At 42.0% G+C, this 56,849-nt stretch overlaps 2 protein-coding genes and 1 pseudogene across 2 annotated transcripts in view; all 3 read left to right on the top strand.

Annotated features, from left to right (window-relative positions):
- The first annotated feature begins 6,640 nt into the window (after nt 1-6,640).
- On the top strand, nt 6,641-8,099 carry LOC150066286 (golgin subfamily A member 2-like). Its single transcript, XM_090329000.1, has 2 exons — nt 6,641-7,284; nt 7,367-8,099. Exons 1-2 carry the CDS (start codon nt 6,641-6,643, stop codon nt 8,097-8,099), a joined length of 1,377 nt encoding a protein of 458 aa, XP_090185126.1.
- An 8,685-nt stretch (nt 8,100-16,784) lies between these two features.
- LOC150066285 (synapse differentiation-inducing gene protein 1-like) lies at nt 16,785-17,621 on the top strand (annotated as a pseudogene).
- A 27,123-nt stretch (nt 17,622-44,744) lies between these two features.
- LOC150066284 (golgin subfamily A member 2-like) overlaps nt 44,745-56,849 on the top strand; it is a 17,452-nt gene continuing 5,347 nt past the window's right edge. The window contains 4 exon segments of the mRNA XM_090328999.1: nt 44,745-44,975; nt 44,977-46,203; nt 46,205-46,535; nt 46,538-47,436. Coding sequence (XP_090185125.1) covers nt 44,745-44,975; nt 44,977-46,203; nt 46,205-46,535; nt 46,538-47,436 — 2,688 coding nt within the window.

Below are 56,849 nucleotides of genomic sequence, written 5' to 3'. Positions count from 1 at the left end.
AACTAATTGGGAAGCAGAAATTTGAAGGTTGATGGTTTGAGGTCAGCCTAGTCAAAAGTTCACAAAAAGCAAAATTTCAACCAATAATTAGGGTCAGTGTTTGTCATACCAGCTATTCAGGAGGCTGAGATCAAAAGAACCATGGTTCTAGCCCAGCCCAGCCCAGCAAGAAAGTTGACAAGACCCCATCTTCACAACAAAAGCTAGTCGTGGTGGCACATGCCTCTCGTCCCTAGAGTGATAGAACATATAAATAGGAGGGCCACAATTTTGATCAGCTGGACAAAACATGAAACGTCATCCCAAAATTAACCAGAACAAAAAGAGCTAGGAGTATTGTTCAAGTAGTAAAATATCTCCACATCAAGTATAAATGCCTGAGCTCAAACCCCTATATTATCCCTTCTGCCCCCAAATTGTACTCTGAGATGGATACTAGAGGCTCACACCTGAAATCCCAGCTACTCAGGAGGCTGAGATATGAGGATTGTGATTCAAAGCCAGCCTGTACAGGAAAGGTCTTGAGACTTATCTAACATTAACCAACAGAAAACAGGAAGTGGTGCCGAGGCTCAAAGTGGTAGAGCACTAACTATGAACAAAAGAGCCCAAGGGCAGTACTCAGGCCCCATGTTCATGCCCCACACACAAAAATAGTGCTCTGTCTTAGACACCATCCTCAGACAGGTGGAAGTCAGCAGTATAGATGTCTTCATAGGAGATGAACCATGTGGAGTTGGCTTCATATTTGCTGATGACTGAAATGTGATCATGAACAGAATAACAAAGGAAGGCAAAAGAAAAAGGAGAACTCCCTCCCTCTGCCCCCCAATCCTTCCGAAGCAAGTGAGTGAGATGAACTTACAGAAAGAAAAGAATGTGGGTCTGGAGAAGTCATCGCCAGCCCAGAGGCTCACAGAAGAGGGCCTGGACTAGGAAGGACTGAGATGCCCCTAGGGTTGCATTGAGAAACTCACATTTACTGTTACTTCAGCACAAGCTGCCATTCTGTTGTACCTTCTAATCTTCCAGAGCCTTTCTTCACTGAATTCCATACTTCCCTTTCCAGCACTCTACAACTTGAGTCATACATACACTTCTTGCATTTTTCTGGTTAGTTAAAGATAAGAGCCTTCCAGATTTGCTTGCTTGGGCTGACTTCTGGCTGGGATCTTCACATCTCACCCTACTAAATATACAGGGTTACAGGTATGAGCTACTATAACCTGCCTCACCTGTCCAACCTTCAAATGATGTGTTCCATTCAAAGGTCAAATCCCAGTTCATTTCTTAATGGGCTTATGGTAGTTTTGCTTGCAATGTGGAAGTCTGATATAAACAATTAGCATCTTCTACTAGGTTGACAGTTCCTGCAATTTTAGACCATAGTGGGAAAGGAATCATTTTCTGGAGGACTGGTTGAAGAACAGAGCAGCAATTAGGAAAAAGCCAAGGGGAATCAATTATCAGAGAAGAAAAGAGCAGGTATTGTGAAGGCAAAACATCAATAGGACTGTCTTCTTATGGGAAGAATTTAGATATGTTTCATTTTTTTCTCATACTTATTCACTCATGGATTCACAGGTATTAAATACCCATAATCAGTCAGGCAGCTAGTCACAGGAGAGTCAGAATCAAATATCAACACAACTCTGAAGCAACATACATGAAATATTTTTAATTCTATGGGAGCTACAGAAGGCTGGATATGGTGACCTACCCTTATAATACCAGCTAAAATGGGAGAGATAAGTAGAAAGATCATCATTTGAAGCATGCTGGAGCCAAGAGCATGAGATCCCACCTGAAAAATCAATAAAGTAAAAAAGGTTTTGGGGGAGCAACTCAAATAGTCAATTGCAAAACTTTGAGTTCAAATGGTAGTATTATTACCTTTCCATGGATCTGAGTCAGAGAAAAAAAGAAATAATATCTAAACCAATATTTCACTGGAATTGACCTTCAAACTTTGCATCTCACAAGGTAATCATTAGGCAAGACTCAAACATGAATAAAGGCAATGGGAGAGTGTATTAGAAACGCTCGTGACATAGATATGTTAGGAAAAGGCAGCACTTTCCCCACCCCAGCCATCTTGTGCCATATTTTTCCTTACAGAGGTAGGCCTTGGGTTCAATAGGGAAAAGTGGAATGATTGAAGATTGTTTTCTGATTGGTGGGTTTTCCTTTCTGCTTTCCTTTCTGCATCAAAGATTTACCATCCTGTTGTTTATTTTCTGATTTTACCCTCTAATTTCCTCTTTCTTTTGTATCTCCTGGATCCCTATTCCTTGCCAGGTAGGTTTTAGTTTGCCAAGTTATCTGTCTTCAGCAAGTTCTGTAGGTCACAAGTCCCTGATGGCTTGCTTTTCTACAAACTTGTATCAGTAACACACACACACACACACACACACACACACACACACACACACACACCAAACAAGGGGAAATGCAAGTAACAGCAGCATTTCCAATGTAAAGCTCTGGTTGTGACTGGAGAAATAGCAGAATTAGCCAGGGCCTTGAGTGGTACTGGATGAGAGGCTGTACAGCCTGTTGGGTGGCCTGGACACTAGGAATCCTGGAATTTTCTGGAACTGCATTTAGGAGCCAGTTATCACTTGTGTGCATGGAATCAGCACTTAATAGTGTGTGATTCGGCTATGCTCTTTCAAGGAAGCACAATCATGAGACCGACATCTAAATCAGTAAATCAATTTGTCACTGATGCATATAAAGAGAAAGAAATGGTTTTATGTCATGATCAGCAAAAGAATCAGAGTAATGCCAAAACCAGATTGATTGGAGAAGGTTTTTGTCATAAATTAGGCTCATTTGAGTTTATTTCAAGCATCACTGACTTGACCAAGGAGACATGGGTAAGACAGAGTGAAGAGTCAGCTATCTGAGATTAGAGGTCATCTTGACCCCTCAGAGTGCAATGCTTAGTCATCTTGGAAAGGTGACAGTGACAACTGAGAGGAACCAGAAGTAGTTAAAATGGCATTGCAAAATTATAACAAGACAATCCAGTGCAGATTGTACTGCCAAGACTCATATTGAAAAATATAATGTGATATTGGCAACGGTTTTGAAGAAGCATAGTACCAATGGAATTCTTTTTATTTACTTTCTTGCCAGTACTGGGGCTTGAACTCAAGGACTGGGCACTATCCCTGAGCTTCTTTTGCTCAAGGGTAGTGCTCTGCCACTTGAACCACAGCACCATTTCCAGCTTTTACTGTCCATGTAGGTACTGAGGAATGGAACCTAGGGCTTCATGCGTGCTAGGCAAGCACTCTACCACTAAGCCACATGCCCAGCCCACAAATGGAATTCTTAAAACTTCAAATGAATGCTTGTTCTTCTAACAAGCATGAAGGCTTCCCTCCTAAACTTTTCTATGTCCACACCAAATCACAGGTTCCCAAGATCTACTCATGAAAAGTATGTAAAACTATAATGCATCTGAAGGAGAGTCTTACAAGCCAAGACTTTTCACAAGGATTTATTTAGTGTCATGGGATTACAGTAGGAAGAAACAGAATAAGAAAACAAAATTCCCTTGCAGGAAATGGAAGATAAAGACTCAAAGTGGCGGCTATAATTTGCTGCCTTTATTCTTTATGCACTCAGGGAATATACACAATCATGTACTCTAGACAGTGGTTCTAGGTAGACAGAATGGCTACTACTCAGTATTCTAAAATAGGGACTATCTGGTACACAGGGTCAGTGAGTGACCTTTTGGGCTTACCCTTTACAGGTACCCTTCCACCTTTCTGTCTACACATTTAGAAAGAAGTCGCAAGGTAATTAATAGATTTAGAAATCTCTTTTTTCAGCTTCTTAGTCCTTGTAACATAGCCTGCATACAGAGCTATGGTAGGAAGGAAGCCTGACTGCTTTTTCAGTTAATTTCTAGTCTTATTTTTTGAGTCTGGCCTTTCTGATATTTGTTAAGACTATAATTTTAATCCAGGTGCTGTAGCCCATACCTGTCATACTTGTATTCCTATTTGCTCAGAAAGCAGAGAGCTGAAGATCACATTTGGAAGCTAGCTTGAGCAGGAAAACTCTTGCCTTTAACTAGTTACCAAAAAAACAAAAACAACAACAAAAAAAACCCCTGTGGCTCCAGTGGTAGAGTGCTAGCCTTGAGTAAAAATCTCAAAAGCCCAAAGACAGTGCCCAGGCCTTGAACTCAAGCCCTAAGACTGACACACACACACAGAAACACACAGAAATAGATACATATTTATACACAATGTAGTTATTATATATTTATATTTACATAACCATGTTAAGTATAAATATACGCTCTATACTCCATATATTATATTTATTATATAAATATATATTTATATTATATGTGTAGATATACATATATATCTCCTCATGTAGCTATTCTATCTTACCCTTGCAATGTAGGTATTATAAGGGTTTATCTTATTGAGACATCAAGAAACATGTATCATATTTTAACCTAAAAATTACCAACTGATACCATTTTTCTCCTCTTTTTAACTGGCATTGGTAGCATTACTGTGCCACATTTAAAAAGTAATAAAAAGATGGTGAAGTTAATAGGACAAGTTGAAATATGAAAAAAGCCAACCCGTGAGTCAATCCTACAGAATGGTCAAAGGAAACGTACAGTCTGCTACAGATAAGAACACTCGTAAAGTTATGTTGCTGTTCCATGTGTCTCTTTAGATATCCAAGTGGAGCATCCATAAACAGATTTTCTAAACATTGGTAAGGAATGATATTGAAGGGAGGAAATGGGAACTGTAGGGAGACAGGGGTCAAAAGGCAGCTCATGACATGTGACAGATAACATATGGACAGTCATGGTGCTCCTTGCTCCTATAGTGCCTTAGGGTTCTGCCCACATGCTTCTTTCCATAATGCCTGAGGTGCCCACTCCACCAATGAAAAGAGCTAGGGCTGAGCATGTACAGGAAATCAAACAGGATCTTAGCCTCCCAGTCAACTAGAAACACAGGCAGTAGCCACTAAGGCCAATATATCACCTAGAAATCCCACTAACACAGAGCAAAGCAAAATTTTAAACATGAATCAGTATGTGTCTAAATGGTTCTGGGAGGGCACATGTCCCCATATATAACAAATGATTAGAGCCAGGAAGGGCTGAACTCCAGAGAATAGAATGAAATAACATAGGACATAAACTCACATGGGATGAGAAACTTCCAATTAAATTACCTCCCATAGGCATGTGAATTAGGACAAATGCAGAGAATTTAATCTAGTTATCAGTAGTTTACAGTTTATCCAATCAACCTGTCCTAGGAGAAAAGGCTCAGGAGGCGATGGAAAGCCATGAGTAAGGAGGGGATATAGCGAGTGAGGAGTAGGGAGCAGATTCACAGATACAAATGGAAGCTTCAAGGTATGCTGAGACATAAGAAAAAGTAGGTGAAAGTATATTACAAATGTTCTCCAGCACAAGGATTTTGCTTAACAAAGCTTAGGACAATCCATTCCTATCAACCAAACACCATAGACAGAAAAAAGGCCAGTCAGATTATACTGTATTCAAAGTACTTATGGATTCTATCTTGTATTTTTCAACTTATAATCAAACCCACACTAAAATATGCATTTCTTTATCACTTACTTGTGCTTACAAAGCCTTTTATGAAGGAATAAATTAAATTAATTGAATATCTAATACTGACAAACAGGACAGCCAGTAGTAATCCATAGTTATTAAGCATTTGAAATGTGGTCAGTACACAGATCTGCTGAGAAAAAAGCTTGAAGAGAGCAGAGTGGGGTAGATAAAGTTGACTTAAGATGACAACAGCACAAACACAAATTGGGTATTAGAAGGCCTTTGGTAATGCTTCAGTTCTCATTCACACCTGGAGGGGAAAACCCAAGAGAGAGGCAAGTTGTAGCCAATGTCTTCTCCTATGGAAATAGGACACACTAGCAAAGAAAAGACTCAGCTAGGAAGATAAATCAGGACTGAAAGAAGGGAAAAGAACAGATAGATTGCCAGGATCAGGAATTGTCAAAGAAGGATTGGGAGTGTTTGGGAAGAGGGAAGCCAGGAGACTGGATGTCAATTACTTTAAAGGAAATAAGATATGATAATATAGAGGCCAAGTTGTGAAATGAGAACATGAACTGATTGAGGTATGATGTCCCAATTCTGCAGCACAAGAGAGTCTAGGGCAGTGGCCTGAGAGTCACCTCTCAGACATTCAGTGATTGTAAGCATGGGAGAAGGTCATGGACATGAATAGACTCTGATACACTTGGGCAGATCCATACTGGATCTACAGTATGGGTGGGGATGGATAGAGGGGAGCAGGTAAAGCTCTCATTGGGCCTTTAGCATTTTGCCTGCATCACAAGACTCAGGCCACGCCTCTAGTTTTTCATGATTCTCTCTGACCAATGGGATGCAAGAATTGAGGCTCCACCCACATTCCATGTTGCCCAGTATCACTGAGATTCCCTCTATTAGCTCACATCACTACCGGACTTGAGGGAGGTAGAGGTGGTGAGTGGTGAGTGAGCGAATCGAGGTAACATTGCAGATAGAGTTGGAGGTAGACAGAGTTATTGGTGATTGTGAGAAGTGAGTGGAGTTTAGAGCCTGAGAATGTGGCCCCCACACCTTCGCCATCCCTGTGCTGGGATGTCTGAGCAGACAAGAAGAAAAAAGGTAGCTGCAGGAAGGAAAATACTGCAGGAATACCAGCAGAGAAATCATCCTGATAGACCTGCAGCATCCAAGAACAAGAAGAACACTAGAGAGGGAGGTAAACCCAAGACAAACACCTCTGGGGACTGTCCTGTACTCAAGGGGGCAGCCCAAGACCACGCATGCCCTGAGCTTCCCCCTCCAATGGACAATGTCACAGCTGCTAGGGGCAAGGGGGTCACAGGTCACAGTCACACCGAGGACCTGGAAAGGCAATGCCAGCACCTGGTGCTTGCCCTGGACTCCAGCACAACACACATCCAGCAGCTGTACAGTGACATCCAACAAATGAAACAGGAGAAGGAAGACCTGCAGGATCAACAGAGGGAGAACCAGAAGATGGTCTGTGTGCAGGAAGCTCTGAGAGCAGAGCTGGAGCAGCAGAAGCTGTGCATACAGATGCTGAGCTCAGAGAAATGGGATTTGCAGTCTGCTCTGGCACACATGCAGCAGGTGGCCAGCGAAAGATCTTTGGAACAGGAAAGTCTCAACAGCAGCCTGCAGGCTGCAGAGCAGCGCGTGGCAGAGCTAGAGATGACCTCGTCTGCAGACTGCACCAAGCAGATGGAGGCCGAGCAGAACAACATAGAGCTCCTGAAAGCCCTGAACCGTGTGAAGCTGCAGCTCCAGGGGAAGGCAAGACTCTGAAGGTCTGGAGGATGAGAACACAGAGCTACAGGAGAGGCTGGAAGCTCTCCTGACTGAGAAGGCCGCCATGAAGATCCAAGTGCACGAGGGCCAGCAGGCACTAGAGGAGCGGGCAGCATTGGAAAGTCAACTCAACCACATGAGAGACATGGTGAGAGCATTGCAGCTGGAGAGAGACACCTTTGCAGAGGACCTGAGGGTGGAGAGGTGCACGGGGCAGGAGAAGGTCCAGCAGCTGGCAGAACAGGTGAGCCAGCTGAGAGAGGAGAAGGAGCAGGGGCTGGGGCAGGTGGGGGAGCTGGAGAGCAGGCTGGTGGAGCTGAGAAAGCAGCTGTCAGAGCTGCAACCCCCGCAGCCCCCCACAGGCCCATGTGAGGCTGAGCAGCAGCTCCAGGCCCAGGCCCTGCAGTGGCAGCAGGAGCTCAAGACCGTGCAGGAGCAGCTTCACAAGCACATGGAGGAGAACCACAGCCTTGGTCTCCAGCACCTGGAGCAGCAGCAGCGGCTGTGGATTCTGGAGAAGGCTGAGGAGTGGGATCAACATGCCGAGGATCTTTGCAAGATCCTGGAGACGATGGAAAAGGAGCACGAGACCATGAGATGCACCCTGGTGCTCAACCGAGAGCTCAAGGAGCAGCTGGGCCAGCTGCAGGATGGCTTGCAGACGCTGAGCACTGAGAAGGGGGAGCTGGCCAGCCTCCTGCACTAAGAGCAGCAGGAGAAGACAACCCTGCAGGAGAAGCTGGCCAAGCTGGAGAAGTTGGGAGAAGACAAAGAGATGGTTGAGTTGCAGAGCCAAGTGGCTGAGGATCTGCAGGATCTACATGACAAGTACCTGGCCCAGATGCAGGAGCTCATAGCCACGAGGGAACAGCACAGGGCCTCCAGCCAGCAGCTGAGCTCCGAGAAGGAGGCCCTGCAGCAGCACCTGCTGAGGCAGACCCACCTGCTGGAGCAGCTGCAGCAGGAGCAGGTGCAGAGCAAGATGCTGGCCCAGATGGAGAGGGACAAGTTCCAAGACACCCTGCAGTGCCTGGAAGCCAGGAGACATGAGAATGTGCAGCTGCAGGCCCAGCTGAGCTCCCTGGCTTTTCCCAGGGAAGGAGGAGGCCTGCGCAGAGAAGAAGACAAGGGTGAAGAAGCAACTGACCCTGATGGGACTGTCCCCGAGGACATGGACAACCCCCAAAGCATGTGTGATTTTTACGAGGAAGCACTGTCCATTGCAGAGTGCAAGAAGGCGAGGCTCAGCCAGCAGCTGCAGGAGCAGCAGGCCCGCTGTGGTTGCCTGAGTCAGCTGGCAGCCCAGTGGCAGAGAAAGCAGGAGGGCCAGGCCCCCTTCACCAAGGGCTGGATCCATGGCTTGTTTGGGAAGAGGAAGCAGGACGCGCAGGGGCCCAAGAAGCTGAAGATCTGGTTCCCTGAACACCTGGCCGCCCAGGTGGACGGCCAGACTGCAATGGATGACCTCCAGCGTCACTGCAGCCAGCTAACACAGCATGTGAGCGCCCTGGAAGAGACCATCGTTTCCTACAAAGAGCAGATGGGAATCCTGGAGAAGCTGTGTCAGGAAAAAGACGAGTGTGTCAGCCAGCTGTCCCAGGAGAAGAGGAAGAAGAAGAAGGAGCTGCTGCTGTGCCTTGCAGGGGAGGGCACAGTGTGCCAGGACAAGATGCCAGCAGCCAACCAGGCCGCTGCTTCCCAGGCCCCCTCAGACCTCTCAGGGCCCCTGAAGATGGAAGTCAGGGAGGTCCAGCAAGAGTTGGAAGGCGTGTGTCTTGAAGAAAACTTGGTGCCTGTGCCTGGAGAGGCTGGGGCCCCTGGACCCTGGGAAAACCCCACTGCAGAGCCTCCTGTCCAGCTGCTGCCTGCTGTGCAAGCCCACGGAGACCCCGCAGGCTTGGGCCAAGTGTCCTGCCTCCATTTCTCCTACAAGGCTGAAGCAAAGGATGTGTTTGACATAATCATCATCTAAATACTGCAAAAGATACTTTGGGCATGAGAGTTTAATTTAATGGACTGGTCAGGAAAGGAGATTTGACTGCAAGTCAGATAGAGCAGAGGGTGCTGGGAGGTGTCCATATCAAGGCAGGTCTTAAGACTGTATGGGTTCCAGGGAACAGGCCCAGGTCAGGGTTATTACAAGAGGTCAATCCTTTACAAAGGTAGCTGGGAGCAATCACCTTGCTTCATATCAATATTGGATAACACTAATTATTGGAATGGTTTATACTGTGGTAATATCTTGACTTCAAACTGTGATATTATCTATTTTTCATAAAACTTTTACATGACAGTATTATATACATGATTTTAATCATTTAATATAATAAGTTGGTACATTTACTGTATAGTTAGGCACATTTTCATAATGTACTAAACTATAAGAGCAATGGAAATAGTCTTGTTTGAATATTAAAATGCATGAGAAAGTTGCTGAGATGACCAAATAGTAAAAAGTGTAAGAGAGAGAGTGAGTGAGAGAGAGAGAGAGAGAGAGAGAGAGAGAGAGAGAGAGAGAGAGAGAGAGAGAGACAAAGTTCTTAACGGTACATATTTAGAGAACTGACAAACTATGAGTTTAAAAATTATAGATGTGCTGTAATTGAAAACACTTTCCAAATTGTTTACAGAATTGTAATCCTAAATGAAAAATACAGAATTTTAGAAGTCCTATAGAATATCACATATGTCAGTGTTTTTAGTGAACCATACAGCAATATGTTCTATATTATTTCTTGAATAAATAATATTTTCTCATGCTTTTCTTTTTAATTTTCTGAGTTTACTACATTTATAATTACACATTATACCAGCAACAATGTATTTTGTTGTTTGAATATTAAAATGCCACACTGGGGTTATTGAGATGAGTAATTAGCAAAAACTGTAGAAAAGAAAAAAAGGTTCTTAACATTGAGTATTTGTGAAAGATAAATATTATGAGTAGAAAATGAACTCTTATCAAATGGAGTAAAGAACTGTAATATGAAAAGAATATGTAATTATGGATTTTTAAAGTATTATATATCTCAACATTTTTCAGTGAAACATACTGTAATGATTCTCTTTTTTTTTTTTTTTTTTTTGCCAGTCCTGGGCTTAAGCTTGAGCTCAGAGCTTGAGCATTGTCCTTGTACTTTCTCAAGGCTAGAAGCTTTACCATTGAGCCTCAGCATCACTTCTGGTTTTTTTTTTTCTATGTATGTGGTACTGAGGAATCAAACCTGGGCCTTCATGCATGCTAGGAAAGCCCTCTGCCACTAGGCCAAACTCCCAGCCCTGTAACAATTATTTCTTGAATAAAATATTCACTCTAGTTTCTCCTGTTTTCATCTTCCTGATTAAAGCACATAAAAATTGAAAGTTATTTCTGGAACCCATTTTGTCACTTACAGGGTCTCTTTGTGGACAATTCTGCTTTTTCCTGTTGCCTCCGGACTCCAGAAATTATGTATATATATTCAATAACAGGCTCCTGAAAGAGTTTGAATCAAGTCACACTTAACATCAGAATGAAACTGATCAGGACTGTTTTTTCTAGCTCTTTGCAAGCTCTCAAATACATAGTCACAGTAGCCTGCTGAAGTTACAATGGCCCCCCACACCCTCTTTTTTGGTTCTGTGGAGCCCTGAGAATTAATTGCTGAATACTGTATTTTCCTGAGATGTGACTGAGACAAGAACTTTAGAAGGGTGCTATTCAGTCCTATTTGGGCAGGTACTGGAATCTTGACCTCCCTGGGCCTTTTTGCCTCCACTTTCAGCTTTTTGCTAGCTATTTGGAGACAAGTGTCTGTTGGATTGGGTCACCATGGCTGGTTTTGATCTGACACCCTCAGGTCTCAACTTGCTGAGTAGGCAGACTTACAAGTATGAGCTTCTGGCTCCTGACAGTGGAAACTGAACATTGTCAGAAGCGGCAGATGAAGCTGGGCACACCTTTTAGGATCAAGGTTCAAAGCCAACCTGGGCACAAAAGGACCTGAGACTCTTATCTCCAATTAATCTCTAGAAAACAGGAAGTAGGGCTTGGTTCAGGGTAGGGATGTAGCTAGCCTTGAGCATAAGTGCTCAGGGACAGCACCCAGGAGGAGTTCAAGGCCCAAGACCCACAAAAAAAAGTGGGAGATGAGAGAGGAAGCAAAAGAGAAGATACATAATACATCATCTATGGTTACTTCACAATTTAAAATCATTTTAACCAAATGTCTTATACTTTTAACCTTAGTAAATCAGGAGGCTAGAACCTGAAGATTGGATTTCAAAGCAAGTATAAGCAGAAAAGTCCTTGGGATATATATCTCCAACTAGCCACCAGAAAATATTAAATAGAGCTGTAGCTCAAGTGGTAAAATGATAGGCTTGAGTTTAAAGGAAAAAAAAAAACCTCTAGAACATTGGTGAGGCCTGAGTTCAAGTCCCATGACAGGCACACATCCGTAACAAATAAATCATTTAAAAATATTTTCACATGTGCTGGGAGCATGCCCTAGTGGTAGAGTGCTTGCCTAGCATGCCTGAAGCTCTGGGTTCGATTCCTCAGTACCACATACACAGAAAAAGATAGAAATGGCACTGTGACTCAAGTGGCAGAGCACTAGCCTTGAGCAAAACTTGTCCAAGGACAGTGCACAGGCCCTGAGTTTAAGACCCAGAACTGGCAAAATAAAGTTATATATATATATATATATATATATATATATATATATATATATATATATATATATATAGAGAGAGAGAGAGAGAGAGAGAGAGAGAGAGAGAGAGAGAGATTGTTTTACATATATACAATACATATTCATGAAAAATTGCCACTGAAGCTGGGCCACGGTGGCTCATACCTGAAATCCTAGCTACTCAGGAGGCTGAGATCTGAGGATTTCAGTTCAAAGTCAGCCCAGGCAGGAAAGTCTATGAGACTCTTATTTCCAGTTAACTACCAGAAAACCAGAAGAGTTGCTGTAGCTCAAATTGGTAGAGTACTGGCCTTGAGCTGAAGAGCTCAGGGTCAGTGTCCTGGCCCAGAGGTAAAGCCCTACAACTGATCGAAAGTAAAAATGTTTCTACTGAGCGAATAAAATGCAGAAGCTCAACTAACTCAAGCACTGTTCGGGTTGTTTTAGGATTTTCAGCACAGATGGAGTTTGTCTAGTGTTGCATTCTTTTTTGGTGGTTCAGTATGATTTGAACATTTTATCTAAGTGGCTAAAGAGCTTAGGTCTAAATAAGACTGCCACCAGTAGAAAGTATTAAGACCCAAGTTAGTGTAAGCACCAGCTTGGAATACCACAGGGACACACAGAAAGAAAAGACTGTCAGCCACAGCTGACAGGATAGTTTTCCTGGGATAGAGACTAGCAACTCGCTCTCCAGAATTGAGGACAGTTATATATACCATGGAGACTGAAGGCAAGAGAAGGGGACTGGAGCAGGAAATCTTTGTAGTCGCAGCTGGACACTGAAGAGAGCAGACAGCCAGGGCAGGACATTCTATTGCCAACGTGTAGCCAGGAAAAACATTCTATATCTTGAATGTAGCTGGGACAATACATATTTCGCAGCTAGACACTAGACATAGTGTGTGACCGGAAATGGGCACCCAGATTAAGGCAGCAGCATGTTGCTGTTGCAGTTGGGGCTGGGGATACATGCAGTTTTGGTGGGAATGGGCAACTGGGGCCGGGACTGGCTGATGGATGACCCAAGATGAAAGCTGTCAACACAGAATGGGGGTAAATATGCCTACACTTTGGAAAGAATATTCTCTCAAAAAACTGGTTAACACCTATGTCCATGCAGAAATATTCATTGCTTTCAACAGTCCTTGCAGTAAGTAGAAAAACAAAGTATTGTGTTTAATGTAGAAGTCGAATGCAACATTTCTTTCATGAGATATAAGAGATGTAGATCAACTGTACACCAAAAGGGTAGAAGTACAATGCCTTTCAGCTGCTACAGGATGAGATGCAGATCAAATCATTTTCCACGGTGGGTTTGTGACAATGCATTGTGATCATGATTAGAGAGGGGAGTGTCTTCCCTGTGAGGAGGTGGTGAGCTTGACCTTTCCTTGTTTTGCCTCTGAGGAAATAAAACCTCGGGGATTCCCTATAAAGCAGGATCTTACAATGGAGTCTTGGCAAAGTGAGATTAGAACCCACAATTATAATTCTGTTTCTAGAATTTGCTGCTTTTCTGGAACTTGTTAACACAGGTTTTTCTAAAAATGCAGAATTTTTTTGTTTGTTTGTTTGTTTGTTTTTTGGTTCTGGGGCTTGAGCTCAGGTCCTGGGCACCATATTTGATCTCTTTTGGCAAGGCTAGTGCTCTGCCACTTTGAGCCCCAGCACCACTTCTGATTTTTGGGTGGTTGATTAGAGATAAGAGTCTCCTGGAGATCTTTGAACCTCGATCTTCAGATCTCAGCCTCCTGAACAGCTAGGGAGCACAAGCTCCAGGCTTAAAACAGCATTTCAGTGGCCCATGAGTATTTCCAGTCTTCTTCCATAACTTTCATTTGGCGATCCTGTGGTTTTGACCTCAGCACATCCAAGTCACTTGCCAGTTTGGATGGTACCTACCCCAGGGAGGAAGAAGAAGGAGCCGGGCTGGGCAGGCTGGCGGGTGTGCAGAGGGTGCTCCAGGTGGGCCGCTGGAGCCAGCCGCACCTGCTGCCGGCCCAGCCCGGGAAGTGGTGGAAGAAGCTCCAGCTTCTGCCCGGGAGAAGTGGCTGCTGCTGTGAAAGGACGCCCCAAGTGTGGCAGCTGATGGCGACAGTGACTCCCCATCTGTTGGTGGAGACCAAGGAGCGCAACCTGACCCAGTTTAACACGTGGACCAGGCGCACGCCCACTCACGACAGCTGAAGATGGAACTGGGGGAATTGTGTGTACTGTAAGAGCACGAGTTTTCGTCACCAAAACATTAGGAAAACCCTTAAACCACGCACTTTCTTCACAGGTGAAATATAGCAGGCTGGGGACAGGAATTGGCCAGTCCAGCTAGATCCGCTCATGGAAAGTTTTTACTCTTTTAGGTTTTTCTTTGAGGAGACAGATTTGTTGGTCTGGGTAGGAGATGTCAGTGTGTTGCTTGAGGAGGTCTTGAGGAGCTGTGAGGACAGATGTGAGCCACCACGTGAACACGGAAGATTATGGCTGCTGTGCATCCCTGCTCTCAGTTCTTTCTCCCAACAGGTCGTCCTGCTGCTACCTGCAGCTGCCTGCTGATCTGCTCAGACAGAGTGAGGATCAAACATACCATGCCAACTGAGAGCTGGTGCTCACGCCTGTGATCCCAGCTACTCTGGAGACAGAGATCAGAGAACTGTGGTTTGAAGCCAGCTCAAGCAGGAAAGGGAAACTTTTATGTGCAATAAACCACGAAAAAATCCAGAAGTGGAGCTGGGAATGAAATGGTAGAGAGCGAACCTTGTTCAAAAAGCTCAAGGATGACATCTGGGCCCTAAGTTAAAAAACCATAATCTCCACACACACACACACACACACACACACACACACACACACACACACACAAATTGCACCTAGAGCCTCTCAGTGTGCTAGAGAAATTCTCCACCACTGACTCACAAACAGCCCCCACACTGAAAATCTAAATGCTGTGTGTGTCTGTACACAGGAGGACTAGTGTAAAATAAAACAAAGTTAAAACAGAGGTATGCAAAATCATGCCTATATTATCCAACTAAAAATCAGAAAGTAAGCCTTCAATCCTAGCTGTTTGAGAGACAGAGATCAGAAAGATTTAGATTCAAGGCCAGCTGGAAGAAAAATAGTTCACAAAAGGGCAAGGAGTCTGGCCTAGTGGTAGAGTGCTTGCCTAGCAGTCACAAAGACCCGGGTTTGTTTCCTTGGTGCCACACATACATAGAAAAAGCTGGAAATAGTGGTGTGCCTCAAGTGGTAGTGCTCTAGCCTTGAAAAGGTCCAAGGACTGTGCTTAGGCCCTGAGTTCAAGGCCAAGGACTGGCAAAATCAATAGTTCAGACATGCCCATACATTCAATGCACGGCATGTTGGGGCATTCCTGCCATTCTACCTTTGTGAGAAATGTAGCAGTATGGCAGTCCTGGCAGCCGAGGCATAACTCAAGAAAGTAATTACAGAGAAAAGGGCTGGAGGTATGGTTCAAGACATAGAGTGCCTGCCTAGCAATTTGACAGTCCTGAGTGAAACTCAAATACTGAAAAAGAAGAGAACAAAAAAGAAAAAGAAAATAAAGAGAAACTATAAAGCAATCCATTAAAAATCCCTGTGGTTTCAAAGATGGAGCTTATTCAATTACATTTGAATATAATTTAGCTAGATATTTTTTAGAGACATAAATTTCTATATATCTTTGTGTAAAAAGAATTTGTTGGCATTATTGTTGGTTTGGGGGCGTGAACTTGGGACCCGGGCTCTGTACCTGAGCATCTTTTGCTCAAGGCTAGTGCTCTACCACTTGAGCCACAGTGGTACTTCAGTTTTCAAGTGCTTAGGAGGAGATAAGAGTCTTACTTGGAATTTGCAACACAGCCTGGCTTTGAACTGTGATCCTCAGATCTCAGCCTCCTGAGTAGCTAGGATTACAGAAATGACCCACGAACGTGGCTTGGTTGACATATTTTTAAGCTCTTATTAAAAGAAGAATTTTTTTTCCAGACCTGGGCTCTTGAGCTCAGGGCCAGAGCACCATCCTTGGACTTTCTCAAGGTTAGAACTCTACCACTTGAGCCTCAGCACCACTTCCAGCTTTTTTCTAGGTATATGGCACCAAGTAATCAAACTCAGTCTTCATGCATGCTAGGCAAGCACTCTACCACTAGGCCAAACTCCCAGCCCCAAGAAGAAACATTTTCTAAGTAAAGATTAGAAACAATTTTATTTAATTTTCAGAAAAATTTGATATCAAATCTAGTGAGACAAAATCTGGTAATACAACATTTTTATAAAATCTAGTAATACAGTACAAAAATGTGCTCTGAATGCTCAAGAATTTCTTTACAGGAAACTTAATACTTTATAAAAAAAAACCGACTCTGGACTCCCCGCCGCCCTCCTGGCTGCCACTACTGCCTGGGGCTCCAGTATGCAAGGGGCAGCAGGGGGGGGGCAACACTGGGCAAGGAGTGGTGTGGGGAGAAGAGCAGAGCGGGGCGGAGGGGAGGAAAGGGGAGGGCAGGGAAGGAGAGAGCGGGGGAGCTGAGGAGCCTAGGCCTGAGCCGCACAGCCCTGCGCCCCGCATGCCCGCTAGATCTGGAGACGCGCGGGTGGCCGCTGGAGCGCACCAGCCGGGTCACCTTGTCTGAAAGGGACATGGATATCATGAGACAAGTGTGAACTGTGAGTCCAGCTGGCCAACCTGACACCCTGTGCAGAGGGCGACTACCATGGATGGCATCATTGAACAGAAGAACGTGCTGGTGCATAGTAAGATCAGTGACGCTGGCAAGAGGAATGGCCTGATTAACACCAGAAACTTCATGGCTGAGAGCAAAGATGGCCTGGTATCTGTTTACCCAGCGCCCCAGTACCAGAGCCATCGAGTGATGGCCAGTGGAGCACCAAGTAGCCTGGATGGCAGCAGGAAGGAGCCCGTGCAGCAGGTGCTGGACCCCAACACCCTGCAGCAGTCGATGGAATCCCACTATCGTCCCAACATCATCCTCTATTCAGAGGGTGTGCCGCACTCCTGGGGAGATGGTGTGGTGCTGACTGCTGTGAGAGTACCTTCATCGAGGACCGGTCACCTACCAAAGACAGCCTGGAGTATCCTGACGGGAAGTTCATCAACCTCTCGGGTGATGACATTAAAATCCACACCCTGTCCTATGATGTGGAGGAGGAGGAAGAGTTACAGGAGTTGGAGAGTGACTACTCAAGTGACACTGAGAGCGAAGACAACTTCCTTATGATGCCCCCTCGAGACCACCTGGGACTCAGTGTCTTCTCCATGCTCTGCTGCTTCTGGCCTTTGGGCATCGCAGCCTTCTACTTGTCCCATGAGGCTGGATGGTATCTCATCCCCTCCCATTGATGTCTCCAGCTGTTGCTGAGATGAGACGCACAATCACAAAGCTGTGGCCTAGGGAGACTTCCATCAGGCCAGCACCAGCTCCCGGCGGGCCCTGGTCCTGGCTGTGCTCTCCATCACCATCGGAACTGGCATCTATGTGGGCGTGGCTGTTGCCCTCATCGCCTACCTCTCCAAGAACAACCATCTATGAGCTTCCTGCCGGCAGGCATGGAGGGGAAGAAACCCAGACCAGATCTGTGGGAACAAGAGAAGGTAGAGCTGGCCAAGGGTAGACACACCTGTGTGATACTCTATAGTACAAGTGATTGCAAAACGACTCCATGATGCCCTGGAATTTTCTACCCCTGGATTCCTCCTTGTTTTTATCCTTCCATTGCATTTTCACAGCACAGTTAGAGCACCAGGCAGATGGTCACTGCTAACTCTTCCAAATGGGAGTCCCAAAGATTCCCCAGCCCAAAAGGCTGTCTCTGGATGAATTCTGGGGAACTGAATGACAATGCAGCGATCTCTGCAGCCTGCCAGCCTGGAATGCCACCGCATTAGCAATACACAAACAGTAAAAATTTTAAAAAGTGTTTATTTTTTAGGGAATATGGTGCACTAGGCAGAGGTAGGCAGAGGGCAGGGGACACGTCACTTTGCTGTCTGTGGCCCACTTGACTCATCTGCGTCCCTGCCTTTACATGATTTCTTTGCCAGAAGCAAATGGGGCTGAAAAGAACATGACAGAACATCTAGAACATCTGCAGATAGGGTCCAGCCTGGAGAAGGCAAAGCCAGAATAATATGGAATCTATCCCCAGACCCCGTTCCTTCCCATCACCGCCATGCTGTTACAGCCAAGACTGGCAGACCACGCTCATGCAGCAGCTACCAAGGCAACTCACACTCTCGGGGTCAGGTGTGAGGCAAGCTATCTACAACCTTTTCTGCAAAGTCTGAAGAAAGAGAGAGAGAGAGAGAGAGAGAGAGAGAGAGAGAGAGAGAGAGACAGAGAGACAGAGAGAGACAGAGACAGAGACAGAGAGAGACAGAGAGTGAGTTTAGTGCTTGCTGGGGAACTTGAAGTAAAGGAGCTGAGAAGACACACAAGATGCTTCTGAACAAGCCACCCCTGCAGATGCTCATGCTGATCACAAGCAATGTCTCCTGTGAGCTGAGTAATAAGATGGGTTTCACTCTGCCAATTAAATGAATCGCTATTTTCTTGTCATTTTTTAAAAGTGCAACTCTTGCTTCATGCTGCTTAAGTTATCAGATGAATGCTTAAAAAAACAAAATCGCAGACGTTTTAATACAAAAAAAACCCTCTTCACTTACAATAGTCAACTGAGAACATTTTACTTTTATGTCATATTTTTTTTCAAGTTTACAAGAGGTTTCAAACTTACTGGAAGGTAATGATCGTAGCAAATAATCCTACTGATGAGGATCAAATGGGCTGTGGTCAGTTTTTGTCCTAAGCAGTATATGAATATGAAGCCACCAAATTTGCTCAACAACGCTTTGAGCAATTTGTTTTGCAGCTGAGACCATGGGGCCCAAGGCTACACAGGTAACTTCAGGCTGGACTCTTCATCCATTCTTCATATCCACACTGAGCAAAGTGAACATAGCCTTTTAAGCCAGATACATTTTAGAAACCTGGCGTGCTTTTTCCAGATCCTGTTCTTCCCTGGATGGCAGCAAGTTTACAAAGAGGACAGAGGTAGTTGATTACTCTTTTTAGATTCACTGTGATCCTTTTGCCCTTTGCAGTTCATTTGTGAAGACAACAGGCATACTTTTGGCATGGCATTGAACTATAAATTCAACTTAGAAATCTTAAATGTAATCCCTATAATGACCACAAATGTATCTATAGAATGAGTAGAAAAGGAAATGAGAAGGGAATTTGAATGTCCCATGATTTAAAAAAATTAAAAACAAAAGAAGATGGCAATGCAAGAAATGGGACAAAAAGATCAAAGAATTAGCTAATTGTTACTAAAGTATGTGCTCCAATCAACTGGCAAAGATTGGTAATGGTGACTATTTCTGACTTCCTGTGCTGTTCACAAAAGACATAAGAACCATAAACACAAATAGATTAAGAGTGGAAGGATGGAGGAGGTGTCCATGCTATCAGCAACCAAAAGAAAGCTGTTTATACCAGTTTATAGAGCACATTTCCACATGTATGTGTCGTGTGTGTGTCACAGCCTGGGCTCTGTCCCTGAGCATTTGTGTTCAAGGCTAACGCTCCACCACCTGAGCCCCAGCTCCACTTTTGGCTTCTTGGTGTTTAATTGCAGATAAAGTGCCATGGAATCTCCTGCCTCTGTTGCTATTAAACCACAATCCTCCCATCTCGGCCTCCTGGTAGCTAGGATTCGAGGTGTGAGCCACCGTGCACAGCTCAGGCTCCTATTTTCTAATGTGATTCCTGTTTTCATATCATCCTTATAGGGTGTGAGACTTCCGGGCCCTGATGCTCCGGAAACGCGTGCAGGACTTTGGACCCCTTGGCCACCGTAGCCCTGGTTACCTCAGTGCCTGCTGGCCTCAGTGCCATCGTGGACTCCGACGCCTCTGGAGATGAAGCTGCCGCCATGGTCATAGTCACTGCCAACTCGCGACTCTGCTCTCACTGGTGAGGACACAGACAGGGAGAGCCATGGGCGGGAACCTGAGCAGAAATGATGGAGGCCATCCTTTCCAAACCAGGAAGTCTTGGGCTGAGGCCCTACTAGTCCACCACGCTGCTGGGGGGTGGGGAGAGAGTGGGAGAGGAGAGACAGGTGCAGCACTTCCGGTCCTGCGCAGTGGCACCGGTCCCGCCCTGTGGAGCCAGATAGAAGTAGAGGAGCAGTGGCTTCTGTTTAGTGTGGAAGCTTCATAGGTGACCGGGAAGCGTTGACCTGACAGGACGAGACTGCTTGTGTCTGCTGAGCAGCCTGCTGGCACATCATTTTCCCGGCTGCTCATCTGAGAGCAGAGCGGAGTCCTTTCCTCAGGTGGTGCAGGTGCCGGGGAGAGGCCTCTCTCCCCTGTCCACAGCTCCCGTCCAGGCCCCAGTCCAGAAGCAACGCGGCCTCAGGAACCTGAAGCCCTAATGAGTCCAGAGACCTGCACCACCCAGCCTCACCTCCTCACACCGGGCCCCTGGTCCAGTCTGGTGCTCTCCATCCTCCCAGTTCCAAGTCACAACCACATTTCCGAAGATCACCAGTCTGCCATGGCCAGATATGGTAGAGACAGACGTTGAGAGGACCTACAGAGATCTGGAGGTGAGTGATCCCCGCCTCAGTGGCCATCCCTGTCACATATGCAGTGGACAAAGCATCATGCCACAAACTTGTATGTACTTTAATTTATCAAGACAGTAGGAAACAAGACCCAAATGAACTGAGTTGGGCAGTAATTTTAACTAGTCAAGGAGTTTATCGTCTAAAGGCTGAGTTCGTGCAACGACAATCAGTTATTAATGCATTTGTTTCACTGTAATACAATGATAAAAGGAAAGATTTGTTTTTGTCCCTCAGAAATTATATTTTGATGAAGAAGGATTCAAGAAATATCTATATAGATAAGCAAATCATTATAGGTTGCAATAATTGCAAAAAGGGAAAAGAAATAGGGTACTCTAAAAGAAGGGACAGATATCTTAAAAGCAGTGTAGACAATTCAATCTTATGAGGTGTAGAACATAAGAAGAGAAAGAACTTCAGTGATGTGTTTCCTAATAAAGGGAATGAGACGAATTTGTCAGGGTTTCATAGGGCTGAATGAAGTAAGAAATATAAAAGTGATTATATGTTGTGAGTCCTGGGGCCTGAACTCAGGGCTTGGCTTTTCTGTTCAAGACTAGTGGTCTACCAGCTCTACCACTTGAGCTACAGCTCCTCTGGTTGGTTGAAGATGGGACTCTGATGGACTTTCCTGCTAGGCCTGGCTTTGAACCTTGATTCCAGAGCTCAGCCTCCTGAGTAGCTAGGATTACAGGCAGGAGCCACAGATTGCCATCAAGTCATGTAATTTTAAAGTAAACGGTCACAAAATAATTCTGGTTAGAGTTCCTTAGTACACATTTGTGGACAAATAATGTTGTGGTGGGGTTTGAAAGGTGACTATTCCTTTGCTAGCTAATAGAATGCTGAGTAAGAGTGAAATTAAATTTCAGGTCCACACAGTGATGGGTCATTACTATGCAGAAGCAAGGGGAGTTAGGAAATGTAGAGAGACAAAATCAATACAAATGGCAGATGAGCTCTATTTCTAGTAGAACAGGAAGACGTTTCTATTCTGTCATTGAGGGAGGGAGAAATCATTCTACCCAGTTTTGAAAAGAAATATGTAACTGCCTCTTTTAATATATAAGGGACAGAAATTTATTTCTCACAGTCCAAGGCACCATCATATGTCATCTGATGTCAATCTTCTTGCTGTATCCTCAAGTGTCAGAAGGCAGAAAGGGCATCCAAACTTTGGATGTATTTGTCTCTGTTGTTGTTGTTTTGGTGAATATTAAGGATTTCCTTAAAACCTTTCCCAGACCATCCACAAAATCATAGATCAGGTTAGACTTCAATTCTATCCACTTCTTCATTGAAGGAATGGAAACAAAAATTTTCCCTAATAATCAATTGTTTAGGTAGAGTAGGAAATAGGAGAGAGTATCTATGATGAATAGTGTTTGTTTTTTAAACAACAAAATGTGCACTTTGCTGTGTACTGGTGTCTCAGGCCTGTAATCCTAGCTACTCAAGAGGCTGAGATCTGAGGATCACAGTTCCAAGCCAGCCCAGGCATTAAAGTCTGTGAGACTCTTATCTCCAATTAGCCACCAGAAAACCAGAAGTGGTGCTATGGCTCAGGTAGTAGAGTGCTAGCCTTTAGCTGAAGAACTCAGGGACAATAGCTAGGCCCAGAGTTCAAGCCCAACACCCAACAGAAAAAACATAAAAGTACAATTTATGGTATCTTAAAATTGTTACATGTTTAATGATGTTCCTTTTAAAAAATGTAATTTATCAGTGGTTCTATGGAAAATCAAAGTGTACAGGTGCTTGTGTCTACGCTTAATTGGATTTTACAAAAAAAATAAATGCTGAAAGTAAGGGAAGTTTCTTCTGCACCTGTAAGGATGGCAGGAAAATAAACATGAAGCTGCTTTCAAATAGTTGAATGTCACTAACTTTGTTTTTAAACATTCTGTAGATAGCAGTTTGTGTGTGTGCCCCACTGGGGCTCCAATGCAGGGCCTAGCCTAGTACTTTCACTCTGAAGGCTGAAACTCTGCCACTTGTGCCACAGGTCCACTTCCATAGATTGGAGTTTAAATGGATGGGCTTTGGGGCTCAGTAGAATGCCTTTAGTATCCAACAGGACTTTATTTACATTTGTATCCCTTGCTTTGATCAGATTATTAAAGGCCTTCAGTGTTTCTGAGCTAGATCTATCATTCATATGTGTGGATGCAAAACACCTGCCTTCGATATTGAGGATGTGGCATCCTTCAAAAACTGGACATTGAACATCAGCGTACTTCCTTTGTAACACCCCAATATAACTTCCATATTCACAGACACTGGGCATTACATAATTCCAAATAAGATTAAAAAGGATTGCTTTCCAAAGCTTTCATTGTTTCATTTCAGGGAATTTGTTTCATGATGATAGAATGATCTACTTACAGAGACTGGATAGATAGGACTGCGAATCTCAATTTGATAGGTGAATAGTCTTTTGAGGGGAAAGCAGGCAAACAGAAAAAATAGCCAAAAGAAGATACCAACTTAACATATATAAATCTAAGGTTCAGAAGTTCAAGCAGTTCTAGAAGATTAGAGATTAGAGATTGTGGGAGTACATGTATGGATAAAGATGGATATTGTTAGAAATTGCGTTGCTATCCCAGTGGCTCACACATGTGAAATCCTACTTACCCAGGAGAACAAGAAGATCATTTTTCAAGGCCAGCCTAGGAAGAAAAAACAAAGAATTAACCATCAAAACCAGCTTGAGGCATGATTCCAGTGGCATAGCACCACCCTAGCAAGGGGGAGGCCTTTGGTTCAAACCCCAGTGCAGCTCAGAGAAAATGGGGAAATGGAGGATGAAAGTGCTAGGTAATAGAATTTGAAAACCTAAATCTGAGAAATTGGGATACAGCTCACTGGGAGTTGCCTAATATGTAGTTCTGAGCAATGATACTAAAGAGCAATGAAGCTGGCAGATGTTTAGCATCTGCAGTGCTCAAGAAAGCATTAAATAAAAGCAGTTGAACAGCAGACATTGTGGCATGCCTCTCTAGTCCCAGGTACTGGAGAAGCAGGAGCATCCATTCACACAGGAGCTTGAGGCCAGCCTGAGAAAGTTGTGGATGGGGAGATAGGAGAGAAAAACTGGGAAAGAGTAGGTAAAGGAGTGATATTGTCCAAAAAGAAGTATACTTTTAACTGACTTACGAAACTGTAACCACTTTGTACACACCCTTTATAATAACAATTAAAACTTAAATGAAAAAGGAAATATAACAAGGCCCCATTTACAAAACAGGAACAACACCTGAATGTTCTAGGGAAGAAACAGGCACAGCTATCCAGCATCCCTGTGAGGAATACCACTGTCTGGTAGGAGAGAGACCTGGGTAATAATCATGAATTGTTATTAAAGAGAAAGTTACCATTATTAGTCAACAACCTATTTCCTCAAAATAAATTACAAATTTTGTGAAAAGATAAAAGAAACATACCAATATCAGCAAAAGACAGCATAGTTGTTGGGCCTTCAAAGACTTACTAAATGAGTAAATAATATATTGAGAATATAATATAAGCAAAGAACTTCAACAGTGTTTTTGTACTGAATAATAGTTTTCAGAAAAAAATGCCCTATACAGTTTTAATTCAAATATTCAAATACTCATGTAGAGGTTTTTATAGTGAGAATGACCTTTAATATGTTTTGTGTGTGTGTGTGTGTGTGTGTGTGTGTGCGTGCATGTATGTGTGTGTGGTTGTGATTGTGACTGTGTCTGGGACTGTCCTGCAGCTTGAACTCAGAGCCTGGACACTGTCCTTGTCCTTCTCTCCTCAGAGCTAGTGCTCTACCACTTGAGCCAGAGCTCTACTTCTGACTCTTTGGTGGATAAGAGTTTCAAGTACTTTCCTGTCCCCAGCTGGCCTTAAAAGATGACCCTCATGCACTATTCACAATAGCCAGGCAATGGAAACAATCCAGGTGCCCTACTGCAGATGAATGGATACAGAAAATGTGGTATATATACAATGGAATTCTACATAGCCAACAGACAAGATAAAATAATGGCATTTGCAGGGAAGTGGATGAATCTAGAGCAAATCATGTTGAGTGAGACAAGTCAAGACCAAAGAACAAAAGGTACATGGTATCCTTAATATGTGGCTATTAGATCCAAACAGTGCAAGAGTGAGGACTCAATATTTGTATACCCAATGATATGGACATAGTACGGGAAATATAGACACAACTACATAGACATAAAAACTTATGACTCTATAGACATGTTTTATGATTAATACATATCCAAGATATACAAACCTTTAGTCTAATTTTGATTATGTTCTAAAAATTAAGAGCCTGTGATTATATATAGAGATTCCCTTCGTGAATACTTATTTGTTAAACACATCATTTGAAATATGATGTAAAAATCAATGTTAATAAATTCTTTAATAAAAAAGATGACCCTCAATTCTCATCCTCCTGAGTAACTAGGTTTATGTGAGTCAGCTACCAATACCCAGTGTTTTTAAAAATTTTTAAGTTTCTATTACTTTATTAAAATAGTAAGAGGTTGGCCCAGAAATTTGGCTTAGGTGTTTGGCCTTAGAGTTTAGCCTAGGGTGAGGTCCACCAGTTGTCCCTCTGAGGCTTGTGGTTCACTAGTTATCTGGAGATGTTATGAGGTTGACCAGTTATGCCTAGTTTTTTATACACTTTTAAGTATTACTTTAAAACACTGGGGATGTAACTCAGTAGTAGAGGGTATGCTTTCCATGTGCCAGGTCTTGGGTTTGCTCTCTACCACCAGAAAAAGTTCATAACACATTAGAAGTTTTCAAAAGAAATTGAGAACATTTAGAACTTAACAGGAATTCTCTGTCACGTCTTGATTCTTGCATAAGAACTTTCCTTAATTTCATTCACAATAGCCTGGAATCAGAGTAATCTTTTACCAAACATAGCCTATCACTCATCTTTGGTTAAAGATAGACTATTACATGCCAAGGAAAAGATTAAGAGGAAAAAAGGTAGTAGTAAATGTAAACAAGGCTATCAACTCAAGGGGGATAGAGAATTGTTACAGGTGAATGGTGTACTGAACCTGGGATATAGAAACCACTTCTTTCTTTTTTTTGCCAGTCTTGGTGCTTGAATTCAGGGCCTGGGCACTCACTGTCCTTGGGATTTCTCAAGGCTAGGACTCTATCACTTGAGTCACAGTACCACTTCTGGCTTTTTCTGTATATGTGATACTAAGGAAAGAACCCAGGGCTTCCTGAATGCTAGGCAAGCAGTTTGTCACTAGGCCACACTCCCAGCCTAGAAATCATTTCTTTAGGAAAAATCGTAATAGTATTTTTGGATTACCCCAGTCCCAACTCATTGGATTTAATGAATTCTAGAATGAGCTACAAACCTTGGAGGCCCCAGTAAAGTCCACCCCTCATTCGAGTTTACACATCGAGCATAAGTAGGTGGCTAGATGTGCAATAGAATGGTGGCACTGTCACACTCATCATGCTTGATCCAGGGGAGACTGACAATGAAAAAAAAAAAAGGACAGCATCATTCCAACATCTCTTCAAAGCTCCCAACTTCATTTATAAGCTGAAATTAAAAGGGCATTGACTTTGGAATTAACCACTTCATGTATAGTTTCTGATTGCATTATTTGGCATACTATTTTGTCCTTTCATTTTTAATTTCTCCATAACAATAGAGGTTATGCTGTCTTGATGGAGTTCTTATGAAGATTAAGTTAGAAAATACAAGAAAAGCTCAGGGAATGTTGACCCTGCATCTTCTTATGTGTGTTTCCTGTAGTTTGCCCCTTTTTCCTGTTTTAGTTTTCTCTCACTGTCTAGATCATTTGCTGTCGGTTCCTATTGGCTCTTTTGTTTCTTTCAGTGACTCTTTGGGTAACAAGTAGGATTCTTGTGTGTGTGTGTGTGTGTGTGTGTGTGTGTGTGTGTGTGTGTGTGTGTGTGTGTATGTGGGCCATGGGGCTTGAACTCAGTCTGGGCACTATCTCTGAGCTCTTCAGCTCAAACTCCACTTCCCAAGGATTCTTTTATTCCTTCTAACTTACTGCCACTAGAGGGCGACACGAGATGCAGCATTACTCACCTGATCACACTGGAAACTGGAAGATGGGACCACATTACCTGGGTGGAATCAGTCATTCAAAATTGAAGGGACCTTAGAAACACTGCCAGAACTTCTTGTTTTAAAAACTGGAATGATAGACGGTTAAATACAATCATGCAGTAAACTCATATGTTGAACTGAAACTTATTTGTTTTTTTTTCATTTCTTTTTTTTATTATAATTAGTAAAAGGGTTACATGATATTTGCCAGATAGAAGGTGCATTAATTCACATACATTACTGAAACTTATTTGTATAACTAATTTTCAAAGGTTTATTTAAAAACAAGCATGTAGGCCTGCTGCGGTGGCTCATGCCTAGAATGCTTGGTACATAGGAGTCTGAAATCTGAGGATCATACTAGCTTTGGTAGGAAAGTGCCCAAGACCCTTACCTCCAAGTAACCAGCCAAGAGCCAGAAAGGGTGCTGTAGCTCAAGTGGTAAAGCACTGGCAATGAGCAAAGAAGGTTAGGAATTGCATCTTGTTACTGTGTTCAAGCCGCAGGACTGGCATACATATGCACACAGAAAGCAGGTAAAAATGTTTTCTAAATCACTGTCTATTCTTTTCAAGTCTATACTTAAAAATAGATTTTATTTTCTCACCCATGATGTGTTTGTTTTTAAAAAAGATATATAACAGCAAATGACTCTTTTTTTAAAACAAGGATTAATTGTGAATATTGTAAAATCAAAATGAAATTTACATAGTCATTAAAATGGAAATACTTTAGGCACATTCTTATTTGTACCTTAACTGTCAACAAATTGAATGTTGTCTGCACTTAGTTCTCTGAGCTACTTTAAACATTCAATGACTTAACTTTAAACAACCATATGTTCTAAAGTATATAAACATTATACACAAAAAGTACATTTACCTATGAATAACTAGAAACTGTGGAATAGCAATATTTTATAGGACCAAAAGTAGATATATTTATTGTAAACATTTCAAATCGACTTGTAGCACCCGATTCAGAAAGAACCCTTTATATTGATTCAGTTCCCTTTTACATAGATTGTGTGTGCTGGGGAATTTTTATAAGTTTCCTGCTCCTCTTTGCTTCTTGCACTGTTGCCTCATTTGAGCAACGCTGCTGTGATTCCCCTGGGAACATCCCCACTCCACTGCAGACAGTTACACCTCTGCAGTGCTGCTGCTGTGACAGAGCTGTCTGTGCCCTAGATAACCAAGAGACAATGGAACTGCCAGGCCAGCACTCTAACATCTCACCACTTCAAAAACGTTCTGTTCTATTCTCATGTTCAAGTTACACTTTGAGAAAGGCCCATACAATGTGATTTAAGATCCTTAATATTATTAAGACCCGTGTGTGTGTGTGTGTGTGTGTGTGTGTGTGTGTGTGTGTGTGTGTGTGTGCTGGTTCTGGGGCTTGAGTTTAGCATCTGGGCACTTTCCTTAAACTTTATGTGAAGGCTAGCATTCTACCACTTGAGCCATATCTCCATGTCCAGCTTTGAGTGGTTCACGGGAGATAAAGGTTTCATGAACTTTGCTATCTAGCTGGCTTTGAACCATGTCGTTAGATCTCAGGCTACGGAGTAGCTAGGATGTCAGGAGTGAACCTAATGTGTGTGTGTGTGTGTGTGTGTAACCAGTGGTGAGGAACAGGTGTTGGTCAATACAGTTTGGGGTAATAGTATTAAGTGAAAATGGTCAATAAAATTATAATGGTGGTACATACACATCCTAGTGTTTGCAAGGTTGAAGCAGGAGGATCAGCAACTTTAGACCAGCCTTGTCTACATAGGGAATCCGTCTCTTAGGAAACAAGTGACCTCCATCACACCCCCCACATACAGGTTGCAACAAACCCCAATTTTTCATCTCATTACAAAGAAAACTTCATTAGACCCAGGTTTCAGAGTTCCCTGGGAAATGGAAAGTCCCCTGAGAAGGTGAAAGAGAAGAGGAAGGAAGAATACAGACAGCATGAAGAAGTCCTAGGTCTCCAGGACCTGCATCCTCTCTTGGCAAATGCCACCAACTCATGTTAGCATTGTTCTGTCTCCTCTCAAGTCCCCTGCTTCTTCTCATGTCCTCTTTCTCCGTGCAGGTTGTGAGGAAGACTTAGCCATGAAGTAGACACTCCACAGGTGTTAGAGCCCTTGGCAGGTCTAGATAGTGGTTCAGTTTTTGAATGGCCATCTTCCAGGCAACTTCCCCTTTAGGAACCAGGAGGAAGTGTTGGAACGGCCAAGAGGCCAGCGTGCCACCTAGCATTTGGGAAGAAGAACAGTTATCTCAGGTATATGTATGTGACTCTTTGTCTCTTTCCTCTGCTAATATCTCATTTCTTTACTCACTCATTCTGTGATTTATTCCACAAATGTATAATAAGTAAATAATACTCATAAGACACTGTGATTTTTGTCCTCTCTCCACTTAGGATTAGGATCTATAAACCCCAAACGACATTCCATTCAGAATTATTCTTCCTTCTTCCAGAACCTAATGCAAGGCAGTTGTCTTCTAAGGGATACTGATAAGATTTCATTTATATACTTTATTCTAATATGTGCATGATTACTGTAACCATATGCCAAGCTTTCTCCTTAACACTTTATAAAAGTAACCTGCTATGGGCTAAGCACTGCTGTTACCTACTAAATCTGGCTGCAGTGAGCTAAGTATTTCTAGTATCTCTGCACTGAAACTAGGAAAAAGCTAAACCAGGGTAGCAGCTTTGGCTCACACTTGTGTTCTTCACTACTCAGGAGGCTGAGGTTTTGAGGATCATCGTTCAAAATCATAGTGTCTGAGAGACTTCACTTTCAGAATAACGATCAAAAGATGAGCTGGAAGCATAGTTCAAAGTGGTAGAGCACCCACATGTGAAGCACTGAGATTAAACTGAAGTATGACAGAAAAGAAAAGAGAAACCTAAGGTAGAGGGGTAAGGTACGGCACAGTTGAGAAGGCAGCATTCCTAGAAGCACTCCTCCTCCAGGGCCTGTTTTATAGTGAGTGTGCAAGCCTACATGTGAGGTATGGGGTAGAGGTGCTGCATTTCTTATGTGTTGTATTACTCACTGAGATTGCCTTTTCAATTTGGATTGACCATATTGTTCTTAGCATCAGGACTCAATTGTCATTAGGCTTATTCTGTTAGTACTGAATTTCATACATATCCATTAATAAAACAAAAATAATTCTGGCAAAGTGGCTTTCCTCTATAATCCCAGCTACTCAGGAGGTAAGGTAGGAGATAAGGTGCACCCTAGCTCTAGGCAAATTCAGGAGACCCTTACTTTGTGGAATTGCTTTAGTACGTGTACCCTAATGTTACTTGTGTTATTGTTCACAATAAGCAAGGCATGGAATGAGTGTATCTGTTAATATATTTATATATACATGGGTTTAAACCATTATATATACACACACAAATCCATATATATGGATATATATATAAGCTATGTGTAACCACCAGAAAATACACATGTACATTTATGTTTGCTTTATGTCATATATAATGATATAATACATATAACATGTATTATGTTAATTACATATATGTATAATATCTATGCACACAAAGAAAGAAATATTTTTTATTGTTAAATGCAAGGACATCTTACCGTTGACAATAGTGTAGCTGAACCTGGAAGGCTGTTTTTTTTAAACATTTTTTCATATATTTTTTATTGTAATAAATAGAAGGGTTGCATTATGTTCACCAGATAGAAAGTGCATTACTTCACAAACATTGATACCCTTTCTCATGTATAGGCCCCCATTTCCCTCCCCCCAACCTCACCCCTCATTTTGTTTTTCCCTTCCCTAACCAATTTCAAATAACAAAGTAAGCTATATACAATATATCAAATAACAAGGTAAAAATACTGTAACAATATGAGATAACCAAGGGACAACAAAAGAGATGAGAGATAACATAGTATGTTAAGGACAACAATCATTCAGTACATGGCTTTTGTTTCTATATCCTGAAGGTCCTTTCATTTAGCCTCATCCTATATAGCCTTATGTGTCTAGATTTTGCTCTATTATAAATCTCTGCTAGGAGAGCCCAAGGTTTCTACTGATTATGACAAATGAGGGATACCGTTGGGCCTATGTTCCTTGGAGTCTGGCTTGCTTCACTTACTATGACTTTTTCTAAGTCTTTCCATTTCCTTACAAATGGGGCGATGTCATTGTTTCTGACAGCAGCATGGTATTGTTTATTTGTATGATTTACCTAGAATTTAATATGAGGAGATTTCTTTAACAAGTCCTCTAGGTGCAAATTTGAAGATTCACTTGTTGTCCATTCACATATTTGCTCATTTAATTTTAATTCAGGTACTGGGCTCATTCCTGAGGATGTGAAACAGGACAAGGCCACTACATTCCCTTTTGTGGAGTTTACATGCCATTTTCTCTCCCCCTTCATCCCAATGGAGAGAATAAGCTGAGCAAATTTTGAGATTATTTCTGTTGAGGTTGATGAGAATTTGTTAATTAGATATGAATCGAGGGGACTTCTTTGAGTATGTGTGGATGAACTCAGGGCCTATGTACTGTCTCTGTTAATTTTTCTGCTCAAGTCTAGAGCTCTATCACCAGAGCCATAGATCCACTGCTGGATATTTGGTGGTGATATTTGAATTTAAGAGTATCATAGATTTTCTTTCCTCACCTGGTTTCAAATTGTGATCTTCATATCTCAGCCTATTGAGTAGCTAGGATTCCAGGCATTAGTCATCCGTGCCCAGTGCAGCAAGAACGTTGGCCAGTGTATGCAGTGCTGGGAGTTGACTTACAGCAAGGCCCTTGCACATGCTGTGCTAATTCCCTAACCACTTCCTGCCATGGCCTGCCCAGGAGCAGTCTTAAAATTAAGGGAGAGCAAAACCTTTGTGGTCGCCTATTTTCTATGAGTGTCGACACGGAGCACAGCACAGAGAGGCAGCCCGCAGCCCACATGGACGTCTTCTGAAGTTCTGCTGCCTTTCCAGCTCTGGCATGGGTGCTTTCCTCTTGGACACAAAGACAAGTTGAACAATATTTATTTTTCTTACTTTTCTGAATTCTTTTCTCTTTGTTGTACAGTACTGGAGTCTAAACTATAGAGTTTGTGCTTTCTAGGCAAGCACTGTACTTGGTGAAGGAGGTCTCCAGTCCTTTAGACTATATTTCCTTTTTGAGGTAGAGTCTCACTAACTTTGCCTTGGCTGAGGTCAAACCATGATTGCACTGTGTGAATTTCTGATATGGGCAAGCACCGCCCTGCTAGTCTGGTGAATTACTGTCAGAAGGCACTCCCTGTATAGCGTCCACATCTTTATATTTACAATTTCTGTGCTGGAAAGGAAAATATAAGGGAAGACAAATGACTACACTTCCATGGCACTAAACATGGTGTTTTAACTTCTTCAATAGCTGACTTCTAACATATTTGAAAAGTTGAACTACCTCAGTTCTGTTATGTTTTGGGGAGCTTATGCAGAAGCTGAGTCAGGGACAGTCAAGTAAGTGAAAATAATCAGATATGTGCAGAGTATCAGGAGAGATTTCTAACTGAGATATCATGCAGGAGAGAGATATCATGCAGATGTTGGTCTGACTTGGCTTTACAGAGGACAGGAGTCGGCTGTTAGTGGAGCCAGGGAGACCAAAGGCAGTTTTTCCATAGACATGCTGTGCCCTGCCATCGCTGCCCCTTCACTGCCACCTGCACCACTCACAAAACCTCTGCCTCGTGCCATTTACATCAGAAATCCCAAAGATGATTACAGTTTAAAAGACAGAACATTGAGTTATTTGTTTCCTTAGCTGCATTTTAACATGGTTGATATCTTCTCATAAGGAAAACAAACTGTGTTTTTATTTAGTAATATTTGGCAAAACAATAAGCATGCTGCTTCTGAGAAGTGACCCCCTCTTTCATTGTTCTTTGTTTTTTCATGTTTTAGTTTTTTTTGCTGCTGTCCTTGGAGTTTGACCTTTGGGCACTGCTGGGCTACTTTGCCCATGGCTGGCACTCTACACTTGAGTCAGATTTTTTGCTGCTTATTTTGAGATAGAGTCTCTCAGACTTTTCTGCCTGACCTGCTTTCAGGACCTCTATCATCTAGGTCTCATCCTCATGCAGAGCTAGAATTATAGGTTTGAGTCGACAGGAACTGGTTCACTTTTTCACATTCAGCATGTACCCTGTCATGGTGGTTTGTACTTGGTTTTAACTTTGTGTCTTTCCCACAGCTGAACTCTTACTGCTTTAGTCTGCTTTGTACTAATTTGGGACACTGCAGGGTGGGTCTATGACATGGACAGAAGGCCACACGGCACAAGTAAGGAGACTGATGATCTAGTGCCATCTCAGGCCATGTGGAGACCTGAACAATCTTCCTGCGCACTTAAAAGTGCCTGTGGCCAAAGGTGAGGCTAAAGTGAGTAGAGCACTTGCTCACAAGTGAGAATTCCTGAGTACAGACCAGAATATTACCCTCCAAAAGTACTTTGAATTGAAACCTATGAGTTGTTCCTGCATTCTGATGAAGGTCTCCAGATTGCCGGCTTTTCATGAGCAACACACAATATCTATTCACCTGAATTTCTGGTCTCTATTTTATTCTGCCCTTAGTTTCTGGATGTTTGTTTAAAGTCCATTGCTTAGTCCACCTGTGGAACATTTTATTTCTTACAATTTTGAGTTTTAAGTTCATTGTGAAGATGATGTACAGAGGGGTTACAGTGATATAAGTCAGGTAATGAGGATATTTCCTTTTTTTTTTTTTGCCAGTCCTATGGCGTGAACTCGGGTCATGAGCACTGTCCTTGGGCTTTCTCAATGCTATTGCTGTATCACCTGAGCCACAGCACCACTTCTGGCTTTTTCTATGAATGTGGTACCAGGGAATTGAACCCAGGGCTTCATGCTAGGCAAGTACTCTACCACTAGGCCATGCTCCTGGCCCTTCCCTTGGCTTTTTTTCCTCAAGGCTAGACCTTTATTATTTGAGCCACTGTTCCACTTTCTGCTTTTTGGTTTAGTTAATTGGAGATAAGAAGGCCCCAGAGGTTTCTGCTTTGGGATAGCTTTGAACCATGATTTCCTGCTCTCAGTTTCCTGGGTATCTAGGATTACAGGTAGGAGCCCCCATATCAAGCTCACTGGAGTTTATTTAATGATGGAGTCACCCTCTATCTTCCTGCCTTTACTTCCTTCCTACTTCAGCTGTGATTATAGAAATAAATCACCATATGGTATTTCAGTCTGTGTATCATTTTATTATTACGATTTAATTTTATATTTCTTCCCTGTTCAGGTGCAGCTGGTATCTATTTGTGATTGGCTTTCCTGAAGACCTGAACCACAGTCTAATGACATGGACCAAGTGCTGCTGGAGACTGAGGACTGCTGGAAGAATGGCACGAAGCAGGTAAGAACTTGCCCATGGAGGGTTCTAGTGGGCACCTGAGGATCCTTCACAAAGGTGACAGGTCAGGAGCCACAGCTTGGCACCTCAAAGGGAATTTCACACTCCCATAACTGGTACATGAATTGCATGTGAGAGGCATCTTCACAGAGAGCATCTGAGGGGTCCTTGCTCTTCCATCGATGTTCCAGGGTCCTATGTAGTCCCTGTCCATAAAGACAAGGCACAGGGGAGCTTTAACCTCCGTGAATGAAACTGAAATCTCATATTCTAAAACTAATTCCATGATGTAGGCTTTAAAAAATCTTGCCTGGATATTAGTTTTGAGTGTAAGTTTTGTGCTAAAAATGGCATGTGATTAGTTAACATAGATTAAATTGCCAATGTGGATTAACATGAGTACATTTAATTAAACAATGGCAAGTTTTTAAAAATTCCTTAATTTATTGTGTTCTTCCACCTGCCACGTTATAGTTATATTTTAATTGTAATGTATAGGGAGGTTACAGTTATATTCACCAGACAGAAGGTGCATGATTTCTCACACATTGATACCCCTTCTCATGTTTTTGTCCCCATTTCTCTCCCCCCAATCATCCCCTCCCAATCATCTTGTTTTCCCCCCTTCCCTTTCCTCCTTCAAATAAACAAATGTGTATTCAAGATACAAGGTAATAAAGTCAGATACTGTAACAATATGAGATTTACCAGAGGGCAACAAAGGAGAAGAGAAATACTACATCGTACAATATAAAGCTCTTGTTTCCATATCTTAGAGATCCTTTCTTTTTTTTTCTTTTTTTTCTTGTAATTAGTAAAAGGGTTTTAGAGATCCTTTCATTTAGCCTCATCCTATATGACCTTATGTATCTAGGTTTTGCAATATTGTAATCCTCTTCTAGGAGAGTCCTAGATGTGTACTAATTATTACAGATGAGGGAAACCATAGAGCCTACATTCCTTTGGGTCTGACTTACTTCACTTCGTATGATTTTTTTCCAAGTGTTTCCATATTCTTACAAATGGGGCAATGTCATTTTTTTTTTCTGATGGAAGCATAGAATTCCATTGTATATTAGTACCACATCTTCTTGATCCAGTCATCTACTTAGGGGCATCTGGGTTGGTTCCATATCTTGACTATGGTAAATAGTGCTGCAATGAACATCATTTTGTTAGTGACTTTTGTATGTACTTGTTTCTGGAGGAAAGAGTAGATGCCAAGGAGTGGAATTGCTGGGTCATGTGGGAGCTCTATGTTTAGTCTTTTGAGGAACTGCCATACTGCTTTCCATAGTGGTTGAACAAGTTTACACTCCCCCAACAGTGTAGTAGTGATCCCCCCTGGCCACATCCCCGCCAGCATCTGTTGTTATTAGATTTCTTGATTATGGCCATTCTAACTGGAGTGAGGTGGAATTTTAGAGTTGTTTTGCTTTGCATTTCTTTTATGGCCAGAGATGTTGAGTATTTCTTCATGTGTCTATAGGCCATTGTTATTTTCCCTTCAGAGAAGTCTCTCTTTAAGTCTTTGGCCCATCTTTTAATGGGATGGTTGTTTCTTTGGAGATTAGTTTTGGAGTGATTCAATTTTTTTAGCTGTAGATATATTTTAGATATGAGACCTTTGTCTGTTGTATGGTTAGTGAAGATCTCCCACTCTATGGGCTTTCTATTTAACTTGCTAGCTATACAGAAGCTCTGCGGTTTTATGCAGCCCCATTTCTTCAAACTTTTTAAAATTTGTTGTGTTTCTGGGTCTTTATTAAGAAATTTTCGACCTGTGCCAAGGAGACCTAGTGTATCTCCTATTCCTTTTTGTAAAGTTTTCAGCATATGGGCTTTTATAAACTCCATGTCTTTGGTCCATTTGGAATTAATCCTGGTGCAGGGTAACATAGAAGGATCCAACTTTAGTTTTCTCAGATGCTTAATCAGTTCTGCCAGTACCACTTGCTGAAGAGGCTATCTTTGTTCCATTCTATTTTTTGGCTCCCTTATCAAAGATTAGGTTAAACAATGGCAAGTTTTTTTAACATAATCATAGGAACAGGAGCAGCCATTCCCGAAATTTTACCTGTGTTTAACAGTGGAGATAATGTAATAGAGATGTTCTCTGTTATTGCTGCTTGTTTAATGTGGAGGTAATGCTCACTCCCCCCTTCAGATCTGCCTTCACTTTATGTAGAGTGAAGTTTGCACCACCATGTGCACACTTACATATTTACTATTGGTGTTGTTACTGTTTTATGGGTTGAAGTTTGTAAACATAGGGATGTTATAAAAATCATGAGTTCAATGTTGAGTAAATTCATTCTGAATGACTAGTAAAAAGAGAATGATGAAATACATTCAAGACAAACTCCTGCCTCATAGATAAAACAGGAACACCAGGAATAGAGGCAGCACAGAGCTGCTTCTCATGTTGTGGGCAAGCTGGTCACTGAATACCCGGGGGGGAGGGTGATGTAGGGGGATTGTAAGGTCTGCTCATGTGGACTATTTTGTAAAAGGTTCCCTGAGAGAACCCTGATTTTAATATCGACTAACTCTGTCTGATGAATGAATTCAACCTCATTTCCTGGAGAAAATACTCCCAGGAGGAGAAATGATTCTGTGGTGGGAAGGAATTTGAATTTTTTTCATATGGTATTATTATACGGCACGAGTAAATATGAATGTCATGGATCTGCTTTTCATCTGCAGTTAGCCAGCTGTCATCACAGAAGTGGGAAAGTTTTCCAGGAAACTTAGGAAGCCTTAGAAAGTTTGCCTAATGACACAAAAAATGTGGGTCTTCCCATAAAATCTAGGGCTAGTAGTGCTGCTCAAATCCAGCTATACAGGAGTTGACTGTGGGTTAGCATTCTTGGTGAGCTTGTGCAGTTTCTTTCTGTGTTATAGTTCCCTTATCTCCCTTTCCTCATAGAACTTGAAGGCTGAAATGTAGCAATACATGAAGAAAACTCACATTTCAGCTTTAGGTACACTGTAACTGTCAATAATTTGCTGGCTTTGCTTTGTTTATAAAAATCTACTTAAGCAACTCTTGAGAAGTTCAGTTAAGGGAGACAGTAATCAGAGTTTTTCTACTTGAAGTATGTTTGGGAACTTTTCACTGTTCTTCAAAACCAGCACCAAGGATCACTCAGAGTCCACTTAGAAAACCCCTAGTTTATTGCAGCTGTAGTCTTCTCACCAGAGGAGATGCATCTCTCTCTGTGGTCCTTCCGGGGAGTCGACCTGCCAAGGAATAGCCAGTGTGTGGTCCCATGCTGGAGAAAGAGAAATGGGAAAAGACTATATTTCCGTAGTTAATGTTTACTAATTGTTTTTACCTTTGCCACTATTATCCAATCCAGGGGAAAAAAATACTCTACTGGCCAGGCACTAGTGGCTCACTGTAATCATAACTACTCAGAAGGCTAAGATCTGAGAATCACAATTCAAAGCCAGCCCAGGCAGGAAAGTCCATGAAATTCTTAACTCTAATTAACCATCAGAAAACTGGAAGTGGCCCTGTGGCTCAAGTGGTAGAGCGCTAGTCTTGAATTGACCACACCCAGTGTTAAAGCCCCACATGCTAGGCAAGCACTTGACCACTAGACCAAACTTCTGGCCCCCTTGTTAAAATTTTTATTAATTTATACCTCTCTACTTCTAAATGTTTATTTAGAAAAATCTTACTCTTAATATGCCTGCACATTCTTTCAGGATGAACTTTTTCATTTATCCAAAATGAATGGGAAAAGGATGATGAGTTGCATCTCAGTTTCCAATTTTAAAAATTAGAAGTTCAATATCAGCCAAGTCAAGAATTACTCCTGCAATCCTAGTTACAATGAGGCCTTGTCTCAATGATCTCCACTCAGAGTCAGCGAGGGCAGGAAAACTGAGAAACCCTTACCTCTAATTAACCAGGAAAAAGGCTAGAAGAAAAGTGTGAGTCAAGTGGTAGAGTGCCAGCTGTGAACAGAAAAGCTTAGTGACAGTTCAAGGCCTTGCTGTCACACCGCACTATGAGCACAAAAGAGAAGAAAAAAAATGGAGATTGTAAGTGGAGTCAAGTGAGAAAATGGCAACAGAATCATTTCCCCAGAGACTGACAGCTGTACTGAAGAAAAAATTAATGTGTCCAATAATAAAGTAAATTTGTATTAGATATATATATATTTATACATTTTGTTTAGGTGTACTGGAGATTTAACAGGGGATAAACAGACTTCAGTAATGGAGTCATTACTCCATTCAAATGCAGTCATTTTGTGTTTTTTTTTTCTCACGTAGCTTCTCATTCTTCCATGTTGGCCTTGGAGAGTGATCTTCTTGCGTATGCCTCCTGGGTAAGAATTGCAGTCGTATTCCAGCACACACATTATACTATGATATTTTGTGTGCTAGTCCTGGGACTTGAACATAGGGCCTGGGCACTGTGCTTGAGCTTATTTTCATCAAAGCTAGCACTATAGCACTTGATATACAGGTTCACTTGAAGTCTTTTGTTAGTTTATTGACCATCAGGCACTCACTGGCTTCCCTGGCTTCCTCTGATTTATAACCTTTAGATCTGGGCCTCCTGATTAGCTAGGATTGCATGTATGAGTTATCAGGGTTTAAGCAAACTTACAAGTTTTGATGCATGGAAACTTCAAGTATTTATATTTGTAAACTGGTATTTTCTCACTTTTTTCTTTTCTTTTTTTCCATTCTTTTTTTAATTGTAATTAATAGAAGAGTTAGTTATATTTGCCAGATAGAAGGTGCATTACTTCACAAACATTTAACCCCTTCTCATGTTTCCCTCCCCCCATCCCCACCCCTCCTCTTGTTTTCCCCCTTCCCTTTCCTATTTCAAATAAACAAATAAACGTATATACAATATACTAGATAATAAGGTAAGATACTGTAACAATATTAGAATAACCAAGGGACAACCAAAGAGATGAGAAATAACATAGGACATTAAGAACAACAGTCACACACTATATAGCTCTTGTTTCTATATCCTGGAGGCCCTTTCATTTAGCCTCATCCTATATGGCCTTAGTGTATCTAGGTTTTGAGCTATTGTAAATCTCTGCTAGGAGAGTCCAGGGTTTGTACTATTATTACAAATGAAGGGAACCATTGAGCCTATGTTCCTTTGGGTCTGACTTACTTCACTTAATATGATTTTTTTCCCAAGTCTTTGCACTTCCTTGCAAATGGGGTGATGTCATTGTTTCTGATGGCAGCATAGAATTCCATTGTGTATAAATACTACATCTTGTTGATCCACTCATCTACTGAGGGGCATCTAAGTTGGTTCCACATCTTACCTATGGTAAATAATGCTGCAGTGAGCATCATTGTGCTAGTGGCTTTAGTATGACCTTGTTTCTGGATCATTGGGTAAATGCCAAAGAGTAAAACAGCTGGGTTACAGGGGAGCTCTATGTTTAGACTTTTGAAGAACCACCATAGTGCTTTCCCTAGTGGTTGAACGAGTTTGCACTCCCACCAACAGTGTAATAGTGATCCCTCCTGGCCACATCCCACCAACATCTGTTGTTATTAGATTTCTTGGTCCTGGACATTCTAACAGGAGTGAGGTGGAATCTCAGAGTTGTTTTCCTTTCTATTTCTTTTTTTTTCTTTTGCTTTTTTTTCTTCATATATTTTATTGTAATTAATAGAAGGGTTAAATTATATTTGCCAGATAGAAGGTACATTAATTCACATACATTGATACCCTTTCTCATGTCTCGGTCCCCATTTCCCTCCCCCCCACCCTTCATCTTGTTTCCCCCTTTCCCTATCCAATTTCAAATAACCAAATACAAATATATCCAATATATCAGATAACTAAGTGAGATACTGTAACAATATGAGATAACCAAGGGAGAGCAAAAGAGATGAGAGATAACATAGTACATTATGGACAACAATCACCGATTATATGGCTTTTGTTTCTATGTCCTGGAGGTCCTTTCATTTAGCATCATTCTGTATGGCCTTATGTAGCTAGGTTTTGTTCTATTGTAAATCTCTGCTAGGAGAGCCCAAGGTTTCTACTGATTATGACAAATGAGGGAAACCATTGAGCCTATGTTCCTTTGAGTCTGGCTTACTTCATTTACTATGATTTTTTCTAAGTCTTTCCATTTCCTTACAAATGGAGCAATGTCATTCTTTCTGACAGCAACATAGAATTCCATTGTGTACAAATACCACATCTTGTTGATCCACTTGTCAACTGAGGGACATCTGGGTTGGTTCCATATCTTTGCTATGGTAAATAGTGATGCAATGAACATCGTTGTCCTAGTGGATTTAGTATGTCCTTGTTTCTGGACAATTGGGTAAATGCCAAGTAGTGGAATTGCTGGGTCATAGGGGAACTCTATGTTTAGTCTTTTGAGGAACTGCCATACTGCTTTCCATAGTGGTTGAATGAGTTTGCACTCCCAACAACAATGTAGTAGTGATCCCTCCTGGCCACATCCCCTCCAGCATCTGTTGTTATTAGTTTTCTTGATCCTGGCCATTCTAACTGGAGTGAGGTGGAATCTTAGAGTTGTTTTGATTTGCATTTCTTTTATGACCAGAGATGTTGAGCATTTCTTCATGTGTCTATAGGTCATTTTTTGTTTCTTCTTCAGAGAAGACTCTCTTTAAGCCTTTGGCTCACCTTTTAATGGGATGGTTGTTACTTTGGAGATTAGTTTTGGAGTGATTCAATTTTTTGAGCTGTTGATATATTTTAGATATGAGGCCTTTGTCCGTTGTATAGTTAGTGAAGGTCTTCTCCCCTTCTGTAGGCGTCCTAATTAATTTACTAGCTATATCCTTTGCCATACAAAAGCTCTGCAGTTTAATGCAGTCCCACTTATCCAGCCTTTCTCTGATTTGTTGTGATTCTTGGTCCTTATTAAGAAAGATTTGGCCTGTGCCAAGGAGGCCTAGTGTATCTCCTATTCCTTCTTTTAAAGTTTTCAGTGTGTCAGCTTTTACCTCCAGGTCTCTGATCCATTTGGAATCCTGGTGAAGGGTGACATAGAAGGATCCAACTGTAGTTTTCTGCAGGTGCTTAACCAGTTCTGCCAGCAACACTTATTGAAGAGGCTGTCTTTCTTCCATTCTATTTTTTGGCTCCCTTATCAAAGATTAGGTGGCCATAGGTCTGCAGGTTAAATTCTGGGTCTTCAGTTCTATTCCATTGGTCCTCAGGTCTGTTCGTGTACTAGTACCAAGCTGTTTTGGTTACTATAGCTCTGTAATAGAGTCTGAAGTTTGGAATTGAAATTCTTCCTGCAGTGTTCTTTCTGGTAAGGATTGTTTTTGCTATAAGGGATCTTTTATTGTTCCATATGAAATTTGGATTGCTTCTTCTATTTGCTTAAAGAATGACATTGGGATATTGATGGGTATTGTGTTGAATTTGTAGATAGCCCTTGGCAATATTGCATTTTCATTATGGGAGGTTTTTCCATCTCCTCCATTCTGCTTTAATTTCCCTTTTCAGGATATTAAATTTCTCATCATAAAGGTCCTTTACATTCTTAGTTATTTCATAGGTACTTTATTTTCTTGGATGCTATTGCAAAGGAGTTGCTTTCCTGAACCCTCATTGTTGGCATATAGAAAGGCAGTTGATTTTTGAGGGTTCATTTTATGCCCTGCTACCTTGCCAAAGTTTCAAATCAGCTCAAGCAACTTGGGAATGGAGTCTATAGGGTTCATTAAATACAGAATCATGTCATCTGCAAAGAGGGAAAGTTTCACTTCCTCTTTCCCTATTTGGATCCCTTTTATGCTTGCTTTTTGCCTTATTGCTTTGGCTAGGAATTCTAATTGGATGTTAAAGAGGAGTGGAGAGAGTGGGCATCCTTGTCTCATTTCTGATTTTAGAGGAAATGGCTTTAGCTTCTTGCCATTATGTATTAAGCTAGCTGTGGGTTTGCCATAGACAGCCTTTATTATACTGAGGAATGTTCCATGGATTCCTAGTTTCTCCAGAGATTTTAGCATAAAGGAGTGTTGGAGCTTGTCAAATGCCTTTTCTGCATCTATTCAGACAATCATGTGATTCTTGTCCTTGCTCCTGTTGATGTGATGAATTATATTGACTTGCTTGTATTGAACCAGCTTTGCATCCTTGTGATGAACCCTGTTTAATCGTATTGTATAATTGTTTTATGAGTTGCTGAAAATGGTTGGCCAGTATTTTGTTGAGAAATTTTGCATCAATATTCATCAAAGAAATGGGTCTATACTTCTCTTTCTTTGATGAGTCTCTGTCTGATTTTGGGATAAGATTTATGGTGGCTTCATGGAATGAGACTGGCAAACAGCCTTTGCTTTCAATTTCATTGAAGAACTTGAGGACTATTGGTGTGAGCTCTGCTTTGAAGGCCTTATAGCATTCAGCTGTGAATCCATCAGGCCCTGGGCTTTTATTGGCTGGAAGGTCTCTTATTGCCATTTCTATTTCAGTACTTGGGAGGTCTCTTTAGTTGGATTAGGTCTTCTTGGTTCAGTGTGGGTATGTTAATATTGCCTAGAAATTCATCCATCTCTTCTAGATTCTCAAATTGGTTGGCATAAAGTTTTGAAAAGTATTCCCTTATGATGTTCTGGACCTTGGTAATTTCTGTCATGATATTTCCATTCTCATCTGTGATTTTGTTTATTTTGGTGTGCTCCCTTCTTTTTGGGTAACATTTGCTAACGGTCGGTCAGTTTTGTTAATTTTTTTGAAAGAACCAACCAACCCCTTGTTTTGTTGATTCTTTGTATAGTTTTTTGGACTCCAATTCATTTAATTCTGCTTTGATTTTAATAATTTGCTTCCTTCTACTGGGTTTGGAGTTGATTTGTTGCTCTTTTTTAAAGAGGTTAAGGTGTGTATGGCTGTTTTTTCTGTTCAGTTTTGGAGATGACAGGCTGGAAGTCAGGGGATAGGATTTATTTGGATTGCTTGCTTGGCTAGAATTCTATCACTAAACATGCACTTCCAGCTCAGCATTTTGCTGCTTCACTGGAGGTACAGTGTGCCAGACTTCTGACTGCCTGTTTTCAAGCCTCAGTCTTCTAAATCACAACTTTTGCATAGTGAATATTAGCGGCATGAACTTTATTATTGAAATAGCGGATCCTTTTTCATTAGGTTTGTGCCTGAATACTAAAGCTCCTATTTTATGGCTTTTCCCCCTTAACTAAGATTACATGTGCAATATTAGCACAGCAAGCCTTTTCTATTCCAGTAAAGTCTGGCAGATTTTCTGCTTGTATACCTCAAGCATGGACAAGAAGTCAAAACTTCACATCTCAGCTGTCATCAGCTGGCTTTGAACTAAAATCCTTTGAGCTCAGACTCCCAAGTGGCTGGAAATACAGGCAGGAGGCACAGCCTTCACTTAATTATTCAGAAATTCCAGTGACACAGAGCAAAATAGAATATTAAACATAAACCAGTCTGTGTTCAGATGACTGTATTTTTGTGTCGGCCATTGAGCTTGAACTCTGTGCCTGGTCACTGTCCCTGAGCTCTTTAGCTTGAGGCTATCACTCTGCTACTTGATCCATCCCCTTCTGGTTTCCTGCTGGTTAATTGGTGATAAGGATCTCATTGACTTTTATACCCAAGTAGGCTTGTAACTGTGATCCTCAGATCTCAACCTCCTGAGTAACTAGGATTACAGACTTTTGGTCAACCAAATTACTTCTGACTCTGAAAGAGGATTTTTTTTTTGCATTTTTGTTGTTGTTTTCTCCCACTTTTCTTCCACACAGGAGAGGTTTTTCTTTCTTTACAGATAGATTTCTTTTTTGTCAGCTGTTGGAATTAACACACGGCCTGGGCATGGTCCCTGTGCTCTTCTGCTCAAGGCTACTGTACAAACCCAGCGTCAGAGAGAAATAGATATTTTTTAAGATACAGATATTTGGAATTAGGTTGTGAAGTGAGGGAATGGATTATACAGTGATGTACGGTCCATGTGTCCACTCTTTATCACTATCTGAATTCTGGAATCTAGTCCCTGAACCAAAGTCACAGAGTCTACAGCACAAGATGGTCTATGATAGTGGCCTAAGAGTGACATCCCAGGATCATCAATGACTAAAAATGTACACTAAAAGTCATGGCCTTAACAGTCACCAATAAAGCTATGCAAGCTCCCAGCTACAAATAGTGACTGACTATCCCTCATGCCAGTGGGTAGGTTACAAATGAAACTGTCATTGAGTCTTTAGCATTTTGCCTGCATCACAAGACTCAGGCCACGCCTCTAGTTTTTCATGATTCTCTCTGACCAATGGGATGCAAGAATTGAGGCTCCGCCCACATTCCATGCTGCCCAGTAGCACTGAGATTCCCTCTATTAGCTCACATCACTACAGGAGCTGAGGGAGGTAGAGGTGGTGAGTGGTGAGTGAGCGAATCCAGGTGACATTGTAGATAGAGTTGGAGGTAGACAGAGTTATTAGTGATTGTGAGAAGTGAGTGGAGTTTAGAGCCTGGGAATGTGGCCCCCACACCTTTGCCGTCCCAGTGCTGGGATGTCTGAGCAGAGTAGAAGAAAAAAGGTAGCTGCAGGAAGGAAAATACTGCAGGAATACCAGCAGAGAAATCATCCTGATAGACCTGCAGCATCCAAGAACAAGAAGAACACTAAAGAGGGAGGTAAACCCAAGACAACCATTGTCAGGGACTGTCCTGTACTCAAGGGGGCAGCCCAAGACCACGCACACCCTGCGTCCTCCTCCTCCAAGGGGCACAGTCACAGCTGCTAGGGGCAAGGAGGTCACAGGTCACAGTCACACCGAGGACCTGGAAAGGCAATGCCAGCACCTGGTGCTTGCCCTGGACTCCAGCACCACACACATCCAGCAGCTGTACAGTGACATCCAACAACTGAACCAGGAGAAGGAAGACCTGCAGGATCAACAGAGGGAGGAGAACCAGAAGATGGCCTGTGTGCAGGAAGCCCTGAGAGCAGAGCTGGAGCAGCAGAAGCTGTGCATACAGATGCTGAGTTCAGAGAAATGGGATTTGCAGTCTGCTCTGGCCCACATGCAGCAGGTGGCCAGTGAAAGATCTTTGGAACAGGAGAGTCTCAACAGCAGCCTGCAGGCTGCAGAGCAGCGCGTGGCAGAGCTAGAGATGACCTCGTCTGCAGACTCCACCAAGCAGATGGAGGCCGAGCAGAACAACATAGAGCTCCTGAAACCCCTGAACCGTGTGAAGTTGCAGCTCCAGGCGAAGGCCAGATGCTGTGAAGACCTGGAGGACGAGAACACAGAGCTACAGGAGAGGCTGGAAGAGCTCCTGACCGAGAAGGCCGCCATGAAGATCCAAGTGCACGAGGGCCAGCAGGCACTAGAGGAGCTGGCAGCGTTGGAAAGTCAACTCAACCACATGAGAGAGATGGTGAGAGCATTGCAGTTGGAGAGAGACACCTTTGCAGAGGACCTGAGGGTGGAGAGGTGCACGGGGCAGGAGAAGGTCCAGCAGCTGGCAGAACAGGTGAGCCAGCTGAGAGAGGAGAAGGAGCAGGGGCTGGGGCAGGTGGGGGAGCTGGAGAGCAGGCTGGTGGAGCTGAAAAAGCAGCTGTCAGAGCTGCAACCCCAGCAGCCCCCCGCAGGCCCATGTGAGGCTGAGCAGCAGCTCCAGGCCCAGGCCCTGCAGTGGCAGCAGGAGCTCAAGAACATGCAGGAGCAGCTTCACAAGCACATGGAGGAGAACCACAGCCTTAGTCTCCAGCACCTGGAGCAGCAGCAGCGGCTGTGGATTCTGGAGAAGGTTGAAGAGTGGGATCAACATGCCGAGGATCTTTGCAAGATCCTGAAGACAATGGAAAAGGAGCATGAGACTATGAGATGCACCCTGGTGCTCAACCGAGAGCTCAAGGAACAGCTGGGCCAGCTGCAGGATGCCTTGCAGATGCTGAGAGCTGAGAAGGAGGAGCTGGCCAGCCTCCTGGCACGCAGAGCAGCAGGAGAAGACAACCCTGCAGGAGAAGCTGGCCAAGCTGGAGGAGAAGTTGAGAGAAGACAAAGAGATCGTTGGGTTGCAGAGCCAAGTGGCTGAAGATCTGCAGGATCTGCGTGACAAGTACCTGGCCCAGATGCAGGAGCTCATAGCCACTCGAGAACAGCACAGGGCCTCCAGCCAGCAGCTGAGCTCCGAGAAGGAGGCCCTGCAGCAGCACCTGCTGAGGCAGACCCACCTGCTGGAGCAGCTGCAGCAGGAGCAGGTGCAGAGCAAGATGCTGGCCCAGATGGAGAGGGACAAGTTCCAGGACACTCTGCAGTGCTGGAAGCCACCAAACATGAGAATGCGCAGCTGCGGGCCCAGCTGAGCTCCCTGGTTTTTCCCAGGGAAGTAGGAGGCCTGGGTAGAGAAGAAGACAAGGGTGAAGAAGCAACTGACCCTGATGGGACTGTCCCCGAGGACATGGACAACCCCCAAAGCATGTGTGATTTTTACGAGGAAGCACTGTCCATTGCAGAGTGCAAGAAGGCGAGGCTCTGCAGGCAGCTGCAGGAGCAGCAGGCCCGCTGTGGTTGCCTGAGTCAGCTGGCAGCCCAGTGGCAGAGAAATCTGGAGGGCCAGGCCATCTTCCCCAAGTGCTGGATCCCTGGTCTGTTTGGGAAGAGGAAGCAGGACACGCAGGCACCCAAGAAGCTGAAGATCTGCTTCCCCGAACACCTGGCCACCCAGGTTGATGGCCAGAGTGCAATGGATGACCTCCAGCGTCGCTGCAGCCAGCTGGCACAGCATGTGAGTGCCCTGGAAGAGACCATCGTTTCCTACAAAGAGCAGATGGGAGTCCTGGAGAAGCTGTGTCAGGAAAAAGACGATTGTGTGAGCCAGCTGTCCCAGGAGAAGAGGAAGAAGAAGAAGGAGCTGCAGGAGCTGCTGCTGTGCCTTGCAGGGGAGGGCACAGAGTGCCAGGACAAGATGCTGGCAGCCTCCCCAGCCCCTGCTGCCCAAGCCCCCTCAGACCTCTCAGGGCCCCTGAAGATGGAAGTCAGGGAGGTCCAGGGAGAGTTGGAAGGCGTGTGTCTTGAAGAAAACTTGGCACCTGTTCCTGGAGAACCTAAGGCGCCTGGGCCCCTGGAGAACCCCACGGCAAAGCCTCCTGTGCCGCTGCTGCCTGCTATGCAACCCCACCAAGAGCCTGTAGGCTTGGGCTATTTGATAACACTGATGGTAATTATTTAATAGAAGAATAGTAATGTGGTAGTATCTTGATTTCATATTACCTTCATTTTTATATAAAACTATTACACTGCAGTGTTGTACTCATGATATTAATCACTTTGTATGCTATGGTGGCACATTGGCTATACAGCCAATCACATTTTCAAAATGTGCAAAATTGTAATATTAGTAGCCAGTTTTCTTGTTTGACAAATAAAATGCCACTACAAGGATATTAAGATGAGCAAATAGGAAAAAGTGTAGAAAACAGGAGAGGATTCCTAATGAGGCATATTTGGAAAACAGAAAGTATGGGAGTTTCACAAATGGGGACACGGTGTAATTGCAAACCAATTTTCAAATCAGTACAGAATTGTAATCCTGAAAGGAGAATCCAAAATGATAAAAGAGCTATAAAATAGCGCACATCTCAGTGAAATTGACTGTAAAACATTCAATATTATTTCTTGAATAAATAAAATTTACTCCTCTTGTTTTTCTATATCCTGATTGAAGCTATAAGAAAATTGAAAGTTACATATAACACCTCTTTTCTTACTTAACCATTTGTTTTTGTATAGCATTAATCTTTTTTAAAACTTAAAAAAAATTATTGTCGAGGTAATTTATAGAGTGCTTATAGCTGCATTCGGCTTATAGTAGGGGCATACTTCTCACACATTGATAGCCCTTCTCATGTTTTTGTCCCCATTTCCCTTCTCCTGCCCCTTCCAATTTTGTTTCCACCTTCCCTTATTTCAAATAAACAAATAAACATATACAAAATATCAGATAACAAAGTCAGACATAGTAACAACATGAAATTAACCAAAGGGAGCCACAAAGGAGAAGTGAAATAACATAGTACATTAAGAACAACAATCACACAAGATAAAGATCTTGTTTCCATATCTTAGAGATTCGTTCTCTTAGTTTCATCCTCCATGACCTTATATAAGTTATGTGCTGTTGTAATCCTCTGCTAGAAGAGTCCTAGATGTATACTAATGATTACAAATGAAGAAAACCATTGAGCCTATGTTCCTTTAGGTCTGGCTTACTTCATATTTTTTTCCATCTACTTTTTTTCCATATATTTTTTATTGTAACTGATAAAAGGGTTACATTATATTTACCAGACAGAAGGTGCAGTACTTCACAAACATGGATACCCTTTCTCATGTCTTGGTCCTCATTTCCCTCCCTGACCCCCTTCCCTCGTCTTGTTTTCCCCCATTTCCTAGTTCAAATAACCAAATAAGCATATATACAATATATCAGATAACAAGGTGAAACACTGTAACAATAGGAGATAACCAAGGGACAAGAAAAGAGATGAGAGATAACATAGTACATTAAGGACAGCAATCATTATATGGCTTTTGTTTCTATATCCTGGAGGCCCTTTCCTTTAGTATCATACTATATGCCCTTATGTATCTAGGTTTTGTTCTATTGTAAATCTCTGCTGGGAGAGCCCAAGGCTTCTACTGATTATGACAAATGAGGGAAATCATTGAGCCTATGTTCCTTTGAGTCTGGCTTGCTTTACTTACTATGATTTTTTCTAAGTCTTTCCTTTTCCTTACAAATGGGGTGATGTCATTTTTTCTGATGGCAGCATAGAATTCCATTGTGTATAAGTACCACATCTTCTTGATCCAGTTATCTACTGAGGTGCATCTGGGTTGGTTCCTTATCAATATGGTAAATGGTGCTGCATTGAACATCCTTGTGTTAGTGGCTTTCGTATGTCCTTGTTTCTGGATCATTGGATAAACACCAAGGAATGAAATTGCTGGTTCACAGGGGAGCTCTATGAGGAGGAATCACCATACTGCTTTCCATAGTGGTTGATCAAGTTTACACTCCCACCAACAGTGTAGTAGCAATCCCTCGGGCCACATCCCTGCCAGCATCTGTTGTTATTAGATTCCTTTTTTTAAAATATTTTTATTGTAATTAATAAAAGGGTTACATGATATTTGCCAGATAGAAGGTGCATTAATTCACATACATTGATACCCTTTCACATGTCATGGTCCCCATTACCCTCCCCCACCCCCATCTTGGTTTTCCCCCCTTCCCTATCCAATTTCAAGTAACCAAATACAAATATATCCAATATATCAGATAACTAAGTGAGATACTGTAACAATATGAGATAACCAAGGGACAGCAAAAGAGATGAGAGATAACATAGTACATTAAGGACAACAATCATTCATTATATGGCTTTTGTTTCAATATCCTAGAGGTCCATTCAATTTGCTTCATACTATATGGCCTTATGTATCAAGGTTTTGCTCTATTGCAAATCTCTACTAGTAGAGCCAAAGGTTTCTACTTATTATGATAAATGAGGGAAACCATTGAGCCTAAGTTCCTTTGAGTCTGGCTTACTTCATTTACTATGATTTTTTCTAAGTTTTTCCATTTCCTAACAAATGGGCAATGTCATTCTTTCTGACAGCAGCATAGAATTCCATTGTGTACAAATACCACATCTTGTTGATCCATTCATCAACTGAGGGACATCTAGGTTGGTTCCATATCTTTGCTATGGTGAATAATGCTGCAATGGACATCGTTGTCCTAGTGGATTTAGTATGTCCTTGTTTCTGGACAATTGGGTAAATGCCAAGTAGTGGAATTGCTGGGTCATAAGGAAGCTCTATGTTTAGCCTTTTAAGGCACTGTCATACTGCTTTCCATAGTGGTTGAACGAGTTTGCACTCCCACCAACAGTGTAGTAGTGATCCCTCCTGGCAACATCCTTTCCAGCATCTGTTGTTATTAGTTTTCTTGATCCTGGCCATTTTAACTGGAGTGAGGTGGAATCTTAGAGTTGTTTTGATTTGCATTTCTTTTATGACCAGAGATGTTGAGCATTTATTCATGTGTCTATAGGCCATTTTTGTTTCTTCTTCAGAGAAGACTCTCTTTAAGTCTTTGGCCCATTTTTTAATGGGATGGTTGTTACTTTGGAGATTAGTTTTGGAGTGATTCAATTTTTTGAGCTGTAGATATATTTTAGATATGAGGTCTTTGTCCGTTGTATGGTTGGTGGTTCAACATACGCAAATCAATTAATATAATTCAGCACATCAACAGGAACAAGGACAAAAATCACCTAATTGTCTCAATAGATGCAGAAAATTCATTTGACAAGTTCCAACACCCCTTTATGCTAAAAGCTCTGGAGAAACTAGGAATCCATGGAACATTCCTCAATATAATAAAGGCTGTGTATGACAAACCCACAGCTAGCATTGTACTTAATGGCGAAAATCTAAAGCCATTGCATCTAAAATCAGAAATGAAACAAGGATGCCCACTCTCTCCACTCCTCTTTAACATATTATTAGAATTCCTAGCCAGTGCAATAAGGCAAGAAGCAAGGATAAAGGGGATCCAAGTAGGGAAAGAGGAAGTAAAACTATCCCTCTTTGAAGATGACATGATTCTGTATTTAAAGAATCCTATAGACTCTACTCCCAAGCTCCTTGAGCTGATTCAAAACTTAGGAAGGGTAGCAGGCTATAAAATTAACCCTCAAAATCAACTGCCTTCCTCTATGCCAACAGTGAGAGGAATGAGGCAACAATCAGGAAAGCAACTCCTTTCGCAGTAGCCTCAAAGAAAATAAAGTACCTAGGAATTAGCTTAACTAAGAATGTAAAGGACCTTTTTGACGAAAACTTTTAAACCCTGAAAAAGGAAATTGAAGCAGAACTGAGGAAATGGAAAAACCTCCCATGCTCCTGGATTGGAAGAATCAACATCATGAAAATGACAATCTTGCCAAGAGCTATCTACAAATTCAATGCAATACCCATCAATATCCCAATGTCATTCTTTAAAGAAATAGAAGAGGCAATCCAAAATTTCATATGGAATAATAAAAGACCCTGTATAGCAAAAACACTTATTAGCAGAAAGAACAGTGCAGGAGGAATTTCAATACCAAATTTAAGACTCTATTACAGAGCTATAATTCTCAAAACAGCATGGTACTGGCACAAGAGCAGGCCTGAAGACCACTGGAATAGAACTGAGGACCCAGATATTAAACCACAGACCTATGGCCACCTAATCTTTGACAAGGGAGCCAAAAAAATTGGAAGAAAGACAGCCTCTTCAACAAGTTGTGCTGGCAGAACTGGTTAAGCACCTGCAGAAAACTAAAGTTGGATCCTTCTTTGCACCCTGCACTAGAATTAACTCCAAATGGATCAAAGACCTGGAGGTAAAAGCTGACACAGTGAAAACTTTACAGGAAGGAATAGGAGATACTCTAGGCCTCCTTGGCACAGGTCGAAACTTTCTTAATAAGGACCAAGAATCACAACAAATCAGAGAAAGGCTGGATAAGTGGGACTGCATTAAACTGCAGAGCTTTTGTATGGCAAAGGACATAGCTAGTTATTAGATTTCTTGTTCGTGGCCCTTCTGACTGGAGTGAGGTAGAATCTCAATGTTGTTTTGCTTTGCATTTCTTTTATGGCCAGAGATATCCAGCATTTTTTCAAGTGTCTATAGACCATTCTTATTTCCTCTTCAGAGAAGTCTCTTTTTAAGCCTTTGGCCCATCTTTTTTTTTCAATACTAATCATTATTTTCTTATGTATACAATAGTATTTTATTTCTTGTCCTTAGACCACCTTGTAAGCATGCTTCAATATAACATAGCTTTCATTGTTTCGTAGCATTGTTTTCATGGATATCTTCTTTATTATATCATGTGTTTCTTTAAGAGCAGGAGCTGAATTCTGTTTCTTAAAGATCATTGTTTAATATGCCAGATAATAATTGATTCTTCTTAAGTGCTTATTAAATAAGTAAGCAATAGCTGGCAGGAAATGCTAATCAAGCCATTAAATCCAATTTCCTCTTTTATTTAATAGAACGCCAACCCACTCTAACCTCTCCACTCAGCTAGGCAAGCCAACATTTAAGTTCTCATCAATCAGATATAACTGAACTAGGTAAGTGACACTACCCTGTCACACTATTAGGGAACTAGCTTTGGTTATTTCTCTGGAGAGAGTTTGGAGAGATTCAACTTTTTTAGCTGTAGGTATATTTTACAAATGAGGCCTTTGGTGTATGATTAGTGAAGATTTTCTCTGTGGGCTTTCTATTTATCTTGCTAGTTATGTCCTTTGACATACAGAAGCTCTGCAGTTTTATGCAGTCCCATTTTTTTCAAACTTTCTTCAATTTGTTGTGTTTGCATAGCACTAATCTTGCCTGCTCCTTCATGACACCAAAATTTATCTATATACATGAGTTAATAGGTTTCTGAAAGTGTTCAAGTTACTTAAAACAGAATTAAACTTTCCAGAATTAATTGTTCCAGCTCTTTTTAAACTCCCAATTAGATAATCATAGCAGCCTATTTATGTTGTTTAAAACAACCCCAAGCCCCTTTGTTGGTTTGTATATGTAGTGAGCCCTTGGGAGTTGATTGCTGAATTCATGTCTTTTGGTTAGACCTGGTTGAGATAAGAAGTTAAGAAAACCAATAACCATTTCTTTTTTTTGTGTAGGTATTTAAGCTTTGACCTCCCTCGACCTTTGTCTCTATTTCCAGGTTTTGGCTGGTTCATTATATTTGCTACCAGGGCTGAGTTTGAACTGAGGTCCTGAGATCTCAACCCCCTTAAGTTTCTAGGATTAATTAGTATGAGTCCCTGGCACCTGGCAATGGAAAACCAGTAGTCTTGGAAGTAGCACATGGAAGAATGAAGATGAGAAAATACATCATTCTTCTACAAGTAGAAGTAAATATACACTTAAAAGTAACTTTAGAGAAATTCCAATATCCGACATCGGTAGCCCCAGCTTCTCTCTAGGCTGAAATCTGAGGAAAGGGTTGGTTAGTCAGCAAATGCCAAATGTGAGATTTTATTTACAGTTAAATCACCAAAAAGCCAGAAGTAGTGCTGTGGCTCAAGTTATAGATGCTAGCTTTCACGAAAAAAACGTTCTTGGACATAACCATCTCCAGGAGTTCAAGGCCCATGAGATGTGTGTGCCCACAAGTGGACACACACACTCAAAGAATAATTTAATATATATATATATGCATCTCTGTCTGTGTGTATATACACAAAACACATATATGAAAGGAAGTTTTCACTTTTGGGTAAACCAGAGCCAAGAAAATACAGGCCCCTGCCTGTTTTTCTAGCTAATCAAGAGTCTGATTTATAAAGACCATGTTTTGATCCTTCCTGGGTAGGAAAGTCCATGAGACTTCTTAGAAGTGGAGCTTTGAAAGAGCAAAATAGATTTAAACATTACATGGTTTAGATGTGTGTGCATGTGCGTGCATGTGTGTGTGTGTGAATGTGTGTGTAATGCAAGTGCTCAGGCATGTGCACGTGTGTACGTGTGTACCAGTATGGGGGTGTGAACTCAGGGTCTTGGGCACTTACTTGGCTTTTTCACTCAACACTGGCACTCTACCACCTGAGCCACATCTCTACTTTCGTAAGCAGGAGGTTTTCTTTCTTTTGTTTTTGTTTTGTTTCCAGTATGTCACAAAGTCAGTGTTGTAGCAGGGATTTCTTTTAGTAAAGCAGGGTTGACATAGTAATTAAGAAAAAAAGAAGCATTTCCTACTCCCACTGCAGGAAATGAGAGATAAGCAGTCATTAATGCAGCTATTTTCTGTTCTTTCTGAGGGGGTGGGAAGCACACATTGTCAGGACCTCTACAAACACTAACCAGTAGACAGCAGTGCTGGGTGGCCTGGGTGGCTGCTGCCCCTTCTTCTGTACTAGAGAGCCTGGGCCACCTGATCCACAGGGCCAGCAGGTGAGCTTTAGGGCTCCTTCTACCAGGTGTGCTCCCCAACTGTCATATGGAGTGTGTGGTAGGGTTTCCCATGCCAAAGGAGAGAGCATCTGAAAGGAGCCAAGGTCGTTGGGAAGCTAGACTGATTTTTCAGGTCTTTCCTCTTTCCAACTTTTTTTATTAAAAAATTTATTAACATTAATTTTTACATCATATTTCAAATGACATGTTTAACAAACAAATATTCAAGACGGGAATCTCTATACACAATCACTGGCACATAGTTTTTAGAACATAATCAAAATTAGGCTAAGGGTTTATATATTAGATACATACTAACCTATGTAATAAAATATGTTTTATGTCTATGTAGTTATGTTTATATTCCCAATACCATGTCCATATCATTAGGTATGCAAATATTGAATCCTGTCTCTTGTACTATTTGGATCTAATGGCCACATATTAAGGATACCATGCGCCTTTTGTTCCTTTGGTCTTGACTTGTCTCACTCAACATGATTCGCTCTAGATTCATCCACTTCCCTGCAAATGCCATTATTTTATCTTGTCTGTTGGCTATGTAGAATTCCATTGTGTATATATACCGCATTTTCTGTATCCATTCATCTGAAGTAGGGCATCTGGATTGTTCCCATTGCCTGGCTATTGTGAATAGTGCAGAGATAAACATAGCTGAGCAGGTGTCCTTATCATATCTTGGGTTATGATGTTCAGGGTAGATGTCCAGAAGTGGTATGGCGGGATCATAGAGAAGGTCTATTTTCAGTTCTATAAGAAACCTCCACATTGCTTTCCAGAGTGGCTGAACTAGTTTACAATCCCACCAGCAATACAGTAGGGTTTCTTTTTCTCCACAAACCCACCAGCATCTCTCATTGTCTGAGTTAAAACCTTGGTCATTTTTGTTGGGGGTAAGGGGGTATCTTAGGGTTGTTTTTATTTGCATTTTCTTTATGACCATAGATGATGAACATTTTCTCATATGCTTTTCTGCCATTGTAATCTCTTCTTTTGATAAGCCTGTCTTTAGTTCCCTTGCCCATTACTGAATGGTTTGTTGTGTTTGGGGGGGTATTACTTTCTTGAGTCTCCTGTCTATACTGGATATTAAGCATTTGTCTGATGTATTATTGGTAAATATCTTTTCCCAGTTGGTCGGCTATCTCTCTACTTTTGTGGCTATGCTTTTATCTGTGCAGAAACTTTATTTTTAGGTAGTCTCATTTATCCAGTCTCTCTCCAACCTGTTGTGACCCTGGGATTCTGTTCAGGAATCTTTTCCTATGCCTATGAGTTCCAGCGTCTCTCCTACTCTATCATGTAGAAGTTTCACAGTTTCCAGTCTGATGAGGTCTTTGATCCACTTTGAGTTAATGCTTGTTGATGGTGAAAGGCTAGGGTCAATTTTTAGTTTTCGGCATGTGGCTGCCCAGTTTTGCCAGCACCAATAATTGAATAGACTGTGTTTGTTCCACTGTATATCTTTGGCTCCTTTGTCAAATACAAGTTGACTATAGGTATGTGGCTCTATTTCTGGATCTTCTGTTCCACTGATCTTCTGGTCTGTTTTTGTGCCAGTACCATGCTGGTTTTGTCATTATGATTCTATAGTAGAATTTAAAGTCTGGTATTGTAATACCACCTGCATTGTTCTTTTTGCCTAGAATTGTTTTGGCTATTCTAGGTTTTTTCTTGTTCCTTAAGAACCTTTGGATTGTATCTTCTATTTCAGTAAAGAATGTCTTTGGGATTTTGGGGGGATTGCAATGAATTTGTGTATCAATTTTAGCATTATGGCCATTTTCACTATATTGGATCTCCCTACCCATGAGTATGGGATGTCTTTCCATTTCCTGGTGTCCTTTTTAATTTCTTTCATTAGGCTTTTACAGTTTTCATTAAATAATTCCTTTACATCTTTGGTTAATTCCTAAATATTTTATTCTTTTGGAGTCATTTTCTTGATTTGGCCTTCTGTTTGCATATTGTTGTTGTACAAGAAGGCTACTTACTTTTGCACTTTGCTAAAGTAGTTTATTAATTCTAGGAGTTTGGGAGTGGAGCTTATTGGGTCACTCGGGTAGAGGATCATGTCATCTGCGAATAGGGATAGTTTAATTTCTTCTTTCCCTATGTGGATCCCTTTGATGTCCTTTTCTTGCCTTATTGCTCTGGCTAAGGGTTCCAGCACTATATTGAAGAGCAGTGGAGAGAATGGGCATCCCTGTCTAGTTCCTGATTTTAAGGTAAATAGTTCCAACCTTTCACCATTTAGTATAATACTGGCTGTAGGTTTATCATATATGGCTTTAATTATTTTAAGGAATGTACCTCTTATTCCTATTTTTTCTAGAGCTTTCAACATGAATGGATGTTGTATTTTGTCAAATGCCTTCTCCGCATCCAGAGAAATTATCATATAATTCTTATCCTTAGCTCTATTGATGTGATGTATTACATTGATTGATTTGCGAATGTTAAACCAGCCTTGCATATGTGGGATGAAGCCTACTTCATCATAGTGTATGATTTTTAAAATTTGTTTCTGGATCCTGTTGGCTAGTATCTCTCATTAGAGAGATAGGCCCTGAGTT

The sequence above is a fragment of the Megascapheus bottae genome, chromosome 2, assembly GCF_031878675.1.
Source record: "Megascapheus bottae isolate mThoBot1 chromosome 2, mThoBot2.hap1, whole genome shotgun sequence".
Classification (NCBI taxonomy): Eukaryota; Metazoa; Chordata; class Mammalia; order Rodentia; family Geomyidae; genus Megascapheus; species Megascapheus bottae.
This window is presented reverse-complemented; position numbering and strand designations above follow the sequence as displayed.

Bases quoted from the DNA above. Each gene is read 5' to 3' on its own strand.
- LOC150066286 (XM_090329000.1), top strand. From the start codon at position 6,641: ATGTGGCCCCCACACCTTCGCCATCCCTGTGCTGGGATGTCTGAGCAG. The intron at 7,285-7,366 runs GTCTGCAGACTG...GTGAAGCTGCAG, and splicing joins GCAGAGCTAGAGATGACCTC to CTCCAGGGGAAGGCAAGACT.